Genomic DNA, 72089 nt, shown 5'->3' with positions numbered 1-72089 from the left:
TTAAATGAAAAGAAATCGCCCAACGTGGGTCTCGAACCCACGACCCTGAGATTAAGAGTCTCATGCTCTACCGACTGAGCTAGCCAGGCTTTCATTCAAAGCAGGTTTTTATCACTCATTGCAGCCAGGCGCCTGTTGGCTCCTCCCCAGATGTTTAAACTTGCCGTTGAACAACTACCAGGATCTTCTTGAATGGTGGACCAGGCTCGAGGAGCCGAATGGCCAACTCCTGCCCCTAATCCTTTTGTGTTTATCTTTACGTCTTTATGCGGAGCTCCTTTAGGGTAAACGAGCCAAAGGAGGACAGCGGAAACGTTATAAGGACACCATCAAAGCCTCCCTGGTAAAGTGCGACATCACCACTGACACCTGGGAGACCCTGGCCGCAGACCGCCCGATGTGGAGAAAGACCTTCTGAGAGAGCGTTGAGCTCTTTGACTCTAGACGCAAGGAGCATGAAGAGACCAAGCACAGGCAGCGGAAGGAGCACGCGGCAAACCAGTCCCACCGACCCCTTCCCTCGACGTATGTCTGTCCCACCTGTAACAGGGTCTGTGGCTCTCGTATCGGAATGTTCAGCCATCAAAGGACTCATTTTGGGATGGCAGAAAGTCCTCCTCGATCCCGAGAGACTGCCTCTGATGGTGTCTATGATTTGCGGTACACTGCGGAAATATCTCCACTTTCAGCACCAGATTACCAGAGTTAAACCCAATGGGATCGGGAGAAAAGTTCCTCATATGCTCAGAGCAAAATATATCATATGACAATAGAATTTTATGTATTAATTAATGATGTTTAAATCAATGCTTCTTTTTTTTTTACTCAGGAGATGCATAAAGATGTGTAAAATAGATGAACTATTTTTTTATCAGGTTTTGAATTAACAGTACAATTTCCCTGACTGGGAATCGAACCCGTGCCGTTTTGTGTTGATAGCACTAAATCCTAAACACTAGACCATCAGGGAACCTGGTTTGGATAGTGATGCAGTGGTTGTGTCGAGGTTCACATCGAGCAGATCCGTGACACAGGACTCTGCGCTCTCCGGGCTGTTCCCAGCGACACACACCGAGACAGACATCACCTGCTGCTGGAGTGCCATCAACTCAGTCAAAGATGCTCTTTGGTCTTGCCGAAACTTGCTGGTCTTCCAGAGCAAGGAGATGTCCACGTCTGCGTGTTGCAGACTGGCGCAATCCAAGATCCAGGATTACGTGCTGAGGGACACACTTAAAATTGGTGTAGTTGCCGCAAAGGCAGGGTGGGGAAGGGCCACAGTTTAAAGCCCTTCTTACACGGTAAACCCCGGGGCAGGAATCAGAATAAAACTCCGCTCTGGCCGTACTTGTAACTTCTCTATTGTGTACATGGAGCACCATGATCTGTAAACACCTATGTAGTGCCATGTACAATGTAAGGTCTGTTTCGTGATGCACGTTGAAAAAATGTTTAATGTTCCGTCACCCATTCCATGTACTGTATAGTGACACGAGTGATGTAATTTGTTGAATGTACTACAAGGTATCCCGTATTGTACCGAATTGTACCGGAACTGAAAAGCAAGGGAATACATCGACCAGAACTGCCGTCAGCACCCAAATGCAGTGCTTGGGATTACTGACCGCAGCTAAATGTACTGAACGGCTTTTGAATGTACTGTACAAATTTTTATCAGAATAAAGTATTTTTTTAAATAAAAAAAAAATCTCTGCCTGACACCTTGGAAACAGTGAGACAGACCTTGGAGCAAGGGTCTGGTTATTGCCAAACAGCAAAGGAAATATTAATTCTGGAAGAACAATGACCACAACGTGATTTGAACACCCAATCTTCGGAGCTGGAGTCAAACACACTACCGTTGCACCATGAGACCTACACAGTAAACAGGAGATGTTCGTCTATATGAAGGTTCTGAATACAATGGGCTTTAAAATCTCCGCCCATTCCCACCAGGTATCACAAGCAGCGCTCACCTGACAGGCACCGTATGGTTCCTTCTTAAACTTTTCTTTTGCTTTCACGGGAAATCATCATTAATTAACCGCTCACCTTCTTTTGCACAATCAAACAAATGCTAACTCAGGAACAGTTCATACTTCAATCATTTGTCCTGTGCTTTGCATCTTAACTCGAAAACCATATCCCATTTTACTCACTGTGTTGTAGCTTTCTGGTTCAAAATCTGCATTGCCGATGACACCACGAATCTGGGGCAACTTTTATCAAATTTAACAGCACCGGTTATTCGTACCGTGCACACAAAATACAATCAGTCGTGAAGATAAAATCCCACCGTGCGTATTTTCAGATTCAACGCAGTAGCATTTCAAATAAAGTGAAATAATTTTACACTGAAAAATATTGCAAGTGTTGCTTGTATTTGTGTCTTTAATTAATCTTTGTGGCGTCTGACTCCCATTCATGCCACTGCTGAATAAGAAAGGAGGGTTTGACATTGACCAGACTGCACTGCCCCTGATATGTGTGAGCTCATCCTTTATACTCAGTGGTTTCTCGCCCTTTGATGGGCTGCAGTGTAGCGGATATCACGTTGTCCTCACATTGAGTACTGTTGAGGGGGATGACTCATCAGGGGAGTGCAGCAGCAGCCAAGTTCATGGCACCGTGGCTGGCTCTGCTGCACAGAAGGGCAGGAAAAAGATTGGGACAGCGATAGTGATCGGGGATTCGATTGTAAGTGGAATAGATAGGCGTTTCTGCGGCCGCAACCGAGACTCCAGGATGGTATGTTGCCTCCCTGGTGCAAGGGTCAAGGATGTCTCGGAGCGGGTGCAGGACATTTTGAAAAGGGAGGGAGAACAGCCAGTTGTCGTGGTGCACATTGTTACCAAAGATTTAGGTAAAAAAAAGGGATGAGGTCCTACGAGATGAATTTAAGGAGCTAGATGCTGAATTAAAAAGTAGGACCTCAAAAATAGTAATATCGGGATTGCTACCAATGCCACGTGCTAGTCAGAGTCGGAATCGCAGGATCGCTCAGATGAATACGTCGCTGGAGCAGTGGTGCAGCAGGGAGGGATTCAAATTCCTGGGGCATTGGAACCGGTTCTGAGGAGGTGGGACCAGTACAAACCAGCCGGTCTGTACCTGTGCAGGTCCAGAACCAAAGTCCTTCGGGGGGACTGTTTGCTAGTGCTGTTGGGGAGGAGTTAAACTAATATGGCAGGGGGATGGGAACCAATGCAGGGAGAAAGAGGGAAACAAAATGGAGACAGATACAAAAGACAGAAAGGAGATGAGTAAATGTGGAGGGCAGAGAAACCCATGGCAAAAACCAAAAATAGCCACTGTACATCAAAATTCTAAAGGGTCAAAGTGTAATAAAAAGGCAAGACTTAAAGCTCGGTGCCTCAATGCGAGGAGTACTCAGAACGCAGGAGAGGGCTCTGAGCTAGTTAGAGTGGGTGAGAGCGCAGATAAACAGGATCCCAAGAAAGAATGCAAAAGGCAGGAGGCAACAGAGCAGAGTAGCACTGGGGTAAGTGTAAACCACAAGGTAATAGGAAGGGACAATATGTATGAATATAAAGGGGCTGCAGGAGGGGTCAAAACTAAAAATCATGGATTAAAACTAGTATTAAATACTTTACCTAAACGCACGCAGCATTCAAAATAAAGTAAATGAGTTGACGGCACAAATCATGACTAATGGGTATGATTTGGTGGCCATTACAGAAACGTGGTTGCAGGGTGGCGAAGACTGGGAATTAAACATACTGGGGTAGCTGACAATTCGGAAAGATAGACAAGAAGGGAAAGGAGGTGGCGTAGCTCTGTTAATAAAGGATTCTATCAGGGCACTTGTGAGAAATGACATTGGCTCTAATGAACAAAATGTTGAATCATTGTGGGTGGAGATTAGAGATAGTAAGGGGAAAAAGTCACTGGTGCGTGTAGTTTATAGGCGCCCAAATAATAACTTGACGGTGGGGTGCGCAATAATCAAGGGAATAATGGAGGCATGTGAAAAAGGAACGGCAGTAATCATGGGGGATTTTAACCTACATTGTTCAAATCAAATCGCACGGGGTAGCCTGGAGGAGGAATTCATAGAATGCATACAGGATTGTTTCTGAGAACAATATGTTACAGAACCTACAAGGGAGCAAGCTATCTTAGATCTGGTCCTGTGCAATGAGACAGGAATAATAAACGATCTCCTCGTAAAATATCTCTCGGAATGAGTGATCACAGTATGGTTGAATTTGTAATACAGATTGAGAGTGAGGAAGTAGTGTCGCAAACGAGCATACAATGCTGAAACAAAGGGGACTATAGTGGGATGAGGGCAGAGTTGGCTAAAGTAGACTGGGAACACAGACTAAACGGTGGCACAATTGAGGTACAGCAGAGGACTTTTAAGGAGCTCTTTCATAGTGCACAACAAAAATATATTCCAGTGAAAAAGAAGGGCAGTAAGAGAAGGGAAAACTTGCCGTGGATAACGAAGGAAATAAAGGAGAGTATCAAATTAAAAACCAATGCGTATAAGGTGGCCAAGGTTAGTGGGAAACTAGAAGATTGGGAAAATTTTAAACGACAGCAAACAATGACTTGAAAGCAATAAAGAAAGGAAAGATAGATTACGAAATTAAAATTGTGCAAAACATAAAAACAGATAGTAAAAGCTTTTACCGATATATAAAACGGCAAAGAGTGACTAAAGTAAATGTTGGTCCCTCAGAAGATGAGAAGGGGGATTTAATAATGGGAAATGTGGAAATGGCTGAGATCTTAAACAATTATTTTGCTTCGGTCTTCACAGTGGAAGACACAAAAACCATGCCAGAAATTGCTGGTCACAGGAATGTGGGAAGGGAGGACCTTGAGACAATCACTATCAATGGGCGGGTAGTGCTGCACAGGCTAATGGGACTCAAGCTAGACAAGTTCCCTGGTCCTGATGAAATGCATCCCAGGGTATTAAAAAGAGATGGCGGAAGTTTTTGCAGATGCATTCCTTATAATCTTCCAACTTTCTCTGGATTCTGGGGAGGTACCAGCAGATTGGAAAGCAGCTCATGTAACGCCTCTGTTTAAAAAAGGGGGCAGACAAAAGGCAGGTAACAATTGGCCGGTTAGTTTAACATCTGTAGTGGGAAAATGTTTGAAACTGTCATTAAGGAAGAAATAGCGCGACATCTAGATAGGCTTCGTGCAATCAAGCAGACACAGCATGGATTCATGAAGGGGAAATCATGTTTAACTAATTTACTGGAATTCTTTGAGGATATAACGAGCATGGTGGATAGAGGTTTACCGATGGATGTGGTGTATTTAGATTTCCAAAAGGCATTCGATAAGGTACCACACAAAAGGTTGCTTCCGAAGATAGAGCTACGCGGAGTCAGAGGATATGTATGAGCATGGATCGAGATTTGGCTGGCGAACAGAAAGCAGAGAGTCGGGATAAATGGGTGCTTTTCAGGTTGGAAATTGGTGGTTAATGGTGTGCCACAGGGATTAGTGCTGGGACCACAACTGTTTGCAATATACATAGAGTGTAGTGTAAAATAATTTGCAGATGACACAAAGATTAGTGGGAAAGCGGGTTGTGTAGAGGACACAGAGAGGCTGCAAAGAGATTTGGATAGGTTAAGCGAATGGGCTAAGTTTGGCAGATGAAATACAATGCCGGAAAGTGTGAGGTCATCCACCTTGGGAAAAAAAACTGTAAAAGGGAATATTATTTGAATAGGGATAAATTACAACATGCTGCAGTGCAGAGGGACCTGGGGGTCCTTGTGCATGAATCCCCAAAAGTTAGTTTGCAGGTGCAGCAGGTAATCAGGAAGGTGAATGGAATGTTCGCCTTCATTGCGAGAGGGATGGAGTACAAAAGCAGGGATGTCCTGCTGCAACTGTATAGGGTATTGGTGAGGCCGCACCTGGAGTACTGCGTGCAGTTTTGGTCACCTTACTTAAGGAAGGATATACTGGCTTTGGAGAGGATACAGAGACGATTCACTCGGCTGATTCCGCAGATGAGGGGGTTACCTTATGATGATAGATTGAGGAGACTGGGTCTTTACTCGGTGGAGTTCAGAAGGATGAGGGGTGATCTCATAGAAACATTTAAAATAATGAAAGGGATAGACAAGATAGAGACAGAGATGTTGTTTCCACTGGTAGGGGAGACTTGAACTTGGGGGCACAGCCTCAAAATACGGGGGAGCCAATTTAGAACCGTGTTGAGAAGCAATTTCTTCTCCCAGAGATTTTTGAATCTGTGGAATTATCTGCCCAAGGAAGCAGTTGAGGCGAGATCATTGAATGTATTCAAGTCACAGATAGATCGATGTTAAACAACTAAGGGAATTAAGGGTTACGGGGAGCGGGTGGGTAAGTGGAGCAGAGTCCACGGCGAGATCAGCCATGATCTTGTTGAATGGCGGAGCAGGCTCGAGGGGGTAGATGGTCTACTACTGTTCCTAATTCTTAAGTTTCTTATGTTTTTTATGGAGTAGGCGTCTACTACAGCCAAAAACATTTTTGAAAGGACCTGCGTAGTCCTCATGGATGCGTGCCAAATTCTTGGTGGGCCAGGACTAGGGGCTAAAGGGGGCTTCCCTGGGCGCATTACCCAGCTGGGCAAACGTATTGCACCTGCGAACACAAAGTTCCAGATCTGCGTCTTTCCCTGGACACCAAATGTGTGACTTGGCAATTGCCTTCCTCATGACAATGCCCGGGTGCTCATTGTGGAGTTCTCTGATGAACACCTCTCTGCCTATCTGGTTTCTACGCGGTTTCCCCACAGTAGGCAATCGGCCTGAATCGAGAGTTCATCCCTGCGCCTGTGAAATAGTTTAACTTCCTCACGACATGCCCTGTGCGTGGCTGCCCAGTCCCCATTCAGGACACATTTCTTGACTGGAGACAATAGCGAGTCTCTATTTCTCCAGACATGAATCTGACGGGCTGTCACGGGTGAGCCTTCACTTCTGAAAGCTTCAACAGCCATGACAATCTCAGCACCATGCTCGGTAGCCGCCTCAGTGGTGGCGAGTGGGATCCTGCTGAGTGCATCGGCGCAGTTTTCGGTTCCCGGTCTGTGCCGAATTGTGTAGTCATAGGCGGCTAACGTGAGTGCCCACCTCTGTATGCGGGCCGATGCATTTGCACTTATGGCCTTGTTGTCGGCCAAAAGGGACGTTAGGGGTTTGTGATCTGGCTCCAGCTCAAATTTCCTGCCAAACAGGTATTGGTGCATTTTCTTTACTGCATATACACATGCGAGCGCCTCCTGTTCTACCATCCCGTAACCCCTTTCTGCCTGGGACAGACTTCTGGAGGCCTAAGCTAGCGGCTGTAAATGACACTTGGCATTGACATGTTGCAACACACACCCGACTCCATAGGACGACGCATCGTTACACAAGTTTCTTACATAGGTCATATAGCGTTAACAGAGAGTTGGAACATAACAAATTGCGAGCTCTATTAAAAGTCCTTTCCTGGCTGTCCCCCCAGACACTTTCGCGACCTTTGCGTAGGAGCACGTGTAGCGGCTCTAGCAGCTTGCTCAATTTGGGAAGAAAGTTACCAAAATAGTTCAGGAGCCCCAGGAACGAATGCAGCTCCTTCGTGTTACGGGGTCTGGGTGCTCTCCGGATCGCTTCCGTTTTGGAGGCAGTAGGGCTGATCCCGTCTGCTGCTACCCTCTTTCCCAGGAATTCTACCTCTGGAGCTATGAAGACTCACTTTGCCTTTTTCAGTCGCAGCCCGATCCGGTCCAGTCTGCGTAGCACCTCCTCCAGGTTGTGGAGGTGTTCTTCAGTATCGTAACCCGTAATGAGGATGTCGTCCTGAAAAACCACCGTCCCTGGAATCGACTTGAGGAGGCTTTTCATATTTCATTGGAAGATCGCGGCAACCGAGCGAATCCCGAAAGGACATCTGTTGTACTCAAACAACCCCTTGTGTGTCGTGATGGTGGTCAGCTTCTTCGACTCACTCGCCAGCTCCTGGGTCAAGTAAGCTGAGGTCAGGTCAAATTTTGAAAAAAGTTTGCCACCGGATAGCGTCTCAAAGTGATCCTCTGCTCTCAGTAGCGGGTACTGGTTTGGAGTGACACCCGATTGATGGTTGCCTTGTAATCACCACATATCCTGACCAACCCATCCGCCTTGAGCAGCGGCACAATCGGGCTCGCCCAGTCACTGAATTCGTCTGGCGAGATGATGCCTTCCCTTAGCAGGCGGTCCAATTCGCCTTCTATCTTATCCCGCATCACATACGGCTCCGCCCTGGCCTTGTGGTGTACTGGCCTGGCGTCCGGGTTCACGTGAATCACTACCTTGGCCCCCATGAAAGTGCCAATGCCGGGTTGAAATAATGAGTCAAATTTTTCAAGGATCTGTGAGCATGATACTTGCTCCACAGAGGAAATTGCATTGAGATCGCCCCATTTCCAGTTCATGACAGCAAGCCAACTTTGTGGGTCACGACGACTGTGGCGCTGCCTAGCACCTGAATGATCTCCTTTATGTACGTTCGTAGCTGTGCGTCAATCGGCAATAATTTTGGCCTCCTGGCCTTGGACGCCCACAACTTTTCGAATTATTTGATACCCATCAGGGACTGGCTGGCCCACGTGTCTAGCTCCACTGATACTGGGATGCCATTGAGGAGCACTTTCATCATTATCGGTGGCGTCCTGGTGCATGAACTGTATACGTGCTCCACATGAACTCACTGAACTTCACCTTCCAGCGATTTCCCCCAGTGTCCATTTCTGCAATTTCTGCAGGTATTTTGCTCATCTCTGCAAACTCCGGCTGACTGTGTGCCTCCACGCCTCCAACATGAGCTGCTGTTGGAAACAAAAGGTCTCTTGCCAGTCGATCGTCACTGACTGCCCCGTGATTGTCCTTGAGTGCACCATTAACAGGTGTTGATGGCCCCATTACTGGCCGCATTGTCCCTTGCAATGACGTGAATTGCCGTTCAGTTTGCCATTGTCACTGTCGAACTCCCCCTCTGGGTTCGGCTACATATTGGGGCATGCCTGACTGCCCTTGGCTGCCTGGAGAACTGTGTGATGCTTTAACAATGTTGAATCTCTGTCCCAACCATTGTTTAACACAGTACCTCTCGTCTGTTCTGCTAGTGGCCATGCTCGCGTGGTTTAAATCCAAGTTTCTCGTCGCCATTAATATGTCCTTACTATACAGTGTAAATGCACACGAGGCCCATGCTTCAGAGAAGGTCAGTCGATGACCTGTCCTTTATTCCTTCGCACTCAAGTGATGGAAGTGGGTGGAGCTTCCCCTTTTATACCTGAAGGTCCAGGTTAGGAGTGTCTCCCACAAGTTCAACACCTAGTGGTCATTGTTCTCACAGTGTACAACATCGGTCAGATTATACATGGGTTACAATGCTGGTTGAATACATGACAGTCCCGGCCTCACTCACTCTGGAGCTGGGGACGAGCGATGAGTCGATGGGTTGTTTGCGGCTTCGATCTGCTGTTGTGAAGCGAGGCGGAGATGCAGGATCCTTTAATAATCTCTCCCAACTCAACTGAATGCAGCCGGAACGTGCAGCTTTGAGAGGGGCTTTCTACACCGTCAGGGCTGTAAACGGGAGGGAGTGAGAGACACTGTGTAGAGTTTGAGTGTGTACAGAACTGTACAGAGAAACCAGCCAATTTAACAGGGCTGTGAGACACTGCATTTTGTTAATAGTATAGTATTAGGCAGTCCCTCGTATCGAGGATGACTTGTTTCCAGACTAAAAAGGGATAAGTTTACAGGTGTTTCGATGAGAGACCTGACAATCTAGGTACAGAACTACATGCTGAAGGGTGGAAGATGCCTGTGGGTGGATTGTTTTAACGTGGGGTGACCGTTGCACACCGACCACCACACGAGCTTGACAGAGCTAGGTCTTGGTCCAGTGGCAAGGATTACACAAGACGACCATAGACCAAGCTCTGCTGCATGGATGTAGTGTGTACACATGCGCCGACTATCCATAGATCGCAGTGTGGGCTGGCCCGTGCTGTACCTGGGCCCTCGCCTCTCCTGAGCCTCGATAACGACGCTCCTGGGCCCCGATCACTCACCGCTCCTCCGCCCCGATCAAAAATGGAGCAGTCAGAAACAGAAAGTCAAACAGTCTCTCTTATCATGGAGACATTAAATATCAACACTGTTATTTGAAATATCAAAATATTAAACTCCAGCCTAGTTGAAGGGTTATTAACATCAGCAGAAACAAACACCAACCTTGTTAATATTGTACCATTAATGTCAATTATTCCATTTTTTCTAATATTTAATTGAACAATGTTCAAAATGTTCCCACCCGGTTTCGAACGGGGGACTTTTCGCGTGTTCGGCGAACGTGATAACCACTACACTACAAAAACACTGCGATTGACACAACGCTAGGAACATAACCAGAGCTTTATCCTACACAGCTGGCCGATACTTCAGGAGCTGGTTTTAAGAGAATAGAATTCAGGTGCTATATTTCGGAAGGCTGTGAGTGTGGCAGGAATTGATCTCGTGTTTCCCAGGTTTTACACATAGGAACAGGAGCTGGCCATTTAGCAGCGTGTGGTTAGGATCTGGAATGCACGGCTTGAAAGGGCGGTGGAGACAGACTCAATCTTATCTTTCAGATGGGAGTTGGATAAGTGTTTTAAGGAAAAACTATTGCAGGGCTATGGGGAAAGGGCGGGGGAGTGGGACTCGCTGAGAGTCGGTACGGTCTCGACGTGCCGAATGGCCTTCCGTGCTGTAACCATTCCATGATTCGATAAGTTAGTGGCACATTTCATCGTGTGGGTGGAAGCAGAACATTGCAAATGGACATGGATTGAGTCGCCAAAACTACAGGCATCTGATTCAGGAGATTCGCAGGGCACGGAAATTCGGGAGTTTAATGACTTTGAAAGGAACATTTTTGTTTTGTGCCTTTTCGGTCAGAGAAATGTTTGTGAAATGATTTTTTTGCAGAAAGGGATGCAGCATTTAACCTTCTGCCTTAACACTTCTTTCTGGGTGTCAGGGCACATTTGGATTCAATGTTATTCTTCCAGAATTGCTATAAGAACATAAGAATATAAGAATTAGGAACAGGAGTGGGTCATCTTTACCTCGAGCCTGCTCCAACTTCTCCAACATCGGATACAATGTACCCACATCTACCCAGTCCTGTCCCATCAGAATCTTGTATGTTTCGATGAGATCCCCTCTCATCCTTCTAAACTCCAATGTATAAAGGCCCAATTGATCCAATCTCTCCACAGATGTCAGTCCAGCCATCCCGGGAATCAGTCTGCTGAACCTTCGCTGAACTCCCTCAATAGCAAGAACGTCCTTCCTCAGATTAGGAGACCAAAATTGAAAACAATATTCCAGGTGAGGCCTCACCAAGGCCCTGTACAACTGCAGTAAGACTTCCCTGCTCCTATACTCAAATCACCTAGCTATGAAGGCCACCACACCATTTACCTTTTTCCTGCCTGCTGTACCTGTATGCCAACTTTCAGTGACTGATGAACCATGACACCCAGGTCTCATTGCACCTCCCCTTTTCCTAATCTGCCACCATTCAGATAATATTCTGTCTTCACGTTTTTGCCCCCAAAGTGGATAACCTCACATTTATCCACATTATACTGCATCTGCCATGAATTTGCCCACACAGCTAACCTGTTCAAGTCACCCTGCAGTCTCTTAGCGTCCCCCTCACAGCTCACACCGCCACCCAGTTTAGTGTCATCTGCAAACATGGAGATATTACACTCAATTCGTTCATCCAAATCATTGATGTACATTGTAAAGAGCTTGGGTCCCAGCACTGATCCCTGCGGCACTCCACTAGTCACTGCCTGCCATTTTGAAAATGACCCTTTTATCCCGACTCTCTGCTTCCTGTCTGCCAACCAGTTCTCTATCCACGTCAGTATATTATCCCCAATACCATGTGTTTTGATTTTGCACACCAATCTCTTGTGTGGACCATTGTCAAAAGCCTTTTGAAAGTCCAAATACACCACATCCACTGGTTCTCCCTTGTCCACTCTCCGAGTTACATCCTCAAAAATTCCAGAAGATTTGTCAAGCATAAATCCATCCCTTTCATAAATCCATGCTGACTTGGACCGATCCTGTCACTGCTTTCCAAATGCGCTGCTGTTTCATCCTTAATAATTGATTCCAACATTTTCCCCATGACTGATGTTCGGCTAACCGGTCTATAATTACTCGCTTTCTCTCTCCTCCCTTCTTAAAAAGTGGCTTTACATTAGCTAACCTCCAGTCCATAGGAACTGATCCCGAGTCAATAGACTGTTGGAAAATGGGCACCAATGCATCCACCATTTCTAGGGCGACTTCCTTAAGTACTCTTGGATGTAGACTATCAGGCCCCAGGGATTTATCATCCTTCAATCCCATCAATTTCCCACCTCATAAGGATATCCTTCAGTTTCTCATTCTCACGAGACCCTCGGTCCCCTAGAACGTTAGGAAGTTTATTCGCGTCTTCCGTCGTGAAGACAAAACTGAAGTATTTGTTCAATTGGTCTGCCATTTCTTTGTTCCCCATTATAAATTCACCTGAATCCGACTGCAAGGGACCTGCAGTTGTCTTCACTAATCTTTTTCTCTTCACATATCTACAGAAACTTTTGCAGTCAGTTTTTATGTTCCAAGCAAGCTTCCTATCACAATCCATTTTCACCCTCCTAATGAAACCCTTAGTCCTCCTCTGTTGAATTCTTCCAGTCCTCAGGATTGTTCCTTTTTCTGGGCAATTTATCTGCCTCTTCCTTGGTTTTAACACTATCCTTAATTCCCCTTGTTAGCCACGGTTGAGCAACGTTCTCCGTTCTATTTTTACTCCAGACAGGGATGTGCAATTGCTGAAGTCACCCGTGTGATCTTTAAATGTTTGCAATTTCCTATCCACCGTCAACCCTGCAAGTATCCTTGGCCAGTCTATTCTCGCCAATTCACACCTCATACCGTCAAAGTTACCTTTCCTTAAGTTCAGGACCCAAGTTTCTGAATTAACTGTGAAACTCTCCATCTTAATGAGGAATTCTACCATGTTATGTTACTCTTCCCCAAGGGGCCTCGCACAAATCGATTGCGAATTAGTCCCTTCTCATTACACATCACCCAGTCAAGGATGGCCAGTTCTCTTCTTGGTTGAGAAAACCATCCAGAATACACTCCATGAAATCCTCCTCCACCAAATTACTACCATGTGGTTAGCCCAATCACTATGTCGATTAAAGTCACCCATGATAACTGCTGTCCCACCACTGCACACATCCCTTCTTTCTTGTTTGATGCTGTCCCCAACCCGACCACTGCTAACCAGTGAGACAGACATTGCAGCAAGTGTCTGGTTGTTGTGAAACAACAATTGCTAAAAGAAAAGTGATCCCGACATGATTTGAACAAGCAACCCTTTGATCTAGAGTCAGACGCACTGCCATTGCACCACAACAGTTAAGAGATGTTCGTCTATATGAAGGTTCTGCAATACAAGGGGCTTTAAAATCCCGCCCATTCCCACCAGGTATCACAAGCAGCGCTCACCTGACAGTCACCGGATGGTTTGTTCGAAAACTTTTCTCTTGCTTTCACAGGAAAGCATCATTAATTAACCCCTTACCTTCTTTTGCACAATCAAACAAATGCGAACTCAGGGACACTCCATACTTCAATCATTTGTCCTGTGCTTTGCATGTTAACTGTTAAACCATATCCCATTTTACTAACTGTATTTTAGCTTTCTGCTTCAAAGTCTTCATTGCCGATGACACCACGAATCTGGGGCAACTTTTATCAAATTTAACAGCACCGGTTATTCCTACCGTGCACACAAAATGCAATCAGTAGTGAAGATAAAATCCCACTGTGCGTATTTTCAGATTCAGCGCAGTAGGATTTCAAATAAAGTGAAATAATTTTACACTGAAAAGATTTGCAAGTGTTTCTTGTATTTGTGTCTTTAATTAAAATTTGTGACGTCTGACTCCCATTCATGCCACTGCTGAATAAGAAAGGAGGTTTTGACATTGACCAGACTGCACTGCCCCTGATGTTTGTCAGCTCATCCTTTATATTCAGTGGTTTCTCGCCCTTTGATTGGCTGCAGTGTTGCGGATATCACGTTGGTCTCACACGCGAAAGGTCCTCGGTGGATCCGTTTTCTCTCACTCAAAGTTTTCTATTTATTGAAGTGAAATAAAAATCAATTAAGGAATAAGGGTGCCCTTTTGCCAGAAGAACAAATAACAAATAAAAACAGCAAACGCTGGAAATCTCAGCAGTTCTGGGAGCATTTGCAGCGAGACGAAACTCGCATCCGATTGTTCATCCACAGAAAGTTTAAACATAATGTTTCTACCCAGGATCGAACCATGGCCCTTTTACATATAAAGCAAACGTGATAACCACTACACTACAAAAACCTCTGGTACATCGTTCCCAACAGAGGGGAGCTGACCAGTGAGCTCCCTCTGTGCTGATCGGGAATGTGTTGTCTCACCAAAAACAACTTCTGTCCCACACTGAAAGTTCTCAATCCTTCTCCTCCGCTGCCCTTTACAGAAATGTCACCAATCACCCAGCCACCGTGTTCACATCCACATCCTCACAGTGGGGCCACAGAGGCTCCTACCGTCTCCCCGCGATCAGCGAACTCACCCAGTTTACAAAATTAAACCCCGAACACGTGCCTGGCAAAGGGCAGGAGAAGCCAGATAGTCTGTAAGCTCGGTCTATTACAGAAAGTATTGGTATTCATGGTGATTACAGCAATTATTAATCGTCTCACAGACCTCAATTATTTTTATGCGATGCATTGATCGAGGATTGAAACCAGGTTAGTGCGCCAGATCTTAACCCCTTGACCAGCAGGGAACAGTTACGATACATGTCGATATATTTATATATATTTATATATGAATGTCAATGGCTAGCTAACTAGACCTCGTTGTGCCCACGGTCGTGTGTTTAACATTGAGTGAGAGAAATTGTTCCTCAGTGATACCTTTCATGTGTTCTACATGGTTACAAGGTGTGCACCAGAGTGCACTGCAGTGGAAGACTTGCAGCTTACCTGTACAGGTGTGCCTGGCCGAGTGTAAAAGGCAGGCCACCAGGTGTGATCCTCACTCTGTGGTTATCAATAAAGGACTTCGGTCACTAGAGTTCAAGCATGACACATTGTCTCGTGGAGTCATCATCAGAGCATCTGAAGGTATAACAATTGGCGACGAGATTACGGACCTTCAGACGAAAATGGCGAACCTTGGTACGTTGCAGCAGTTCGCTGATGGTGATGATTGTGAAGCCTTTGTGGAGAGGCTCGACCATTTCTTCACAGCAAACGACCTGGCAGGTGACAACCCGGCCACACTGGCTGATAAGTGCAGAGCTATCCTGCTAACCAGTTGTGGGCCCACCGTCTATGGACTCGTCAGGGACTTGCTGGCACCAGCGAAGACAACGACCAAGACATACGAGGAGCTTGTAACACTGATCCAAGAACAACTCAATCCTAAAGAGAGCATTCTCACAGCCAGACAGCGGTTTTATACACACCGACGGCCCGAAGGCCAGGAGATCACGAAATATGCTGCAGACCTCAGGAGGCTGGCGGCACCGTGGGATTTTGGTGACCACCTCACCGAAGCACTGCGGGATATCTTTGTCATCGGAATCGGCCAAGAGGGCCTTCGTCATAAGCTACTGTCAGCGGATACAACAGTCATACTGCAGACGGCCATCTCCGTGAGCCAAGCATTCATGACCTCGACCTGTGGCTCCAGGCAGATGACTCATCCTCAGGACTCAAGTAATGTGCACAGAGTGGCGCCTTTTAGAGGCTGGACTGTAGAACGTAAACCTTCTCAGGGGAGAGAGAACAGGTCCCGAGTCCCTTAACTCAAAGTCCATGGTCAGATCAGCCATGATCTTATTGAATGGCAGAGCAGGATCGAGGGGCCGAATGGCCGACTCCTGTTCCTATTTCTTATTTTCTTATGTTAATCATTTAAGGAGCTTGAATCATTGATGAAGTTTTCTCCGCTATCTGACTTTACACAGTCTGTATTTCGGAGACTGGTTTAAAATGTTCACTGCTCATGCGACAAGGAACCTGGGGAGAATTTTGTTCAATTTATTTCACGGCAAAAGTAGTCTCCAAAATAATGTTTCTACACGGACAAACCGGGGACCTTTCACGTGTGGTTCTCCACAGTGGTGGAGGTTGTGCTCGAGTTTAAAATGGTGCATTGTTTCCACTTTGAAAATGCATCTACAACTACAAGGAACATTTTGCCCATGAATGGGCCCGCATAGTCTACGTGCACCCGCGACCACGGTTTGGTCGGCCAGGGCTAGGTGCTCAGTGGAGCCTCCCTGGGGGCATTGCTGATTTGGGCACAAATAGTGCACCTTCGGACGCAGAGCTCCAAGTCCGCGTCGATACCAGGCCACCAGACGTGGGATCTGGCTATGGCCTTCATGAGAACAATCCCCGAGTGCTCGCGGTGCAGCTCCCGGACAAATGCCTCTCTGCCTCGCAGAGGCATGACGACTCGGCTGCCCCACATCAGGCAGTCTGCTTGTAGTGATAGATCAAGCATGCTCCTGTGAAAGGGTTTTAATTCCTCGGGGTAGGCATCACGAGCCTCTGCCCAGTCACCGGTTAGGACGCATCTTTTTACTAAGGATAACGTGGGGTCGCTGGCCGTCCAGGCTCTGATTTGGTGAGCTGTTATGGGCGAAGCTGTGGACTCAAAGGCTTTGATTGCTATGACTATCTCACAGTACTGTTCGTCAGAGCCTTCCGTGGTCGCCAGCGGTAGCCTGCTGATCGCGTCGGCAAAGTTGTCTGTGCCTGGTCTGTGCCTTATGGTATAGTCGTAGGATGCCAGCATGAGTGCCCACCGTTGAATTCGCGCTGAGGCGTTGCCGTTTATTGCCTTACAGAAACATCTGGTACAGCAGCACCAACAGAGGGGAGCTGACCACTGAGCTCCCTCTGTGCTGATCGGGAATGTGTTGGCTCACCTTAAACAACTTCTGTCCCACACTGAGGGCCAAAGTTTCGGGTGGAGTTGCTCCTAGTTTTTTGGAGCAACTCGTTTAGTTTGGAGAATGTTAGAAATTGCAATTCTCGGATATTAGTTTGCTCCAGTTCTACTGAGTTAGTTGAGGTTGGCTTCAGGTAAGGTATTTATTTTCAAAAGGGGGTGTGCCCAGCCACTCAGGCTTGTTTTGCAATTTTCGGCAGTGAAAACTTACTACATTCTAACTTAGGCTGGAGTAAGTGCCCACTTTTGTAAGTTCAGAACAACCTTACCTAGAGGTAAGCTCAGTGCAGGCACAGCCAGAGAGGAGGTGGGAATTGAACACTAAAAGGACTGAAGCATTAAACACATCACCTAAAATGTCCAAAAACCTCTTTTGATGATATCTTGCCTTATATCTGCTGAATGAGGATAGTTGCTTCTCTTTTTATAAATAAACAAGTGTAGCCACCCGGTTGAGGCAGGCACATTCCGGATGCTTTCAGATGAGCTGTGAGAGATTATTAAAGGGTCCGAGTGTCCTGTAGCCCCACACACCAGGTTATCCTCTCCCCCGTGGTTTTCCTCAGCTTATGCTCGGTGTACGGGGAGCTTTGGCCCGGGTCCGTGGTAGCTTGCATCCCAGGGATGGACAACAACCCTCTGAGCTCTGGAACTGGGAAGAGCGAATAACTAATGAGTTGTTTGTGGGTTTGAAATGCGGCTTAGATCTACTGGTATTAACCGAGGCAGGGGCTGTGAGACATGGATGGGTGAAGATTATTTGTTTTATTCCCCATTCATTTCCCGCCAGCGTTGTTTTGTAGAATTGTTACTGAGGGTCAGTGGAAACTTGAACAACTGAAATTTAATCATTCAAGGATTTTGAATCATTGATGAAGTTTTCTCCCCTATCTGACTTTACACACTCTGCATTTAGGAGACTGGTTTAAAATGTTCAGTTCTCATGCGACAAGGAACCTGGGGCGACTTTTGTTCAATTTATTTCACAGCAAAAATAGTCTCCAAAATAATGTTTCTGCACGTGCTCGAACCGGGGACCTTTCGGGTGTGAGGCAAACCGAATAACCGCTACACTACACAAACGTTGTGGTTAAAGTAATCTTAGGTATATAACCAGAGCTTTAACCTACACAGCTGGCCGATACTTCAGGAGCTGGTTTTACGAGAATAGAATGACGGTGCTATATTTCGGAAGGCTGTGAGTGTGGCAGGAAGTGATCTAGTGTTTTCCAGACTTTATACACAGGATCAGGAGCTGGCCATTTAGCAGCGAGTCGTTAGGATCTGGAATGCACGGCTTGAAAGGGCGGTGGAGGAAGACTCAATCTTATGTTTCAGACGGGAGTTGGATAAGTGTCTGAAGGAAAAACAATTGCAGGGCTGTGGGGGAAGGGCGTGGGTTGTGGGACTCGCTGAGAGTCGGCACGGGCTCGATGGGCCGAATGGCCTTCCGTGCAGTAACCATTCCATGATTCGATAAGTTAGTGGCACATTTCATAGTGTGGGTGGGAGCACAACATTGCAAAGGGACATGGATTGAGTCGGCAAAACTAGAGGCATATGATTCAGGAAATTCACGAGGCATGGAAATTCGGGAGGTTAATGACTTTGAAAGGAACATTTTTGTTTTGTGCCGTTTCGGTCATTGAAATGTTTCTGAAAGGAATGTTTTGCAGAAAGGGATGCAGCATTTAACCTTCTGCCTTAACACTTCTTTCTGGGTGTCAGCTCACATTTCGTTTCGATGTTATTCTTCCAGAATTGCTATTTTCTTTGGTGTTTCACAATAACCAGACCCTTTCTCTCAAGTGAGTCTGAATGTTTCCACAGTCTCCGATTGTTGTTACCAGCAATGAACATTTTGACCCAGACCCCGAAAGCACAGTGTGTAAAATGTTTTATGGTTTCAGAGTTCAATTGCAGAGCACGGAAGAAATGATTAAATTATGGAGTTCCTTCAGTTAGCATTTCTTTAATTGTGGAAAAGAAGATTGCGGGTTAATTAATGATGATTTTCCATGAAAGCAACATTAAATTAAAAGAAATGCAATCGCCCAACATGGGGCTCAATCCCACGAACCTGTAATTAATAGGCCCATGTTCTACCGACTGAGCACGCCAGGCTTCAGGATAACGCTGGATTTTATCGCTCATTGCAGCCAGGCGCCTGTTGGCCACCCGCAGCCTGGATACACGAACGTCTCAACAGCTCATTGACTGTCCGAGTGGGACCGAGCGGTGCTTCAGAAGACAGGTCGAAAAAGCAAAGTCACTGATTCCGTCCCATGTGCTCCTCCGATCAAGAATAGCAACACACGAAAAATGCTTCAATAATATTTAAACCTGAGCTCTACATTTGTCAAGTAGCTGGCTCGTTAGTCTAGGGGTATGATTTTTGCTTTCGGGTTGTTACTTGAAATTTGCGAGAGGTCCCGGGTTCAAATCCCGGACAAGCACTCAGTTTGCCCACGAATTTTGAAATTGCATCCAACTTTTGCAAAGAAGGACTTGCATTTCTTCAACATCTTTCAGGAACTCATGACGCCCCAAAGCGCTTTCCAGCCGTTGAGTTATGTTTGAAGTGTTGTCGTGTGGGGAAATATGTGCACAAATCACCCCACACGAACCGCAACACTTTGCGAAGGAGTTCGGTGCAAAGAATCAGATATCTCAGGGACTTGGACTTTCTATGAATGAGTTCTGCTTGTACCTGCAATCAAACTTGAAACAGCAACTGGGCTTCCATCTCAGGGGAGCAGCGTGCAGCAGTTAGTGAGTAGGTGACCAGGTTGATGTGCGCCGCTTTCAATCTTTGAAATTTCACCAAACAAAGAAACGGTGAATCCAACTGTCCCTGTAAGCGACAGATTGAAGGGATCGGTGCTCCAAACAGAGCAGGAAAACGCGCAGTACAATAATATGGTCCGCAACATTAAATGTCAGAGTTATTAAGCAGACAACAATTAAACATACACTTAACAAAAGTACTTACACCCAAACCTTGCGAAAGTTCGCCGAAGAACTCAAACACGTTCCAGTTCCCAGCTCAGTGCACAAATTGATCAAACATTAATCGGATTCTAAAATATCTGTTCCAAATGCCACATTTTATATATTTTCCTTATCCCTGCTACGTGAGAATTGAAACTTTTAATAGTATTACCGAACACAAGTGCCCAACTTCTGATGGAAGGTCATTAACCTGAAATGTTAACTCTGTCTCTCTCTCCACAGATGCTGCCTGACCTGCTCATTGTTTCCAGCTTTAATCTTTTTATTCTCCAAAGTTATAATCAGAAAACCACTTCCCTTGTCATCTAACTACACTCCTTCCTGATATGTAGCCTTGTCCTACAAACCAGGCTCCTTTCGGATAATTCAGGCATTCATTGGAATTATAACTTTTTAACGATAACAATTATGTGAAGTATGTAACTCTGTAATACTTGCCAGCAGAGGGCGCGACTTTTGGAGTCCTAATGGTCAACTGCCCACACGTGCAGGGCCAGTATGAAAGGTTGGCTACCATGTTGTTCAGGCACTCTGGAGTTGTAATAAAGAAGACTAAGGTCACACTAAGTTTAGCTCACAGTACTCAGCCTCGGGGAGTTCTTCAATACACAACAATTGGCGACGAGTAACAGAATACGAACCTTCACACAACCATGGCTGCTGTTGGAATATTAGAGAGATCCATAGAGGGTGATGATTGGGAAGCCTTTGTCGAGCAGCTCGACCAGTACTTTGTGGCCAACGATCTGGAAGGAGACACTAACGTGGCCAAGCACAGGGTGGTTCTCCTCACTGTCTGTAGGCCTAAAATATACAGCCTCATCAAGAATCTGCTCACACCGACAAAACCAACGGAGAAGGAATATTCAGAGTTGTGCACACTGGTTTGGGACTACCTCAAGCCGAAAGAGAGTATCCTCATGGCCAGATATCGTTTTTACATGCACCATCGATCCGGGACCAGGACCTGGCGGATTATGTCACCGACCTGAGACACCTCGCGGGACCTTGCTATTTTGGAGCTGCGTTGGGGCAAATGCTGTGAGACTTTTACGTGCTGGGCATCAGCCACGAGATCATTCTTCGAAAGCTGCTGGCTGCTGAAACACTAGACCTGAGCAGGGCCATCGCGATCGCCCAGGCATGCATGGTCACGGACGATAACAACAAACAGATATCTTCTCAACATCGATGCTCAGCGGCAAGTACTGTGCATAAAATGATGTCGCTAGCAGGCCGAACTTCATATGGCAGGGTCGATACGTCTGTAGCTGCAACACCGGTGATGACTCAGAGTGCGCCATCGGGGGTGAATGTGAATGTATTAGCACCGTGTTGGTGCTGCGGGGGTAATCCTCGGGCCCATCAATGTCGTTTCAAGCACTACGTGTGCAAAGGCTGCACAACGATGGGGTACCTCCAGTGAATGTGCAAACGTGCTGTGACATACCACGTGGCTGAGGATGATCCATTCGGCACGGATCATGCAGCACAGGCAACTCAACCCGAGGTACAAGGACTCCCAGGTGCAGGTGGGGCTGTTGCATTTTATCAGGGAGGCTTTGAGGGTGTGCCCGAAACGTTTCCTCTGCCCACCTGTGGCTCGCTTACCTGTCGGAGTTCTGAGTAGAGCGCTTGCTTCGGAAGTCTCATGTTGGGCATGTGGACAATGTGGCCCGCCCAGCGGAGCTTGACAAGTTTGATCAGTGCTTCAATGCTGGGGATGTTGGCCTGAGCGAGAACACTGATGTTGGTGCGTCTGTCCTCCCAGGGGATTTGCAGGATCTTGCGGTGACAGCCCTGGTGGTATTTCTCCAGTGATTTGAGATGTCTGCTGTATATAGCCCATGTCTCGGAGCCATACCGCGGGGCAGGTATCACCACCGCCCTGCAGACCATAAGCATGGTGCCAGATTTTAGGTCCTGGTCTTCAAACACTCTCCTCCTCACGGGATCGAAGGCTGTGCTGGCACACTGGAGGCGGTTTTGGACCTCGTCATCGATGTCTGCCCTTGCTGATAGTAGGTTCGCGAGGCGTGGAAAAGGTTCCCGAGGCGTGGAAAAGGCACTTACAACCTTCCTAAATATAGCACCCTTATTCCATTCTCTTAAAACAAGTTCCTGAATTCTCGGCTAGCTGTGAACTTTCGAAATGTGGTTTTATCCTCAGATAGATTCGAACACAGTGTTTCCGTAGTGTAGTAGTTATCACATTCGCTTCACACACGAAAGGTCCCCGGTCCGAAACCGGGCGGAAAGATATTGAAAACTTGAAAATGGTCCGAATACCTGACTCCTGTTCCGAATGCTTACATTCTTATGATCTCTTGACCTTTCACAGAAGAACAAACTCTCCTCTGAACATGCATGACAAAGCTCCAGAAAATATTTTCCCCCGAGGTGCTGTCGCGTGTGAGGCGAACGTGTTAACCGTTACACTGCGGAAACATCTCCACTTTCAGCAGCAGATTACCAAAATTAAACCCAATTAGATCGGGATAAAAGTTCCTCACATGCTCAGAGCAAAATATATGATTGATGGTCTACAAAAGAATGAACAAACTTCAGCACCAGGTCAGACGGAAATGTTCAGCGAGCAGGTGGACTGCTGAATCGCACTTTTAAGGAGTTGGTGGTGACAAAACAAATGGGTTTCGCTTAATGATTAAATGTAAGAAATGGGAGATAAACCCACATCTCCAGAGAAGACAGTGACTTGAACGCAGCACGTTAGACCGCTTGGCCATCCTGACTATTCAGTGCTATGTGTGGCCACCTGCAGGTTGATTTTGAACTTTTGTGTCCTGTCACATGAAATAAATGAGGGCAGCAGGCGTATCTCTGCCTGACACCGGGAAACAGTGAGACAGGCCTTGGAGAAAGGGTTTGGTTATTTCGACACAGCAAAGGAAATATTAATTCTGGAAGAACAATATCCAAAAGAACAATGACCAGTGAGCTCCCTCTGTGCTGATCGGGAATGTGTTGGCTCACCTTAAACAACTTCTGTCCCACACTGAAAGTTCTCAATCCTTCTCCTCCGCTGCCCTATACAGAAATGTCACCAATCACCCAGCCACCGTCTCCAATTCCTCACAGTGGGGCCACAGAGGCTCCGACCATCTCCCCGCGATCAGCGAACTCACACAGTTTACAAAATCAAACCCCGAACACGTGCTTGGCATAGGGCAGGAAAAGCAAGATAGTCTGTAAGCTCGGTATATCATAGAAAGTATTGCTATTCATGGTGATTACAGCAATTATTAATCGTCTCACAGACCTCAATTATTTTTATGCGATGAACTAATCGAGGATTGAAACCAGGTTAGTGCGCTGGATCTTAACTCCTTGACCACCAGGGAACAGTTACGATACATGTCGATATATTTATATATATTTATATATAACCTGAATGTCAATGGCTACCTACCTTGACCTCGTGGTGCCCACGGTCGTGTGTCTAAATTTGAGTGAGAGAAACGGTTCCACAGTGACACCTGTCATGTGTCCTACATGGTTATTGCTTGTACTATTAGAAGTTGTGCACCAGAGGGCACTTCAGTGGGAGACTTGTAGCTTACCTGTCCAGGTGTGCCTGGCCTAGTACAAAAGGCAGACCACCAGGTGTGATCCTCACTCTGTGGTTATCAATAAAGGACTAAGGTCACTACAGTTCAAGCATGACACATTGTCTCGTGGAGTCATCATCAGAGCATCTGAAGGTATAACAATTGGCGATGAGATTACGGACCTTCACACGAAAATGGCTAACCTTGGTACGTTGCAGCAGTTCGCCGATGGTGATGATTGGGAAGCATTTGTTGGATGGCTCGACCATTAATTCACAGCAAATGATCTGGCAGGTGACAACCCGGCCACACTGGCTGATAATTGCAGAGCTATCCAGCTAACCAGTTGTGGGCCCACCGTCTATGGCCTCGTCAGGGACTTGCTGGCACCAGCGATGATAATGACCAAGACGGACGAGGAGCTGGTAACGCTGATCCAACAACAACTCAAGCCCAAAGAGAGCATCCTCACAGCCAGAAACCGGTTTTATACACACCGACTGCCCGAAGGCCAGAAGATCACGAAATATGCTGCAGACCTCAGGAGGCTGGAAGCACCGTGGGATTTTGGTGACCACCTCACCGAATCACTGCGGGATATCTTTGTCATCGGAATCGGCACGAGGGCCTCCTTCTTTAGCTACTGTCAGCGGATACCACAGACACAATGCAGAAGGCCATCTCCGTGAGCCATACATTCATGACCTCGACCTGTGGCTCTCGGCGGAGGACTCCTCCTCAGGTCTCAAACCCGGCAAGTACTGTACAGAGAGTGGTGCCTTTTGGAGGCTGGACTGTAGAACGTGAACCTTCTCAGGGGAGAGAGAACAGGCCCCCGAGTCCCTTAAATCAGAGTCCATGGTCAGATCAGCCATGATCTTATTGAATGGAAGCGCAAGATCGAGAGGCCGAATGGCCGACTACTGTCCCTATTTCGTATGTTCTTATGTTAATCATTTAAGGAGCTTGATTCATTGATGAAGTTTTCTTCCCTATCTGACTTTATACACTCTGTGTTTTGGAGACAGGTTTAAAATATTCACTGCTCATGCGACAAGAAACCTTGGGCGACTTTTGTTCAATATATTTGCAGCAAAAATAGCCTCCAAAATAATGTTTCCACCTGGGATGGAACCAGGAACTTTTCGCATGTGAGGTGAATGTGATAACCGCTACACTACAGAAACGTTGTGGTTAAAGTAATCTTAGTAATATATCTAGAGATTTAACCTACACAGCTGGCCGATACATAAGGAGCTGGTTTTACGAGAATAGAACGACGGTGTTGGAGTAGATTTTCAGACATAGCAAAGCATGATGGGTTAAGCCACCACGAAATGAACTTTGTACCAAGAAGCCTATCTGCTGTCCCTGATATGAACTCTGCAGCAACAAGTGACTCCTGGCCAGGTGCAGGCCACTGTTTCATCGAAAGCTTTGCAACAGAATAACGAAACACAAAATAAGATAAAGAGGAAGAGTTCCAAACTCGCACCATGCTATCAGGTTTCACTACATTAAAAAGTTGAAGGTAAATGAATTGCGTTGCCATATGGATCGATTGGTTGTATGTAAATGAATTTAAATGATTGTATTCCGCCCCCTTCTAAACTGCTTATAACCCCGCGGCGCAAGGCACTCGGGGAGATCGCTGGATCTCAACTCTTCTCCCAGAGCTCAGTTAGCAATAAAGTTGTCTCTCCTAACTTACCAGAGTCTATGTGAATGTATTTTCACAAACAGTGGATGCAGAGAGGATGTTTCCACCGATGGGGGAGACTAGAACTAGTGGCATGATTTAGAATGTGGGGCCGCCCATTTAAAACTGAGATGTGGAGGAATTTCTTCTCTCAGAAGGTTGTAAATCTGTGGAATTCACTGTCCCAGAGAACTGTGGAAGCTGGGAAATTGAATATATTTAGGACAGAAATAGACAGTTTCTTAAACAATAAGGGGTTAAGGGGTTATGGGCAGCGGGCGGGTAAGTGGAGCTGAGTTCATGATCGGATCAGCCATGATCTTATTAAATTGTGGAGCAGGCTCGAGGGGCTGTATGGCCGACTCCTGCTCCTATTTCTTATGTTCCTTTGACTAATACACATCAACATCCTGGGGGTTACCATTGATGAAGTAGATGTGGGCAAGCCTGGCTAGTTCAGTCTGTGGAGCATGAGATTTTTAATATTAAGGTCATGCGTTCGAGCCCCACCTTGCATGAATTATTTTCCTTAAACTTTTATGTTACTTTCACGGGAATTAACCCACACATTCAAAAAGGAGTTAGATATGGACCTTATGGCTAAAAGGATCAAGGGGTATGGAGAGAAAGCAGGAAAGGGGTACTGAGGGAATGATCAGCTATGATCATAGTGAATGGCAGTGCAGGCTCGAAGGGCCGAAGGGGTCATAAGAACATAAGAAGTCGGAGCAGGAGTAGGCCACATGGTCCCTCGAGCCTGCTCCACCATTCAATACGATCATGGCTGATCACCATAACCCCTTATTCCCTGACCGTTTAAGGGTCGCCCATTTAAAACGGAGTTGAGGTGGAATTTCTTCTCTCAGAGGGTGGTGAATCTTTGGAGCTCTCTGCCCCAGAGAGCTGTGGAGGCTGGGTCATTGAATATATTTAAGGTGGAGAGAGACAGATTTTTGAACGAGGCCATATGGATTCAATTGGAGAACAGAAAAGGGGCGATCACACGACTGGGAGTGTACGAGAGACCCCGAACATCCAGAGGGACATATTGGGTCTGGTTATTGTGATTCAGCAAGGAAACTATCGATCCTGGAGGACAAATACTCTGTTCCAAAGGAAACGGACCCAGCCTCTCCAATTGATCAGTTAATTAATGATGTTTTCCCGTGAAAGCAACATAAAAATTTAACAAAACTTATTCGCGCAACGTGGGGATGGAACCCATGACTCTGAGATTAAGAGTCTCATGCTCTATCGACTGAGCTAGCCGGGTTTGGCAAATGTGGAATCCTTGACGTATGTCAAATGTTGTGGGTGGATTAGTAATGATTGAAATCATGATTGAGTATCTCACAGACTTGAATTTTGGAGTTCCTTCAGTTAGCATTTCTTTAATTGTGCAAGTGAAGATTGTGGGTTCATTAATGATGTGTTTCCATGAAAGCTGCATTAAATTAAAAGAAATGTAATCACCCAAAGTGGGGCTCGGACCCACGAACCTGAGATTAAAAGTCTCATACTCTACCGACTGAGCTCGACGGGATTCTGCCCAACGCAGGTTTTTATCGCTCATTGCAGCCAGGCGCCTGTTGGCTCCGCCCCAGATGTTGAAACTTGCTGTTGAAACTTGTGCTGTGTTTATCACGTTTGCTTTGCACGCAAAATGTGCCTGGTTCAATCCCGGGCAGAAACATTATGCTCAACCTTTCTGTGGATGAACAATCGGAGGCGAGTTTCGTCTCCCGGCAAATGCTGCCTGACCTGCTGAGATTTCCAGCATTTGATGTTTTTATTTGCTATTTATTCTCCTGGCAAAAGGGCTCCCTTATTTATTAATTGCTCTTTATTTCACTTCAATAAATGGATAACTTTGACTGAGAGAAAACGGATCCACCGGGGACCTTTTGCGTGTGAGGCCAACGTAATATCCGTTATACTGCAGCCCATCAAAGGACGAGAAACCACTGAAAACAAAGGATGAGTTGACAGATATCAGGGGCAGTGTAGTCTGGTCAACGTCAAACCCTCCTTTCTTATTCAGCAGTGGCATGAACGGCGGTCAGACGCCACAAATTTTAATTGAAGACACAAATAAAAGTAACACTTTCAAATCTTTTCAGTGTAAAATTCTTTCACTTTATTTGAAATCCTATTGGGTTGAATCTGCAAATATGCACAGTGGGATTGTATCTTCACAACTGATTATATTTTGTGTGCACAATAGGAATAACCGGTGCTGTTAAATTTGATAAATGTAGCCCCAGATCCCTGAAGACTTTGAACCAGAAAGCTAAAATACAGTGTGTAAAATGGGATATGGTTTTCAAGGTCAGATGCAAAGCACAGGAAAAATGATTGAAGTATGGACTGTTCCTGAGTTAGCATTTGTTTGATTGTGCAACAGAAGGTGAGGGGTTAATTAATTATGGTTTCCCGTGAAAGCAAGAGAAAAGTTTAAGAAGAAATCATACGGTGCCTGTCTGGTGAGCGCTGCTTGTGACACCTGGTGGGAATGGGCGGGGATTTGAAAGACCCTTGTATTGCAGAATCTTCATATAGACGAACATCTCCAAGTCACTGTGTAGGTCTCATGGTGCAACGGTAGTGTGTCTGACTCCAGTTCAAAGGATTGTGTGTTCAAATCACTTCGGGGTCACTGTTCTCTTGGATATTTTTGTTCCAGAATTAATATTTCCTTTGCTTTTTGGCAATAACCAGACCCTTGCTCCAAGCTCTGTCTCACTGTTTCCCCGGTGTCAGGCAGACATACGCATGCACCCCTCATTTATTTCATGTGACAGGACACAAAAGTTCAAAATCAACCTCCAGATGGTCACATGCTGCACTGATTAGTCAGGATGGCCGTGCGGTCTCAGGTGCTGTGTTCAGGTCACTGTCTCCTCTGGAAATGTCGGTTTAGGTCCCACTTCTGACATTTCTTATGTTTAATCATTAAGCGGAACCCATTTGTTTTGTCACCACCAACTCCTTAAAAGTAGGATTCAGCAGTCCACCTGCTCGCTTAACATTTCCGTCTGACATGGTGCTGAAGTTTGTTCATTCTTTTGTAGACCGGCAATCAGATATTTTGCCCTGAGCATGTGAGGAACTTTTATCCCAACATCAGTGTTCTCGCTCAGGCCAACATCCCCAGCATTGAAGCACTGACCACACTCGATCAGCTCCGCTGGGCGGGCCACATTGTGCACATGCCCGACACGAGACTCACTAAGCAAGCGCTCTACACAGAACTCCGACACGGTAAGCGAGCCCCAGGTGAGCAGTGTCATTTATTTCACACTACTGTATATAACTGTACCTTACCATGCTATACATGACTGTAAATAGATATGACCTGTAACCACATGCATACTTTACCACCAGGGGTGCACTTGCAGGAGACACTGCATACCTGTTCCACACAGGTATATAAAGGCATGTCTCAGGCAAGTGTGGCACTCAAGAGCTGTGAAATAAAGGTGCAGGTCCAGAGTGACCTTGACTTCAGCATGTGCCCCGTGTAAGTCTGTACTGCAGGGTGAGGACTTTACAGTGGCGACGACTTACGGAATCACGGAATCCATAGAATAGCTACCAACGGCTCAGATGAGAAATATAATGCCGGAGACAATTGGGAGGACTTTATAGAAAGGCTCCAGCAAAGCTTTGTAACCAAAGACTGGTTGGGCGACAATAAGGCAGACAAGAGAAGAGCCCATCTATTGACCAGCTGTGTCTCGAAAACATACGCCTTACCAAGGACCTGCTGGCACCCGAGAAACCAGCAAGCAAGTCGTTTGAGGAGTTGAGCACACTGGTGAGAGACCACCTGAAGCCAGCGAGCAGCCGACACATGGCCAGACACAGGTTCTACAACTACAGACGCTTTGTGGGCCAGAGCATACCCGACTTCGTGGCGGAACTTCGGACGTTGGCGAGTTTATGTGAGTTCTCCAATGAACTAAGGAGAGAAGTACTGCGAGACTTTTTTATTGAAGGATTAGGCCACGCAGGCATATTCCGAAAGCTTATAGAGACCAAGAACTTGAACCTAAAGGCAGCAGCACTGATCGCACAGACATTCTTGGAAGGAGAAGAAGAAATAAGGTTGATCTACACTGCGGGTGCGACAACTAACGAAACATCGGAACAAGGGGTTCACAGCGTGAAACAAGCCGCTACCCCCACACACAGACAAAGGCAGGAGAGCAGGCCTTCAACAGCAGGCAGTGGCGCCTGAAGCCATCAAGGTCCACATGGACGTCCTTTCACACCTCATCAACCCACAATGCGAGCAATCAACTACAGACTGAGAGAAGCTCAAGAGAGATCAGCCAGACGCAGCTCATCCTTCGGAAACAATGGAAGCGGTCTGTGTTAGAGATGTGGGGGAAGGCACTCAACAAGGGGGTGTCGATTTCAGCATGCTGTTTGCAGAAACTGCAACTATACAGGACATCTGGCTCACGTGCAAAAAAACAGCAGCTCGGCTGGTATACGAATCAGAAGGGTCGGAAAACGGACCAGAAGAAGGTGGGGACAGTGCCCGGGACACCGAGGTAGAGCGGGTCAACACGATCAATGTCCACTGTTCTTACAACAAGACGCCTCCAATAATGATGAGGGTCCTAGTCAACGGGATACCCGTCAACATGGAACTGGACACGGGAGCAAGTCAATCCCTCATGAGCATCCAACAATTTGAACGCTGTGGCCGCACAAAAGCGACAGACCAAAACTCACAAGGGTCGACACCAAACTAAGGACCTATACCAAAGAAATCGTCCCAGTCCTTGGCAGCGCCATGCTCTCTACCACACACAAAGAGGCAGTGAACCGATTTCCGTGTGGAATGTCCCAAGAGATCTCCCAGCATTGTTGGGAAGAAGCTGTCTGGCAAAACTAAAATGGAAATGGGATGATGTGCACAGCATGCCGTCAGAGGAACGGACCTCCTGCTCAACAGTTCCAAATCGTTTTGAACATCTCTTTCAGCCTTCAAAGGGGCGAAAGTTAAAATCTGCGTCACACAGGATGCCAGACCGGTCCATCACAAGGGTAGAGCTGTGCCTTATGTGATGCGGGAAAAGATTGAACACGAACTGGACCGGCTTCTTCGGGAAGGCATTATTTCACCCGTGGAATTTAGCGACTGGGCAATCCCATCCTCCCCGTCATGAAGCCTGATGGATCCGTACGAATCTGTTGGGATTATAAGTCGACCATAAACAGAGTCGCCCGACAGGACAAGTACCCGCTGCCCAGAGCGGAGGATCTATTTGCCACATTGGCTGGAGGAAAACTTTTCTTGAAACTAGATCTCAAATCTGCGTATATGACGCAAGAACTGACAAAAGAGACTAAGCTGCTCACCACCATCAACACACATCGAAGCCTTTTCACGTACAATCGATGCCCATTCGGCATCAGGTCGGCAGCTGCTATATTCCAGCGCAACATGGAGAGTATGCTCAAGTCCATCCCGGGGACGGTTCTATTTCAAGACGACATACTTATCACGGGCAGGGACACCGACTCCCATCTCTGCAATTTGGAGGAAGTACTAAGTCGATTGGTTCGGAAATGCCTAAAAGTTAAGAAATCCAAGTGTCTGTTTCTCGCGCCCGAGGTTGAATTTTTGGGCAGAAGAATTGCCGCTGATGGAATCCGCCCAACAGAATCCAAAACAGAAGCAATTTCCTGGCACCCAGGCCCCGGAGTTCTCAGAACTGTGCGCCTTTCTCGGGCTACTCAATTACTTTGGGAACTTTATGCAGAACTTAACCACGCTGCGGGAGCCTCACCATGTGCTACTCAGGAAGGGGTGCGATTGGTTTTGGGGGGACACCCAGGAACGCGCCTTCAATAAGGAATGCAACCTTCTGTGTTCCAACAGTGTTTTGGTTTTCTTTGATCCAGGTAAAAAGCTAGGTCTCACATGTGATGCGTCAGTGTATGGGGTCGGGTGCGTTTTATAACATGTCAATGATGCGCATAAATTACAAACCATAGCTTATGCCTCCAGTTCACTTTCGCGGGCGGAGCGCGGGTACTGTATGGTTGAGAAGGAGGCGCTCGTGTGCGTGTACGGTGTCAAAAAGATGCACCAATACCTTTTCGGGGCCAGTTTCGCGTGAGAAACTGACCTCAAACCCCTCACATCCCTGCTATCCGAGTGCAAGGCAATAAACGCCAATGCCTCGGCGCGCATTCAGCGGTGGGCACTCATGCTAGCGTCTTACGACTATACAATAAGTCACAGGCCAGGCACAGACAACTGTGCCAACACGCTTAGCAGGCTATCCCTGGCGACCACGGAAGGGTCCGACGAACAGGACTGTGAGATGGTATGGCAATCAATGCCTTTGAATCCACAGGTTCACCTATGACGGCTCACCAAATCAGAGCTTGGACGAGCAGCGACCCCACGTTATCCTTCGTCAAAAGATGTGTTTTAACTGGTGACTGGGCAGAGGCTCGTGATGCCTGCTCCGAGGAGATCAAACCTTTCCATAGGCGCATGCATGAAGTATCACTACAGGCAGACTGCCTGATGTGGGGCAGCCGAGTAGTTATGCCCTTGCGAGGTAGAGAGGCGTTTGTCCGGCACCGTTCAAGCCGGCCTCCAATGGACAGGTGGAGCGAGCAGTGCAAATCGTGAAACAAGGGATGCTAAAAATCCAAGGTCCCACGCTGCAGAGCCGCGACTGCTGCTGACATACAGACCTCGTCCGCATTCGTTGACTGGGGTTCCCCCGCGCAACTATTGATGAAACGAACCTTAAAGACGAGACTGCCTTTAATCCTCCCAGATATGCATGAAATTGTTGAGGCAAAGCGCCGGAAGCTAACTGAGTACCATGACCGAAATTCGAGGGGGAGGTTGAATGAGATAGGGGACAAAGTGTTTGTGCTAAACAATGGCCGGGTTCCCTAATGGTTTGCAGGGACAGTAATAGATAAGGAAGGAACAGGCTTCTGTGGTACAAATGGACAATGGCCAAGCCTGCCGGAAGCATGTAGACCAAGTAAAATGTAGATTCACTGATGACACTGCAGAACCAGAGGCAGACTACAATGTGGAACTCACACCACACCTGGTGGACAGACAGTGGAAACAACCTGAGGAAAGGGCAGTCTCAACAGACAGCCCAGGCGAGATACCAGCAATCACAACGAAAGAAAAACAGGCACCAAGGCAAACAACTGAACCACAACTAAGACGCTCCACGCGACAGCGTAGACCACCTGAGAGACTGAACCTATAAAGAAAATAAGACCTTGGTTGAGGGCTATGTCATGTATCTCACACTACTCTATATAACTGTACCTTACCATGCTATACATCACTGTAACTAGATATGACCTGTAACCACAAGCGTACTTTACCACCAGGGGTGCACTTGCAGGAGACACTGCATATCTGTTCCACACAGGTATATAAAGGCAGGTCTCAGGCAAGTGTGGCACTTGAGAGCTGTGAAATAAAGGTGCAGGTCCAGAGTGACCTTGACTTCAGCATGTGCCTCGTGTAAGTCTGTACTGCAAGGGTCAGGATTTTACAGGCAGAGGAAACGTTTCGGGCACACACTCAAAGCCTCCCTGATAAAATGCAACATCCCCACGGGCACCTGGGAGTCCTTGTTCCTCGGGTTGAGTTGCCTGTGCTGCATGATCCATGCCGGATCGATCATCCTCTGCCACGTGGTATGTCACAGCACGTTTGCACATTCACTGGAGGTACCTCATCGTTGTGCAGCCTTTGCACACGTAGTGCTTGAATCGACATTGATGGGCACGATGATCACCCCCGCAGCACTAACACGGTGCTGATAGATTCACATTCATCCCCGATGGCGCACTCTGAGTCATCACAGGTATTGCAGCCACAGACGTATAGGCCCTGCCATAAGCAGTTAGGCCTGCTAGCGACATCATTTTATGCAGAGTACTTGCCGGTGAGCTTCGATGTTGAGAAGGTATCTGTTTGGTGTTCTCGTCCGTGGCCATGCATGCCTGGGCGATCGCGATGGTTCTGCTCAGGTCTAGCGATTCAGCAGCCAGCAGCTTTCGAAGAATGACCTCGTGGCTGATGCCCAGCACGTAAAAGTCCCACAGCATTTGCCCCAACTCAGCTCCAAAATCGCAAGGTCCCGCGAGGTGTCTCAGGTCGGTGACATAATCCGCCAGGTCCTGGTCCCCGGAGCGATGGTGCGTGTAAAAACGATATCGGGCCATGAGGATACTCTCCTTCGGCTTGAGGTAGTCCCAAACCAGTGTGCACAACTCAAAATATTCCCTCTCCGTTGGTTTTGTCGGTAAGAGCACATACTTGATGAGGCTGTATATTTTAGGCCCACAGATGGTGATGAGAACCACCCTGTGCTTGGCCACGTTAGTGTCTCCTTCCAGCTCGTTGGCCACAAAGTACTGATCGAGCTGCTCGACTCAGGCTTCCCAATCATTACCCTCTACGAATCTCTCTAATATTCGAACAGCAGCCATGGTTGTGTGAAGGTTCGTATTCTGTTTCTCGTCGCCAATTGTTCTGCAAAGAAGAACTCCCTGAGGCTGAGTACTGTGAGCTAAACTTAGTGTGACCTTATTCTTTTTTATTACAACTCCAGAGTGCCTGGCTAGCTCAGTCGGTAGAGTATAAGACTTTTAATCTCCGGGTCGTGGGTTCGACACGCATGTTAGATGAATTATTTTCATTAAACTTTTATGGTGCTTTCACAGGAAAACATCATTAATGAACCCACAATCTTCTTTTGCACAATGAAAGAAATGCGAACTGAGGGAGAGTTGATCATTTAATCATTTATTCTGTGCTCTGTATATGAAAACAAGAACCAGGAGCAGGAGTCGGCCATTTGGCCCTTTGCGCCTGCCTTCTTTTGCACTGAAACAAATTATAACCGTGTTTTTAAATGAGCAGTGCAAGATATTCAGAGGGCACATTTCAATGCTTCACAAAACCATTCCATTCGCGACAGCCACCCAGGATCGATTCCCGGTTTGAGAAGTAACTTTGATATCATTGTTTGTAATTGAATTGGGGTCATTTTATTCAGTTCGATGGATGTCCCAAAGCACTTCAGAGTGGTGTCCAAACAAATGAGTTTGTAATTAAAAACACTGAATGTCAGGATTGAGATTTGAACCCACGCCTCCAGAGGGGACAGTGACCTGAACGCAGCACCTTCGACCGCTCGTCCATTCTAACTGTTGGATATTCCAGTTGCAAGTTATTACACTGGAAAGTTTCAGAACGGGCACTTGTTCAGTGTTGCTGGAAGGCCCAGTGACCGCGATATCCTCTCCCCCGGGGTTTTCCTGAGCCTGTGCTCGGTGTACGGCGAGCTTTGACACGGGTCCAAAGTAGGCTGCTAGCTGGCTTCAGATGGTCTCTTACCAGTGTGATCAATTCTTCAAACGACGTGCTTGCTGGTTTCTCGTGTGCCAGCAGCTCCTTCATTAAAGCGTATGTTTTCGAGCCACAGCTGATAAAGAGATGGGCTCTTCTCTTGTCTGCATTATTGTCGCCTAACCAGTCTTTGGTTACAAAGCTTTGCTGGAGCCTTTCTATAAATTCCTCCCAATTATCTCCCGCATTGTATTTTTCGTCTGAGCCGTTGGTCACCATTCTTTCGATTCTGTAATCCCGTAACTCGTCGCCACTGTAAAGTCCTGACCCTGTAGTACAGACTCACACGAGGCACATACTGAAGTCAAGGTCACTCTGGAGCTGCACCTTTATTACACAGCTCTCGAATGCCACACTTGCCTGAGACCTGTCCTTATATACCTGTCTGGGAAAGGTATCCAGTGTCTCCTGCAAATGCACCCCTGGTGGTAAGGTAAGTTTGTGGTTACAAGTCTTCTCTGGTTACAGTCATGTATTGCATGGTAAGGTACAGTTATGTACAGTAGTGTGAGATACATGACAGTATTGGTATTCATGGTGATTACAGCAATTATTAATCGTCTCACAGACCTCAATTATTTTTATGCGATGAATTGATCGAGGATAGAAACCAGGTTATTGCGCCAGATCTTAACCCCTCGACCACCAGGGAACAGTTACGATACATGTCGATATATTTATATATATTTATATATGAACCTGAAAAATCAAAAGCTACCAACCTAGACCTCGAGCTGCCCACGGTAGTGCGTTTAACTTTGAGTGAGAGAAATTGTTCCACAGTGACACCCATTTCATCTTTTGTTCCCTTTTAAACACTAGAAACTGATTCAGGGGAATAAATAGAGAAACCATAGCACAGGGTTATAGACAAGAGGAAGAGAGAAGGGGAAAGATAATGTCCCCTCCCTGAACTAATGCAGAAACCCCTCTGCTGTGCTCGGGGTGACTACCCACAGCCTGCATACACTAACGTCCCAACAGCTCATTGACTGTCGGAATGGGACCGTGCGGTGCTTCAGAAGACAGGTCGAAAAAGCAAAGTCACTGATTCCATCTCATGTGCTCCTCCGATGAAGAATAGCAACACACTAAAAATGTTTCAATAATGATTACACCTTATCTCCACATTTATCAAGCAGTTGGCTCGTTGGTCTAGGGGTATGATTCTTGCTGGGGGGTTGTTGCTTGAAATTTGCGAGAGGTCCCGCGTTCAAATTCTGGACGAGCCCTCAGTTTACTCAAGAATTTTGAAATTGCATCATGCTTTTGCAAAGAATGACTTGCATTTCTACAACACCTTTCAGGAACTCATGACGCCCTAAAGCGCTTTACAGCCGTTGAGTTTTGTTTGAAGTGTTGTAGTGTGGGGAAAGATGTGCCCAAATCACCCCACACGAAACGCAACTCTTTGCGAAGGAGTTTGGTGCAAAAAATCAGGTGCCTCAGGGACTTGGACTTTCTATGAATGAGTTCTGCTTGTACCTGCGTTCAAGCTTGTAACAGTAACTGGGCTTCCATCTCACGGGAGCAGCGTGCAGCGGTTAGTGAGTCGGTGACCAGGTTGATGTGATCCGCTTTCAATCTTTGAAATTTCACCAAACAAAGATCCGGTGAATCCAACTGTCCCTTTAAGCGACGGATTGAAGGGATCGGTGCTCCAAACAGAGCTGGAACACACGCAGTGCAGGAATAGGGTCCGCAACATTAAATCTCAGAGTTATTAAGCAGACAATAATTAAACATACACTTAACAGTACTTACACCCAAACCTTGGAATGTTAGCCGAAGAACTCAAACACGTTACAGTTCCCAGCTCGGTGTACAAATTGATCAAACATTAATTGGATTCTAAACTATCTGTTCCAAATGCCACATTTTATATCTTTTCCTTACCACTGCTTCGTGACAATTGAAACTTTTAATAGTATTACCTAACACAACTGCCCAACTTCTGATGGAAGGTCATTAACCTGAAACGTTAACTCTGTTTCTTTCCCCACAGATACTGCCTGGCCTGCTCAGTATTTCCAGCATTTACTATTTTTATTCTCCAAACTTATAATCAGAGTATCACTTCCCTTGTCATCTAACTACGCTCCTTCCTGATATGTAGCCTTGTCCTACAAACCAGGCTCCTTTCGGATGATTCAGGCATTCATTGGAATTATAACTTCTTAACGATAACAATTATGTGAAGTATGTAACTATGTAATACTTGCCATCAGAGGGCGTGACTGTTGGAGTCCCAATGGTCACCTGCCCACACGTGCAGGGCCAGTATAAAAGGTTGGCTGCCATGTTGTTCAGGCACTCTGGAGTTGGAATAAAAAAGACTAAGATCACACTAAGTTTAGCTCACAGTACTCAGCCTCCTGGTGTTCTACTTTTCACAACAATTGGCGACGATTAACATAATACAAACCTTCACACAACCATGGCTGCTGTTGGAATATTAGAGAGATTCACAGAGAGTGAAATAAATGAGGGCAGCAGGGGGATCTCTGCCTGACATCGGGGAAACAGGGAGACAGACCTTGGAGCAAAGGGATATGGATGGAGTCGGCAAAACTAGAGGCATCTGATTCAGGAGAGTCGCGGGGCGTGGATCTTCGGGAGTTTAATGACTTTGAAAGGAACATTTTTGTTTTGTGACTTTTTGTTCAGAGAAATGTTTGTGAAAGGAATTTTTTGCAGAAAGGGATGCAGCATTTAACCTTCTGCCTTAACACTTGTTTCTGGGTGTCAGGATTACATTTCGTTTCAATCTTATTCTTCCAGAATTAATATTTCATTTGCTGTTTGACAATAACCAGACCCTTGCTCCAAGGTCTGTCTCACTCTTTCCCCGGTATCAGGCAGAGATCTGCCTGCTGCCCTGATTTATTTCATGTGACAGGACACAAAAGTTCAAAATCAACCTGCAGGTGGCCACACACAACACTGAATAGTAATGATGGCCACGTGGTCTAAGATGAGGTGCGCTGGTCACTATAGATAGTGTTCGAATCCTATTTCAGACATTTTTTTAGATTGAATCATGAGGCAGAATCCATTTGCTTTGTCACCATCAACACCTTCAAAGTGCGATTCAGCAGGCTACCTGCTCGCTTAACATTTCCGTCTGACCTGGTGCTGAAATTTGTTCATTCTTTTGTAGAACGACAATTATTTATTTTGCCCTGAGCATGTGAGTAACTTTTCTCCCGATCTCATTGGGTTGAATTTTGTTAATCTGGTGCTGAAAGTGGAGATGTTTCCGCAGTGTAACGGTTAACACCTTCTAGTTTTTTGAGTTCATGCTCAACTTTCTCCTTCAGTGCATATGGTACGGAACGGTGCTTGTAGTAAACCAATCTAGCGTCCTTCTGTACCCTGACACTCGCCTTGAAGCCTTGGATCGGACTGTCCGTTTCGCAGAACACCTTTGGATACTTCTTGATAACCTCATCCGTTGATGAAAATCTCGCTTCCACAAAGAAAATCTGAGTACAATCCAGCTTCAGTGAGATTAATGAATTTCATCCTTGTAAGGCAGACTTGTCTCTTTTCACTACTATTAGAGGCAAGTTCTGAAATTGTTCTTTATATTTCACCGATCGGTCCAGTGATATGACCAACCACAGGAATTTACTCTCCCGATAGCCTCGCAGCTCTATCTTGGGTTTCTCCAGTTAGAAATCACGCAATTTGTCGCGGTACAGTGACTCCGGTATTACACTCACGGATGCACCCTTGTCAATTTCCATTGGTATCTTGAATCCAGCAACATCGATGTGGATTTTGATTCTTTACGAATCACTGTCCGTTAAAATCGTGATCCTGATGATGTGTAACTCTAACATCTCATCGTCCTGTTGTTGGTCTTCCATACTATGTAGTCTCTTGGGATTTCTACTCATAGCTTTGAACGCTGGACTCATAGCTTTAACAACAGGTTTTTCCCTTCAGTCGGCATGCCTTCGCAAGATGCCCACTCTTTCTGTCGAAGAAACACTCTGCCTTCACGTGTGGACAACTTTGAGCAATGTGTTGTCCCAGGCACCTACAGCATGACTTCGACGCTCTGGTAGAATTTCCAGTTTCTGAGGCTTTGGGCTCCCTTATTATACCTTCAAATGCTCTGATAATGACTCCACGAGACAATGTGTCGTTCTTTAACTGTCGTGACCTGAGTCCTTTAATGATAACCTTTATTGGTGGCATGACTTTTATACGAGGCCAGGCACACCTGTGCAGAAAAGCTACAAGTCTCAACCCCCCGCAGTGCCCTCTGGTGGCACATCTTGTAATAGTACAAGCAGTCACCATGCAGAACACATGACAGGTGTCACTGTGAAACCGTTTCTCTCACTGAAAGTTAGACGCACTACCATGGGCGCCACGATGTCTCGGTCGGTAGCCATTGACATTCAGGTTCATATATAAATATATATAAATATATCGACATGTATCGTAACTGTTCCCTGGTGGTCGAGGGGTTAAGACCCGGTGCACTAACCTGGTTCGACATGCATCGTAACTGTTCCCTGGTGGTCGAGGGGTTAAGACCCGGCGCACTAACCTGCTTTCTATCCTCGATCAATTCATCGCATAAAAATAATTGAGGTCTGTGAGACGATTAATAATTGCTGTAATCACCATGAATGCCAATACTCTCTGTGATAGACCGAGATTACAGACTATCTGGCTTCTCCTGCACTTTGCCGGGCACGTGTTTGGGGTTTAATTTTGTAAACTGGGTGAGTTCGCTGATCGCGGGGAGACGGTAGGAGCCTCTGTGGCCCCACTGTGAGGATGTGGAAGTGAACACGGTGGCTGGGTGATCTGTGACATTTCTGTATAGGGCAGCGGAGGAGAAGGATTGAGAACTTTCAGTGTGGGACAGAAGTTGTTTAAGGTGAGCCAACCCATTCCCGATCAGCACAGAGCGAGCTCACTGGTCAGCTCCTCGCTGTGGGGCCTGTTGTACAATAGGTTTCTGTAGTGTAGTGGTTATCACGTTTGCTTTACACGTGAAACGTCCCTGGTTCAATCGCAGGCAAAAACATTATGTTTAAAGTTGCTGTGAATGAACAATCGGAGGCGAGATCAGTCTTCCTGCAAATGCTGCCTGACCTGCTGAGATTTCCAGCATTTGCTGTTTTTATTTGCTATTTATTTTCCTGGCAAAAGGGCTCCCTTATTCATTAATTGCTCTTTATTTCATCAATAAATAGATAACTTTGAGTGAGAGAAAACGGATCCACCGGGGACCTTTTACGTGTGAGGCCAACGTGATATCCGCTACACTGCAGCCCATCAAAGGGCGAGAAACCACTGAATATAAAGGATGAGCTCACAAATATCACGTGCAGTGCAGTCTGGTCAATGTCAAACCCTCCTTTCTTATTCAGCAGTGGCATGAACGGGAGTCAGACGCCACAAGGTTTAATTAAAGACACAAATACCAGTAACACTTGCAAATCTTTTCATGTAAAATTATTTCACTTTATTTGAAATGCTACTGCGTTGAATCTGAAAATACATACTGTGGGATTTTATCCTCACTACTGATTGTATTTTGTGTGCACGGTAGGAATAATCGGTGCTGATAAATTTGATAAAAGTTGCCCCAGATTCCTGGTGTCATTGGCAATGAACACTTTGAATCACAAAGCTAAAATACAGTGAGTAAAATGGGTTAACATGCATACGAACATAAGAAATAGGAGCAGGAATGGGCCATACGGCCTCTCGATCCTGCTCCTCCATTTAATACGATCATTGCTGATCTGATCATGGACTCAGGTCCACTTCCCTGCCGCTCCCCAAAGCACAGGGCAAGTGATTGAAGTATGGAGTGTCCCAGAGTTAGCATTTGTTTAATTGTGCAAAAGAAAGTGAGGGGTTAATTAATGATGCTTTCCTGTGAAAGCTAGAGAAAAGTTTTCGAACAAACCATCCGGTGACTGTCAGGTGAGCGCTGCTTGTGAAAACTGGTGGGAATGGGCGGGGATTTTAAAGCTTGTATTGCAGAACCTTCATATAGACGAACATCCTTTAACTACTGTGTAGAGCTTGTGGTGCAACGGTAGTGCGTCTGACTCTAGATCAAAGGGTTGCGTATTCAAATCATGTCGGGCTCACTGTTCTTTTAGCAATTGCTGTTTCACAAAAACAGACCCTTGCTGCAATGTCTGTCTCACTGGTTTGTCGTGGTAAGGTTGGGGACAGCATCAAACAAGAAAGAAGCGATGTGTGCAGTGGTGGGACAGCAGTTATCATGGGTGACTTTAATCTACATCGTGATTGGGCTAACCACATGGTAGTAATGTGGTGGAGGAGGATTTAATGGAGTGTATTATGGATGGTTTCCTCAACCCAGAAGAGCGCTGGCCGTCCTTGACTGGGTGATGTGTAATGAGAAGGGACAAATTAGCAATCTTGTTGTGCGAGGCCCCTTGGGGACGAGTAACATAATATGGTAGAATTCTTCATTAAGATGGCGAGTGTCACAGTTAATTCAGAAACTTGGGTCCTGAACTTAAGGAAAGGTAACTTTGACGGTATGAGATGTGAATTGGCTAGAATAGACTGGCCAAGGATACTTAAAGGGTTGACGGTGGATAGGCAATGGCAAACATTTAAAGATCACATGGGTGACTTCAGCAATTACACTTCCCTGTCTGGAGTAAAAATAGAACGGAGAACGTTGCTCAATCGTGGCTAACAAGGGAAATTAAAGATAGTGCTAAAACCAAGGAAGAGGCAGATAAATTGGCCTGAAAAAGGAACAAACCTGAGGACTGGGAGAACTTTAAAATTCAACAGAGGAGGACTAAGGGTTTCATTAGGAGGGGGAAATGGATTATGAGAGGAAGCTTGCTTGGAACATAAAAACTGACTGCAAAAGCTTCTTTAAATATGTGAAGAGAAAAAGATTAGTGAAGACAACTGTAGGTCCCTTGCAGTCGGTTTGAGGTGAATTTATAATGGGGAACAAAGTAATGGCAGACCAATTGAACAAATACTTCAGTTCCGTCTTCACGAAGGAAGGCACGTATAACCTTGCAAAAGTACTAGGGGACCGAGGGTCGAGTGAGAAGGAGGAACTGAAGGATATCCTTATGAGGTGGGAAATTGATGGGATTGAAGGATGATAAATCCCCGGGGCCTGATAGTCTGCATCTAAGAGTACTTAAGGAAGTAGCCCTAGAAATAGTGGATGCATTGGTGATCATTTTCCAACGGGCTATTGACTCGGGATCAGTTCATATCGACTAGAGTGTAGTTAATGTAAAACCACTTTTTAAGAAGGGAGGGAGAGAGAAAGCGGGTAATTATACACTGGTTAGCCTGAATCAGTAGTGGGGAAAATGTTGGAATCAATTATTAAGGATGAAATAGCAGCGCATTTGGAAAGCAGTGACTGGATCGGTCCAAGTCAGCATGGATTTATGAAAGGTAAATCATGCTTGACAATTCTTCTGGAATTTTTGAGGATGTAACTAGTAGAGTAGACAAGGGAGAACCAGTGGATGTGGTATATTTGGACTTTCAAAAGGTTGTTGACAAGGGTTCACACAAGAGATTGCTGTAAAAAATCAAAGCACATGGTATTGGGGGTAATATACTGACGTGGATAGAGAACTGGTTGGCAGACAGGAAGCAGAGAGTTGGGATAAAAGGGTCCTTTTCAGAATGGCAGGCAGTGACTAGTGGAGTGCCTCAGGGCTCAGTGCTGGGACCCCAGCTCTTTACAATATACATCAATGATTTGGATGAAGGAATTGAGTGCAATATCTCCATGTTTGCAGATGACACCAAACTGGGTGGCGGTGTGAACTATGAGGGGGACGCTAAGGGACTGCAGGGTGAATTAGACAGGTTAGGTGAGTGGACAAATTCATGGCAGATGCAGTAAAATGTGGATAAATGTGAGGTTATCCACTTTGAGGGCAAAAACGTGAAGACAGAATATTATCTGAATGGTGGCAGATTAGGAAAAGGGGAGGTGCAATGAGACCTGGGTGTCATGGTTCATCAGTCACTGAAAGTTGGCATACAGTTACAGTAGGCAGGAAAAAGGTAACTCGTATGTTGGCCTTCATAGCTTGGTGATTTGAGTATAGGAGCAGGGAGTTCTTATTGCAGTTGTACAGGGCCTTGGTGAGGCCTCAACTGGAATATTGTTTTCAATTTTGGTCTCCTAGTCTGAGGAAGGACGTTCTTGCTATTGAGGGAGTGCAGCAAAGGTTCACCAGACTGATTCCCGGGATGGCTGGACTGACATATGAGGAGAGACTGGATCAACTGGTCCTTTATACATTGGAGTTTAGAAGGATGAGAGGGGATCTCATCGAAACATACAATATTCTGATGGGACTGGTCAGGTTAGATGCGGGGAGATTGTTCCCGATGTTGGGGAAGTTGGAGCAGGCTCGAGGGTCTAGATGGCCCACCACTGTTCCTAATTCTTATGTTCGTATGTTCTTACAGCAATTCTGGAAGAATAACATTGAAACGAAATGTGACCTGACACCCAGAAAGAAGTGTTAAGGTAGAAGGTTAAATGTTGCATCCCTTTCTGCAAAAAATTCCTTTCACAAACATTTCTCTGACCGAAACGGCACAAAGCAAAAATGTTCCTTTCAAAGTCATTAAACTCACGAATTTCCGTGCCCCGCGAATCTCCTGAATCAGATGCCTCTAGTTTTGCCGACTCAATCCATGTACCTTTGCAATGTTCTGCTTCCACCCACACTATGAAATGTGCCACTAACTTATCGAATCATGGAATGGTTACAGCACGGAAGGCCATTCGGCCCATCGAGCCCGTGCCTACTCTCAGCGAGTCCCACTCCCCCGCCCTTCCCCCATCGCACTGCAATTGTTTTTCCATCAGACACTTTTCCAACTCCCATCTGAAAGATAAGATTGAGTCTGTCTCCACCGCCCTTTCAAGCCGTGCATCCCAGATCCTAAGCACTCGCTCCTGTTCCTATGTGTAAAGTCTGGGAAACACGAGATCAATTCCTGCCACACTCACAGCCTTCCTAAAGATCGCACATTCATTCTATTCTCGTAAAACCAGCTCCTGAAGTATCGGCAAGCTGTGTAGGTTAAGGCTCTAGTTAGGTTCCTAGCAACATGTCAATCGCAGTGTTTCTGTAGTGTAGTGGTTATCACGTTCGCCTAACACGCGAAAGGTCCCCGGTTCGAAACCGGGTGGAAACATTTTCGACATTGTTCAATTAAATATTAGAAAAAATGGAATAATTGACATTAATGGTTCAATATTAACAAAGTTGGTGTTTGTTTCTGCTGATGTTAATAACCCTTCAACTAGGCTGGAGTTTAATATTTTGATATTTCAAATAACAGTGTTGATATTTGATGTCTCCAAGATTAGAGGGACAAATTGATGTCCTGTTTCTGACTGCTCCATATTTGATCGGGGCGGAGGAGCGGTGTGAGATCGGGGCTCAGGAGAGGCGAGGGCCCAGGGACAGCACGGGCCAGCCCACACTGCGATCTATGGATAGTCGGCACATGTGTACATACTAGGTCCACGCAGAAGAGCTTGGTCTGTGGTCGCCTTGGGTAATCCTTGCCTCTGGACCAAGACCTAGCTCTGTCAAGCCCGTGTGGTGGCAGGTGTGCAACGGTCACCCCACGTTAAAACAATCCACCCACAGGCATCTTCCACCTTTCAGGATGTAGTTCGGGACCTAGATTGTCAGGTCCCTCATCGAAACACCTGGGAACTCATCCCTTTTTAGTGTGGAAACAAATCATCCTCGATCCGAGGGACTGCCTAATACTATACTATTAACAAAATGCAGTGTCTCACAGCCCTGTTACATTGGCTGGTTTCTCTGTACAGTTCTGTACACACTCAAACTCTACACAGCGTCTCTCACTCCGTCCCGTTTCCAGCCGTGACGGTGCAGAAAGACCCTCTCAAAGCTGCACGTTCCGGCTGCTTTCAGTTGAGTTGTGAGAGATTATTAAAGGATCCTGCATCTCCGCCGCGCTTCACAACAGCAGATCGAAGCCGCAAACAACCCATCGACTAATCGCTCGTCCACCGCTCCATATTGAGTGAGGCCAGGAATGTCATGTATGCAACCAGCATTGTAACCCATGTATAATCTGACCTAAGTTGTACACTGTGAGAACAATGACCACTTGGTGGTGAACTTGTTCGAGACATTCCTAACCTGGACCTTCACGTATAAAAGGGGAAGCTCCACCCACTTCCATCACTCGAGTGCTAAGAAATAAAAGACAGGTCACAGACTGACCTTCCCTGAAGCATGGGCCTCGTGTGCCTTTACACTGTATAGTAAGGACGTATCAATGGCGACGAGAAACTGGGATTTAAACCACACGAGCATGGCCACGAGCAGAACCGACAAGACGTTCTGTGTTAAGCAATGGTTGGGACAGAGATTCAACATTGTTAAAGCATCACACAGTTCTCCAGGCAGCCAAAGGCAGTCAGGCGTGCCCCAATATATAGCCAAACCCAGAGGGGGAGTTGGACAGAGACAATGGCAAGCTGAATAGCGATTCACGTCATTGCAAGGGACAATGCGGCCAGTAATGGGGCCATCAACACCTGATAATGGTGCACTCAAGGACAATCACGGGGCAGTCAGTGACGATCGACTGGCAAGAGACATTTTGTTTCCAACAGCAGCTCATGTTGGAGGCATGGAGGCACACACTCAGCCAGAGTTTGCAGAGATGAGCAAAATACATGCAGAAATTGCAGAAATGAACACTGGGGGAAATCGCTGGAAGCTGAAGTTCAGCGAGTTCATGTGGTGCACGTATAAAGTTCATACACCAAGACGCCACCGATAATGATGAAAGTGCTCCTCAATGGCATCCCAGTATCAGTGGAGCTAGACACGTGGGCCAGCCAGTCCCTGATGGGTATCAAATAGTTCGAAAAGTTGTGGGCGTCCAAGGCCAGGAGGCCAAAATTATTGCCGATTGACGCACAGCTACGAACGTACACAAAGGAGATCATTCTGGTGCTAGGCAGCGCCACAGTAGCCATGACCCACAAGTTCGCTTGCTGTCATGAACTGGAAATGGGGCGATGTCAATGCAATTTCCTCTGTGGAGCGAGTATCATGCTCACAGATCCTGAACAAATTTGACTCATTATTTCAACCCGGCATTGGCACTTTCATGGGGGCCAAGGTAGTGATTCACATGAACCCGTACGCCATGCCAGTACACCACAAGGTCAGGGCAGAGCCGTGCGTGATGCGGGAAATGATAGAAGGCGAATTGGACCGCCTGCAAAGGGAAGGCATCATCTCGCCAGACGAATTCAGTGACTGGGCGAACCCGATTGTGCCGGTGCTCAAGGCGGATAGGTCGGTCAGGATATGTGGTTATTACAAGGCCACCATCAATCGGGTGTCTTTCCAAGACCAGTACCCGCTACTGAGAGCGGAGGACCTCTTTGCGATGCTATCCGGTGGCAAACTTTTTTCAAAATTGGACCTGAACTCAGCTTACATGACCCAGGAGCTGGCGAGTGAGTCGAAGAAGCTGACCACCATCACGACACACAAGGGGTTGTTTGAGTACAACAGATGTCCGTTCGGGATTCGTCGGTTGCCGCGATCTTACAATGAAATATGGAAAGCCTCCTCAAGTCGATTCGAGGGACGGTGGTTTTTCAAGACGACATCCTCATCACGGGGTACGATACTGAAGAACACCTCCACAACCTGGAGGAGGTGCTACGCAGACTGGACCGGATAGGGCTGCGACTGAAAAGGCGAAGTGCGTCTTCATAGCTCCAGAGGTAGAATTCCTGGGGAGAAGGGTAGCAGCAGACGGGATCAGCTCTACTGCCTCCAAAACGGAAGCGATCCAGAGAGCACCCAGACCCCGTAACACGACGGAGCTGCATTCGTTCCTGGGGCTCCTGAACTATTTTGGTAACTTTCTTCCCAAATTGAGCAAGCTGCTAGAGCCGCTACACGTGCTCCTACGCAAAGGTCACGAATGTGTCTGGGGGGACAGCCAGAAAAGGACTTTTATTAGAGCTCCCAATTTGTTATGTTCCAACACTCTGTTAACGCTATATGACCCATGTAAGAAACTTGTGTTAACGTGCGATGCGTCGTCCGATTGTGTCGGGTGTGTGTTGCAGCATGTCAATGCCAAGTGTCAGTTACAGCCGGTAGCTTAGGCCTCCAGAAGTCTGTCCCAGGCAGAAATGGGCTACGGGATGGTAGAAAAGGAGGCGCTTGCATGTGTATATGCAGTAAAGAAAATGCACCAATACCTGTTTGTCAGGAAATTTGAGCTGGAGACAGATCAGAAACCCCTAACGTCCCTTTTGGCAGACAACAAGGCCATAAATGCAAATGCATCGGCCCGCATACAGAGGTGGGCACTCAGTTTAGCCGCCTATGACTACACAATTCGGCACAGACCGGGCACCGAAAACTGTGCTGATGCACTCAGCAGGCTCCCACTCGCCACCACTGAGGGGGCTACCGAGCATGGTGCTGAGATGGTCATGGCTGTTGAAGCTTTCGGAAGTGAAGTCTCACCCGTGACAGCCCGTCAGATTAAAGTCTGGACAAATAGAGACCCGCTATTGTCTCCAGTCAAGAAATGTGTCCTGAATGGGGACTGGGCAGCCACTTACAGGGCATGTCGTGAGGAAGTTAAACTATTTCACAGGCGCAGGGATGAACTCTCGATTCAGGCCGATTGCCTACTGTGGGGAAACCGCGTAGAAACCAGATGGGCAGAGAGTTGTTCATCAAAGCACCCGGGCATTGTTATGAGGAAGGCAATTGCCAAGTCACACATTTGGTGTACAGGGAAAGACGCAGATCTGGAACTTTGCGTTCGCAGGTGCAACACGTTTGCCCAGCTGGGTAATGCGCCCAGGGAAGCCCCCACTAGCCCATGGTCCTGGCCCACCAAGCCTTGGGCACGCATCCATGAGGACTACGCAGGTCCTTTAAAAAATGTTTTTTTGGTTGTAGTAGACGCCTGCTCCATAAGAAACATAAGAAACATAAGAATTAGGAACAGGAGTAGACCATCTACCCCCTCGAGCCTGCTCCGCCATTCAACAAGATCATGGCTGATCTGGCCGTGGACTCAGCTCCACTTACCCACCCGCACCCCGTCACCCTTATTTCGCTTAGTGGTTTAACATCTATCTGTCTGTGACTTGAATACATTCAATGATCTCGCCTCAACTGCTTCCTTGGGCAGATAATCCCACAGATTCACAAACCTCTGGGAGAAGAAATTGCTTCTCAACTCGGTTTTAAATTGGCTCCCCCGTATTTTGAGGCTGTGCCCCCTAGCTCTAGTCTCCCCTACCAGTGGAAACAACATCCCTGCCTCTATCTTGTCTATCCCTTTCATTATTTTAAATGTTTCTATGAGATCACCCCTCATCCTTCTGAACTCCACCGAGTAAAGACACAGTCTCCTCAATCTATCATCATAAGGTAACCCCCTCATCTGCGGAATCAGCCGAGTGAATCGTCTCTGTATCCCCTCCAAAGCCAGTATATCCTTCCTTAAGTAATGTGACCAAAACTGCACGCAGTACTGCAGGTGCGACCTCACCAATACCCTATACAGTTGCAGCAGGACATCCCTGCTTTTATACTCCATCCCTCTCGCAATGAAGGCGAACATTCCATTCACCTTCCTGATTACCTGCTGCACCTGCAAACTAACTTTTGGGGATTCATGCACAAGGACCCCCAGGTCCCTCTGCACCGCAGCATGTTGTAATTTCTCTCTATTCAAATAATATTCCCTTTTACTGTTTTTTTTTCCCAAGGTGGATGACCTCACACTTTCCGACATTGTATTTCATCTGCTAAACCTTAGCACATTCGCTTACCCTATACAAATCTCTTTGCAGCCTCTCTGTGTCCTCTACACAACCCGCTTTCCCACTAATCTTTGTGTCATCTGCAAATTCTTTTACACTACACTCTGTCCCCTCTTCCAGGTCATCTATGTATATTGCAAACAGTTGTGGTCCCAGCACCGATCCCTGTGGCACACCACTAACCACGGATTTCCAAACTGAAAAGCACCCATTTATCCCGACTCTCTGCTTTCTGTTCGCCAGCCAAATCTCGATCCACGCTAATACATATCCTCTGACTCCGCGCAGCTCTATCTTCGGAAATAACCTTCTGTGTGGTACCTTATCGAATGCCTTTTGGAAATCTAAATACACCACATCCATCGGTACACCTCTATCCACCATGCTCGTTATATCTTCAAAGAATTCCAGTATATTAGTTAAACATGATTTCCCCTTCATGAATCCATGCTGTGTCTGCTTGATTGCACTAAGCCTATCTAGATGTCCCGCTATTTCTTCCTTAATGATAGTTTCAAACATTTTCCCCACTACAGATGTTAAACTAACCGGCCTATTGTTACCTGCATTTTGTCTGGCCGCTTTTGTATACAGAGGCGTTACATTAGCTGCTTTCCAATCCGCTGGTACCTCCCCAGAGTCCAGAGAATTTTGGAAGATTATAACGAATGCATCTGCTATAACTTCCGCTACCTCTTTTAATACCCTGGGATGCATTTCATCAGGACCAGGGAACTTGTCTACCTTGAGTCCCATTTGCCTGTCCAGCACTACCCGCCTAGTGATAGTGATTGTCTCAAGTTCCTCCCTTCCCACATTCCTGTGACCAGCAATTTCTGGCATAGTTTTTGTGTCTTCCACTGTGAAGACCGAAGCAAAATAATTGTTTAAGTTCTCAGCCATTTCCACATTTCCCATTATTAAATCCCCCTTCTCATCTTCTGAGGGACCAACATTTACTTTAGTCACTCTTTGCCGTTTTATATATCGGTAAAAGATTTTACTATCTGTTTTTATGTTTTGCGCAATTTTAATTTCGTAATCTATCTTTCCTTTCCTTATTGCTTTCTTAGTCATTGTTTGCTGTCGTTTAAAATTTTCCCAATCTTCTAGTTTCCCACTAACCTTGGCCACCTTATACGCATTGGTTTTTAATTTGATACTCTCCTTTATTTCCTTGGTTATCCACAGCAAGTTATCCCTTCTCTTACTGCCCTTCTTTTTCACTGGAATATATTTTTGTTGTGCACTATGAAAGAGCTCCTTAAAAGGCCTCTGCTGTACATCAATTGTGCCACCGTTTATTCTGTGTTCCCAGTCTACTTTAACCAACTCTGCCATCATCCCACTGTAGTCCCCTTTGTTTAAGCATTGTATGCTCGTTTGAGACACTACTTCCTCACCCTCAATCTATATTACAAATTCAACCATACTGTGATCACTCCTTCTGAGAGGATCTTTTACCAGGAGATCGTTCATTATTCCTGTCTCATTGCACAGGACCAGATCTAAGATAGCTTGCTCCCTTGTAGGTTCTGTAACATATTGTTCTCAGAAACAATCCTGTATGCATTCTATGAATTCCTCCTCCAGGCTACCGCGTGCGATTTGATTTGACCAATCAATATGTAGGTTAAAATCCACCATGATTACTGCCGTTCCTTTTTCACATGCCTCCATTATTCCCTTGATTATTGCCACCCCACCGTCAAGTTATTATTTGGGCGCCTATAAACTACGCCCACCAGTGACTTTTTCCCCTTACTATCTCTAATCTCCACCCACAATGATTCAACATTTTGTTCATTAGAGCCAATATCATATCTCACAACTGCCCTGATGTCATCCTTTATTAACAGAGCTACGCCACCTCCTTTCCCTTCTTGTCTATCTTTCCAAATTGTCAGCTACCCCAGTATGTTTAATTCCCAAGTCTTCGCCACCCTGCAACCACGTTTCTGTAATGGCCACCAAATCATACCCATTTGTCATGATTTGTGCCGTCAACTCATTTACTTTATTTTGAATGCTGCGTGTGTTTAGGTAAAGTATTTAATACTAGTTTTTAATCTATGATTTTTAGTTTTGACCCCTCCTGCAGCCCTTTATATTCATACATATTGTCCCTTCCTATTACCTTGTGGTTCACACTTACCCCAGTGCTACTCTGCTCTGTTGCCTCCTGCCTTTTGCATTCATTCTTGGGGTCCTTTTTATCTGCGCTCTCACCCACTCTAACTAGCTCAGAGCCCTCTCCGGCGTTCTGAATACTCCTCGTATTGAGGCACCGAGCTTTCAGGCTTGCCTTTTTATTCCTCTTTGACCCTTTAGAATATTGATGTACAGTGGCCATTTTTGGTTTTTGCCTTGGGTTTCTCTGCCCTCCACTTTTACTCATCTCGTTTCTGTCTTTTGTATCTGTCTCCATTTTGTTTCCCTCTCTCTCCCTGCATTGGTTCCCATCCCCCTGCCATATTAGTTTAACTCCTCCCCAACAGCACTAGCAAACACTCCCCCCTAAGGACTTTGGTTCAGGACCTGCCTCGGTACAGACCGTCTGGTTTGTACCGGTCCGACATCCCCCAGAACCGGTTGCAATGCCCCAGGAATTTGAATCCCTCCCTGCTGCACCACTGCTCAAGCCACGGATTCATCTGAGCTATCCTGCGATTCCGACTCTGACTAGCACGTGGCATTGGTAGCAATCCCGAGATTGCTACTTTTGAGGTCCTACTTTTTAATTCAGCTTCTAGCTCCTTAAATTCATCTTGTAGGACCTCATCCATTTTTTTACCTAAAACTTTGGTACCAATGTGCACCACGACAACTGGCTGATCTCCCTCCCTTTTCAGAATGTCCTGCACCCGCTGCGAGACATCCTTGACCCTTGCACCAGGGAGGCAACATACCAACATGGAGTCTCGGTTGCGGCCGAAGAAACGCCTATCTATTCCACTTTAAATCGAATCCCCTATCACTATCGCTGTCCCACTCTTTTTCCTGCCCTTCTGTGCAGCAGAGCCAGCCACGGTGCCATGAACTTGGCTGCTGCTGCACTCCCCTGATGAGTCATCCCCCTCAACAGTACTCAATGTGAGGCCAACGTGATATCCGCTACACTGCAGCCCATCAAAGGGCGAGAAACCACTGAATATGAAGGATGAGCTCACAAATATCAGGGGCAGTGCAGACTGGTCAATGTCAAACCCTCCTTTCTTATTCAGCAGTGGCATGAATGGGAGTCAGACGCCACAAAATTTGATTAAAGACACAAATACAAGCAACACTTGCAAATCTTTTCAGTGTAAAATTCTTTCACTTTATTTGAAATGCTACAGCGTTGAATCTGAAAATACGCATGTTGGGATTTTATCTTTACTACTGTTTGTATGTTGTGTGCACGGTAGGTATAACCGGTGCTGTTAAATTTGATAAAAGTTGCCCCAGATTCGTGGTGTCATCGGCAATGAGAATTTTGAACCAGAAAGATATAATACAGTGAGTAAAATGGGATATGGTTTTCGAGTTAAGATGCAAAGCACAAGACAAATGATTGAAGTATGGACTGTTCCTGAGTTAGCATTTGTTTGATTGTGCAAAAGAAGGTGAGGGGTTAATTAATGATGGTTTCCCGTGAAAGCAAGAGAAAAGTTTAAGAAGAAACCATACGGTGCCTGTCAGGTGAGCGCTGCTTGTGTTACCTGGTGGGAATGGGCCGAGATTTTAAAGCCCATTGTATTACAGAACCTTCATAGAGACGAACATCTCCAGCTCACTGTGTAGGTCTCATGGTGCAATGGTAGCGTGTCTGACTCCAGATCCGAAGGTTGCATGTTCAAATCACGTCGTGGTCACTGTTCTTTCGGATATTGTTCATCCAGAATTAATATTTCCTTTGCTGTTTGACAATAACCAGACCCTTGCTCCAAGGGCTGTCTCATTGTTTCCAAGGTGTCAGGCAGAGAATTACTTTTATTTAAAAAAATACTTTATCCAAACCAGGTTCCCTGATGGTCTGGTGGTTATGATTTAGTGCGTTCAACGCCACGGCACGGGTTCGATTCCCGGTCAGGGAAATTGTACTTTTAATTCAAAACCTTACATAAAAAATAGTTCATCTATTTTACACATCTTTATGCATCTCCTGTGTAAAAAAAAATGAAACATTGATTTAAACATCATTAATTAATACGTAAAATTCTATTGTCATATGATATATTTGCTCTGAGCATATGAGGAACTTTTCTCCCGATCCCATTGGGTTTAATTCTGGTAATCTGGTGCTGAAAGTGGAGATGTTTCCGCAGTGTATCGCAAATCATAGACACCATCAGAGGCAGTAACTCGGGATCGAGGAGGACTTGCTTCCATCCCAAAGTGAGTCCTTTGATGGCTGAACATTCCGATACGAGAGCCACAGACCCTGTTACAGGTGGGACAGATATACGTCGAGGGAAGATGTCGGTGGGAATGGTTTGCCGTGTGCTCCTTCCGCTGCCTGCGCTTGGTCTCTTCATGCTCCTTGCGTCTCGAGTCAAAGAGCTCAACGCCCTCCCAGAAGGACTGTCTCCACATCGGGCGGTCTGCGGCCTGGGCCTCCCAGGTGTCAGTGGTGATGTCGCACTTTACCTGGGAGGCTTTGAGGGTGTCCTTATAACGTTACCCCTGTCCTCCTTTGGCTCATTTACCCTGAAAGGAGCTCCGCATAAAGACGTAAACATAAACACGTAAGGATGAGGGGCCGGAGTTGGCCATTCGGCCCCTCCAACCTGGTTCACCATTCAAGAAGATCCTGGCAGTTCTTCAACAGCAAGTTTAAACATCTGGGGCGGAGCCAACAGGCGCCTGGCTGCAATGAGTGATAAAAACCTGCTTTGAATGGAAGCCTGGCTAGCTCAGTCGGTAGAGCATGAGACTCTTAATCTCAGGGTCGTGAGTTCGAGACCAACGTTGGGCGATTTCTTTTCATTTAATGTTGCTTTAATGGAAAACCTCTGACCGAAACGGCACAAAACAAAAATGTTGCTTTCAAAGTCATTAAACTCCGAAATTTCCACGCCCCGCGAATCTCCTAAATCAGATGCCTCTAGTTTTGGCGACTCAATCCATGTCCCTTTTGCAATGTTGTGCTCCCAGCCACACTATAAAATGTGCCACTAACTGATCGAATCATGGAATGGTTACAGCACGGAAGACCATTCGGCCCATCGAGCCAGTGCCGACCCTCAGCGAGTCCCACTCCCCCACCCTTTCCCCGTAGCTCTGCAATTGTTTTTCCTTCAGACACTTATCCAACTCCCGTCTGAAAGATAAGATTAAGTCTGCCTCCACCGCCCTTTCAAGCCGTGCATTCCAGATCCTAACCACTCGCTGCTAAATGGCCATCTCCTGTTCCTATGTATGAAGTCTGGGAAACACGAGATCAATTCCTGCCACGCTCACAGCCTTCCGAAATATAGCACCGTCATTCTCTTCTCGTAAAACCAGCTCCTGAAGTATCGGCCAGCTGTGTAGGTTGAAGCTCTGGTTATATTCCTAAGGTTGCTTTATACACAGTGTTTCTGTAGTGTAGTGGTTATCATATCCACCTCACACGTGAAAGGTCCCCGGTGGAAATTGTATTTTGGAGAATACTTTTGCTGTGAAATAAATTGAACAAAAGTCGCTCCAGGTTCCTTGTCGCATGAGCACTGAACATTTTAAACCAGTCTCCAACAAACAGAGTGAGTAAAGTCAGATAGGGGAGAAAACTTCATCAATGATTCAAAATCCTTAAATAATTAAAGTTCAGTTATTGAAGTTTCCACTGTCCCTCAGTAACAATTCGACAAAACAACGCTGTCGGTTAATGAATGGGGCATAAAACAAATAATCTTCACCCATCCCCATCCCCCGGCACACAGTTTAATTAGTTGCATGTCATTATTTTAAAGATTTTGAATGGAAGAATTATTTTCTGAATTCGTACTCCCTCTGTGAGCGCCGCATCACGAAACGAGCAGGAAGCACATTAAAGAGTTTACCACAATTGCTGACATTTCTTTGCTTTTTTCTTGTATTTTTGCAGCTCTTCGTCCTTTTCAGCTCCTGACTGCGGATATCGCTGTGATTAAACCTGAACACAATGCAATGTCTGTCTCACTGTTTCCCCGGTGTCAGGCAGAGATACGCCTGCTGCCCCCATTTATTGCATGTGACAGGACACAAAAGTTCAAAATCAACCTGCAGGTGGCCACACACAGCACTGAATAGTCAGGATGGCCGAGCAGTATGCGGTACTGTGTTTAGATCACTGTCTCCTCTGGAGATATTATTTTTGCACCAAAAACTAATGTGCGATAAAATGGAACAAGAGCAGTCCGGGGTGCATTGTCACATGATGTAAGCTACCTCGGACCCGGACCAAAGCTCCCCGGACACCGTGCACAAGCTCAGGAAAACAACGGGGGAGAGGATATCCCGGCCACTGGGCCTTCCAGTAACACTGAACAAGTGCCCGGTCTGAAACTTTCCAGAGTAATAACTTGTAACTGGAGCTTCGAACAGTCCGGATGGCCAAGCGGTCTAAGGTGCTATGTTCAGGTCACAGTCTCCTCTGGAGGTGTGGGGTCAAATCCCACTCCTGACGTTCAGTGTTTTTAATTGCAAACTCATTTGTTTGGACACCACTCTCAAGTGTTTTGGGACATCCATCGAACTTCATAAAATGACCCCACTTCAATTGCAAAGAATAATATCAAAGTTACTTCTCAAACCGGGAATCGATCCTGGGTGGCTGTAACGATAGGAATGGTTTTGTGAAGCATTGAAATGAGCCATATAAATATCTCGCACTGCTCATTTAAAAACACGGTTATAATTTGTTTCATTGCAAAAGAAGGCAGGCTCGAAGGGCCAAATGGCCGACTCCTGCTCCTGGTTCTTGTGTTCTTATACAGAGCACAGAACATATGATCAAATGATCAACTCTCCCTCAGTTCGCATTTTGTTCATTGTGCAAAAGAAGATTATGGGTTCATTAATGATGTTTTCCAGTGAAAGCACCATAAAGGTTTAAGGACAATAATTCACCCAACATGGGGCTCAAACCCACGACCCGGAGATTAAAAGCCGAATACTCTACCGACTAAACTAGCCGGGCCTGCTTAAGGTGCATCTTCCTGTCGCTGATTGCTGCCAGGCGCCTGTTGGTATCGTCCCGTGGCTTTATCTCGAGCTTTATCTCGAGCTTCAAACCACGATACCGGTTCTCCTGAATTTCAAGGCTTGTACGGAGATCAATCATCAAAAGCCGTGTCATTAACCACAGCTGGGCCGTCAATTTTCTGATCACAAAGTGCTTTCAGTCCTTGTCAATATCTCTTGTCTATTTGCCGGTGTTACACGATTCTGTCGGTCTCTCTGGCTCTTTAATCTGTGTGTGGTCACCTGCATGTTGATTCTCGATGAATGCCTGTGTTTGTGTCTTCTACAACAATAGAAAATGTTTCTTATATATTTGTTACGTTCTCTCCAATGCCTTGATATCCTTCCTAAATTGTGGTGCTCAGAACTGTAAACAGTTCTCCAACTGAGGCCTAAACCGGGATTGAAAAGGTATGGTACAACTTCTTCGCTGGTGTCCTCTATTTCACTTCATAAAAAGCCAAGGGCCCTGTATTCTTTTTAAACAACTTAGTAACTTATCTACCCAGCTTCAAAGATTTCTGTGTGTAAATCACTCAATCCTTCTGCTTCTCTTTTAACACAATACCATTTAGTTTATGTTTTCTCATATCACCTCCCTTTGTTTCAGAGACCTTACACACAGGTACATGAGGAGGCCCATTCAGCCCCTTGAGCCTGTTGCACAGGAACAGGAGGAGGCCCATTCATCCCCTCGAGCCTGATACACAGGAACAGGAGGAGGCCCATTTAGCCCCTCGAGCCTGTAACACAGGAACAGGAGGAGGCTATTCAGCCGCTCGTGCCTGTTACACAGGAACAGGAGGAGGCCCATACAGCCTCTTGAGCCTGTTACACAGGAACAGGAGGAGGTCCATTCAGGCCCTCGAGCCTGTTACACAGGAACAGGAGGAGGCCATTCAGCCGCTCAAGCCTGTTACACAGGAACAGGAGGAGGCCATTCAGCCCCTCGAGCCGGTTCCGCCATTCAATGAGATCATGGCTGATCTGTGAGCAAACTCCATATACCCGCCTTTGGACAATCTTCCTTAATACCTTTGATCAAAATGCGATGTAAAATGAACAACTGACCTAGCACGAACTGCCCTTTGCAGAAGGGAGTTCCAAACCTCTCCCACCATGTGTGTGTTGGAATGTTTCCGAATTTCACTCCTGAAACGTCTGTCTCTAATGTTTAGACTATGGCCCGAAGTCTGGGACTCCCCAACCAGCGGGAAATCATTTCTCTCTATCTACTATATCTCTTCCCTTATTATCTTTGAAAATTTTGATCAAATCAATGCTCGACCCTCTAATTTCCAGTGGGTGTAATCTCATATCTTAATTTAAACCTTGGAATCCAGGTATCATTCTGGGAAACCGACACAGTGCTCCCTCCAACGCCAATACATCCTTCCTAAGGCAAGGCCAGTGAAAACTGAATCAAGGGATGGGTCTTACTAGATTTAATCTGATGGTTTCCAGCAGGCATTTGGTAAGGTCCCACACATCATCATCATCATCATCATAGGCGTGTCCTCGAACGAGGAAGGCTTACTTCCACATGGGTTCACAGGTGTTTCAATGAAGGACCCGATGTTGCAGTTCTGAACTCCAATCAAAGGGTGGAAGATGCCTGTGGGTGGATTGTTTTAACGTGGTGTGACCGTTGGACACCAGCCACCACACGGGCTTGACAGAGTGAGGTCTTGGTCCAGTGGCAAGGGTTAACCAGGACAGCTGGAGTCCTGCTCTGCTGCACGTCATCAAAACACAGGTCGCTGTTTTGTGCGTGAGCAGGCAGGAACATCGGCGGGAACCAGGTACAGCGGAGGAGCGGGAAGGTCAGTGTGGAGGAACGGTGAGAGGTCGTGGTGGAGGAGCGGTGAGAGATCGTGGTGGAGGAACGGTGAGAGGTCGTGGTGGAGGAACGGCGAGAGATCGTGGTGGAGGAACGGTGAGAGATCGTGGCGCAGGAGTGACGAGAGATCGTGGTGGACGAACTGTGAGAGATCGTGGTGGAGGAGCGGTGAGAGATTGTGGCGGAGGTGCGGCGAAGGTTAAATACAAGGGATGTTGGCAGAAATCAAAGTTGAGGCAACGAATGTGTTGTGTATCTGTAAAGCATGCACTCCCATGTTCCACCATCAGGGAGCTCATCCCCTGAAGTCCCAAGGGATCCCAACACCCCTTGGGACACTGTATTTAAGCCGGCCCCTCAGGCCAGTTTCTCACTCTAGAGTGTCTTATTAAAGACTGAGGATACTGTTACTTTAACCTCCCTGTGTGCAGCCTCATCTGTGTTAGGAACACAATAACTGGCGTCGAGAATACGAATCCAACACAAAGATGCAGCAAACTGTGGGCATCCTGGAGAAGTTCTCGGACGGTGAGGACTGGGAAGTCTATTTCGAACGAGCTGGACGGAGAAGGAAGTGCTGCAAAAAAGGAGAGTGGTCCTCCTCACAGTCTGTGGGGCTCAGACCTACAGCCTCATGAAGAATGTTCTGGCTCTGGTGAAACCCACAGGTAAGTCGTATGAGGAGGTGAGCACACTAGTTCGGAACCATCTTAACCCGAGGGAGAGCGCGCTATGGCGAGGTATCTGTTCTATACGTGCCAGCGAACTGAAGATCAGGAAGTGGCGAGCTACCTCGCCGAGCTAAGGCGACTTGCAGGATAATGTGAGTTTGATGGCTACCTGGAACAAATGCTCAGATAATTTTTTGTACTGGGCATTGGCCACGAGACCATCCTCCGAAAACTTTTGGCTGTAGAGACACCGATCGTCAGTAAGGCCATTGCGATAACAGAGGTATTTATGTCCACAAGTGAAAACACCAAACAAATCTCTCAGCACACAAGTGCTCGCAATGTTCATAAATTAACTGGAACTGTGTTTGTGAGCTGAAATGTACAGGGCAGAACCCACGAATCTGCAACTGCCAGCAGGCCTCTGGTGACCCAGATGACTCAGAGTCCCCAACAAAGGATGAGTGCAAGGCAATTCACACCTTGTTGGAGTTGTGCAGGCTTCCATTCAGCCTATTCATGCCGCTTCAAAGGGTATGTTTGCAAGAGCTGTGGAACAATGGGGCATCTCCAACGAGCTTGCGAATGAGCTGAAAGCTCTGCAAAACCTGCTAACCACCATGTGGCAGAGGAAGATCGGTCCATGGTGGATCAAAGCAATTTCGAGCCTCAGAGAGAGGAGGCAGATGCTGAAGTACACGGGGTGCACAAATTTTAGACGAAATGTCCACCTATAACGCTAAATGTAATATTGAATGGCTTACCCGTAACCATGGAACTGGACACTGGCGCTAGCCAGTCCATCGTGAGTAAAAAGATGTTTGAGAGACTGTGGTGCAACAACGCATTCAGACCAGCCCGAAGCCCCATCCACACGAAACTGAGAGTGTACACCAAGGAGCTTATCACTGTCCTGGGCAGCGCCATGGTCAAGGTCACCTACGAGGGCACGGTGCACGAACTGCCACTCTGGATTGTCCCGGGAGATGGCCCAACACTGCTTGGAAGAAGCTGGCTTGGCAAAATCCGCTGCAACTGGGATACCATCCGAACGCTATCACATGTCGATGAGGCATTATGTACCCAGGTCCTGAACACATTTCCTTCCCTTTCTGAGCCAGGCATTGGAAACCTTTCCGGTGTGAAGGTGCGGATCGACTTGGTCCCAGAGGCACGACCCATTCACCACAAGGCGCGAGCGGTACCTCATATGATGAGGAGAGAGTGGAAATCGAGCTGGACAGGCTGAAACTCGAGGACATCATCTCCCCAGTGGAATTCAGCGAGTGGGCCAGCCCGATTGTTCCAGTACTCAAAAGTGATGGCACGGTCAGGGTTTGCGGCGATTATAAAGTAACTATTAATCGTTTCTCGCTACAGGACCAATACCCGCTACCTAAGACAGACGACCTATTTGGCGCGCTGGCAGGAGGCAAGGCGTTCACCAAGCTTGAGCTGACTTCGGCCTACATGACGCGGGAGCTGGAGGAGTCTTTGAAGGGCCTCACCTGCATCAACGTGCAAAAGTGACTGTTCAGCGACAACAGATGCCCGTTTGGAATTCGGTCGTCTGCAGCGATCTTCCAGAGAAACATGGAGAGCCTACTCAAGTCGGTACCACACACGATGGTCTTTCAGGATGACATATTGCTTATGGGTCTGGACACCGTCGAACACATACAAAACCTGGAGGAGGTCCTCCAGCGACTGGATCGCGTAGGGCTGCGGCTGAAGACGTCGAAATGCGTCTTCATGGCAACAGAAGTGGAGATTTTCGGGAGAAAGATCACGGCGGACGGCATTCGGCCACAGACGCCAAGACAGAGGCTATCATGTACGCGCCCAGGCCACAGAACGTCACGGAGCTGCGTTCATTCCTGGGACTCCTCACCTATTTTGGTAACTTCCTACCGGAGTTAAGCACCTTTTAGAGCCCCTACATGTGTTATTGCACAAAGGTGAGAACTGGGTATGGGGAAAAAAAACAAGTAATTGCTTTTGACAAAGCCAGCAACCTTTTATGCTCCAACAAGCTGCTTGTATTGTATAACCCTTGTAAAAGACTTGTACTAGCATGTGACGCGTCGTCGTACGGAGTCGGGTGTGTATTACAACAAGCTAACATTAAAGGGAAGTTGCAACCTGTAGCCTATGCTTCCAGGAGCTTGTCTAAGGCCGAGAGGGCCTACAGCATGATTGAGAAAGAGGCATTAGCGTGTGTGTTCGGGATAAAGAAAATGCATCAGTTCCTGTTTGGCCTCAAATTTGAGCTGGAAACCGATCACATGCCCCTCACATGCCTGTTCGCTGAAAACAAGGGGATAAATACTAATGCCTCAGTCCGCATACAAAGGTGGGCACTCAAGTTCTCAGCGTACAACTAGACCATCCGCCACAGGGCAGGCACTGTGAACTGTGCGGATGCTCTGTCGGCTACCATTGCCCACCACGGGGATGGAAATGGCGCAACATGCAAACTTGTTGATGGTGGCGCAGCCCTCTGACTTGTTGAAGGTCATGGAAGCATTTGAAAATGATAAATCACCTGTCACGGCCCGCCAGATTAGGACATGGACCAGCCAAGATCCTCTGCTGTCCCTAATAACAAACTGTGGATTGCATGGAAGCTGGGCGAGCATCCCCTTTGAAATACAAGAGCCAATCAAGCCGTTCCAGCGGCGAAAGGACGAGCTGTCCAGTCAGGCAGACTGTCTGTTGTGGGGTAACCGCGTAGTGCTACGAAAAAAGGGCAGGGAGACGTTCATCTCGGATCTCCACAGCACATACCCGGGTATAGTAATGATGAAAGCGTTAGCGAGATACCACATGTGCTGGCCCAGTATCGACTCTGATTTAGAGTCCTGTGTACGGCAATGCAGTGTATGTGCTCAGTTGAGCAACGCGTCCAGAGAGGCACCACTAAGTTTGTGGTCCTGGCCCTCCAGACCAGGGTCGAGGATCCATGTCAACTATGCAGGCCCATTTCTTGGTAAAATGATCCTGGTGGTGGTGGATGCTTTTTCAAAATTGATTGAATGAGAAATAATGTCGGGAAGCACCGCCACCGCCACCAATGAAAGCCTGAGGGCCATGTTTGCCACCCACGGCCTGCCTGACATACTGGTCAGTGACAACGGGCCTTGTTTCACCAGTGCCAAATTTAAAGAATTCATGACCCGCAATGGGATCAAACATATCACCTCGACCCCGTTTAAACCAGCCTCCAATGGGCAGGCAGAGCGGGCAGTACAAACAATCAAACAGAGCCACAAACGAGTCACAGAAGGCTCACTCACAACCCGCCTGTCCCGAGTACTGCTCAGCTATAGCACGAGACCCCACTCGCTCAAAGGTGTGCCCCCGGCTGAGCTACTCATGAAAAGGACACTTAAAAGCAGACTCTCGCTGGTCCACCCGAACCTGCATGATCAGGTAGAGAGCAGGCGTCAGCAACAAAATGTAAATGATGGTCGCGCCACTGTGTCACGGGAAATTGATCTGAATAACCCTGTGTATGTGCTAAACTATGGAAATAGTCCCAAGTGGATCGCGGGCACGGTGATAGCAGAAGAAGGGAGTCGGGTGTTTGTCGTCAAACTAGACAATCGACAAATTTGCAGAAAGCACCTGGACCAAACAAGGATGCGGTTCTCAGACTGCCCTGAACAACCTACAGCAGACACCAACTTTTTCGAACCCGCAACGCACACCCAAAGGATCAACGACACCACCACGGATCGGAAATCGAACCCATCACACCCAACAGACCAGCAAGGCCAGACTCACCCAGCAGCCCTGTAGGGCCAACAACACGCCAGCTCAGCGAGGGCACAGCCAACACACCAGAACAGACATTTGTACCGAGGCGGTCCACCAGGGAAAGAAAGGCTCCCGACCGCCTCACCTTGTAAATAGTTTTCACTTTGACTTTGGCGGGGGAGTGATGTTGTGTCTCTGTAAAGCATGCACTCCCATGTTTCACCACCAGGGTGCGCATCCCCTGAAGTTCCAAGGGATACCAAGAGATTGTTGGATGCTCTCGTTACAAGTTATTACTCTGGAAAGTTTCATACCGGGCACTTGTTCAGTGTTGCTGGAAGGCACAGTGACCGGGATATCCTCTACCCGGGGTTTTCCTGAGCCTCTGCTCGGTGTACGGGGAGCTTTGGTCCGGGTCCGAGATAGCTTGCATCATGTGACAATGTACCCCGGACTGCTCTTGTTCCATTTTATCGTCCACAAGTTTTCATTTCAAAAATGTTTCCGCCAACAGGCGCTCAATCCCTTCTCTGCAAAACGTTCCTTTCATAAACATTTCTCTGACTGGAACTGCACCAAACAACAATGTTCCTTTCAAAGTCATTAAACTCCCCAATTTGCACGTCCGCAATTTTAAGGACAAGGACTGAAAGCGCATTGCGATCAGAAAATTGCCGGACCCCCTGTGGTTAATAACAGAGCTTTTGATGGTTGATCTCCGTACACAGCTTCGAATTCAGGAGAAGCTGTTTCGTGGTTTGAAGTTCGAGATAAACCCACGGGGCGCAGCCATCAGGCGCCTGGCAGCAATCAGCGACAGGAAGATGCAACTGAAGCAGGCCCGGCGATCACAGGCATTACCATCGCCGAATCCCCCGCCATCAACAGCCTGGGATCACCATTGACCAGTAACTGAAGGGGATTGACAGGAGTAACGTTGAGAAGCCCGGCTAGCTTTGTCCGTCGAACATGAGGCTCTTAATCTCAGGGTCCTGGGTTCGAGCCCCACATCGTGTGAATTATTTTCCTTAAACTTTTATGTTGCTTTCACTGGAATTAATCTTCTTTTGCACAATGAAAGAAATGCTAACTGTTTTGGTCTCCTTATTTAAGGAGCGATATACTTACATTTTAGGCAGTTCATACAAGGTTCACGAGGATGCAGGAAAATGTTCCCGATGACAAGTTGGCAAAAATAATTAAAGTCTGTGAGATACTCAACCATTATTTCAATAATTAATCTACCCACAAGATTTGAGATACAACAAGGATCCATAGCTTTTCCAAGTCCAGCCAGCTCACTTGGTCAAACATAAAACTCTTAATCTCAGGGTTGGGGGTTTGAGCCCCACGTTGGGTAAATAGCTTTTGTTGAAAGCCAGTAATGACATGTACTCTTTCACTAATCCACCCCAACTTACAGTAACACAGTCCCGCCTAAAGAATGAGGAATTGTGGGTGACTGCATGTTGATCAGCAGAGAACTTCCTCCTCTCCGACTCCACTAAGGCTCACCCTCCCACGATCACCTCTCGACAGGACAGGCTGCTGTCCACATCGATTATACAGAGGCTTGGAATACAAGAGCAGGGAGGTTATTCTTGAACTGTTAGGCCACAGCTAGAGTACTGCATGCAGTTCTGGTCACCACATTACAGCAAGGACGTGATTGCACTGGAGAGGGTACAGAGTAGGTTTATGAGGATGTTGCCGGGACTGGAGAATTTTAGCTCTGAGCAGAGATTGGATAGGCTGAGTTTGTTTTCCTAGGAACAGGAGATGCTGAGGGGAGAGGATTGAGATGTATAAAATTATGAAGGGCCTGGATAGAGTGGACAGGAAGGACCTGTTTCCCTTACAAGAGGTGTCAACAACCAGGGGGCACAGATTTAAAGTAATTGGTCGAAGGTTTAGAGGGAATTTGAGGGGAAATCACTCGAACTCACTGCCTGAAAGGGTGATCGAGGCAGAAACACTCAGCACATTTAAAAAGTACTTGGATGTGCACCTGAAGTACCGTAACCTACAGGGCTACGGACCGAGAGCTGGAAAGTGGGACTGTGCTGGGGAGCTCTTTGTCGGCTGGCACGGACACGATGGACCGAATGGCCTCCTTCCGTGCTGTAAATTTCTCTGATTCCATGACGAGCAATTAACATTTTAAACCAGTCTCCTAAAACACAGAGTGAGTAAAGTCAGATAGGGGATAAAAATCCCTCAAGGGACACACAGGGTAAGATAAAGGAAAAAGGGAAGCTGAGGACAGATAGCGAGAACTCGACACTGCAGAAACTCGAGAGGAGTATAAAAAGAGCAGGGGTGCAGGATCAGAACAGCCACGATATTATTGGATGGTGGAGCAGGCTCGAGGGGCCGAATGGCCGACTCCTGCTCTTTACGTATTATGTTAATTGTTGAATCATTGCCCATTGCACGCACTTTACTTGAGGTTTCTGATTCAGAATGTTCATTGTAACATGTAATGAACATGTAACAGTGTAATATCTCCAAGTTGGCAGATGTCACTAAACTGGGTGGCGGTGTGAGCTGTGAGGGGGACGCTAAGAGGCTGCAGGGGGACTTGGACAGGTTAGGCGACAGGGCAAATGCATGGCAGATGCAGTATAATGTGGATAAATGTGAGGTTATCCAGTTTGGGGGCAAAAACACTGGGGCAGAATATTATCTGAATGGCGGCAGATTCGGAAAAGGGGCAGTGCAACGAGACCTGGTTGTCATGGTTCATCAGTCATTGAAAGTTGGCATGCAGGTACAGCAGGCGATGAAGAAGGCAAATGGTATGTTGGCATTCACAGCGAGGGGATTTGAGTATAGGAGCAGGGAGGTCTTACTGCAGTTGTGCAGGGCCTTGGTGAGGCCCCACCTGGAATATTGTGTTCAGTTTTGGTCTCCTAATCTGAGGAAGGACGTTCTTGCTATTGAGGGAGTGCAACAAAGGTTCACCAGACTGATTCCCGGGATGGCAGGACTGACTTATGAGGAGAGACTGGATCAACTACGCCTGTATTCACTGGAGTTTAGAAGGATGAAAGGGGAACTCATAGAAACATTTAAAATTTGGATGGGACGGGACAGGTTCGATGCAGGAAGAATGTTCCCGATGTTGGGGAAGTCCAGAACCTGGGGACACAGTCTAAGGATAAGGGGCAAGCCGGACTGACATATGAGGAGAGACTGGATCAACTGGGTCTTTATACATTGAAATTTAGAAGAATGAGCGGCGATCTCATAGAAACATTTAAAATTCTGATGGGACTGGTTAGTGCCAACATTAGCTCAGCCGTTACTTCGTAAAACCAACTTTGTGAAAAGTTTGAATTTGTCTTAATGTCGTCGCTGCCTGGTGTTTTTGTTGTCATTTTCAATCTCCTTCTTTCACACTGAAACAAATGGTAACCCTATTTGTAAATTAGGAATGCGAGATTTTTAGAGAGCATATTTAAATGCTTCACAAAAACATTCTGATCACGACAGCTACCGGGGTTCGATTCCCAGTTAGAGAAGTAATTTTGCTGCCACCGTTTTTAATTAAAGTGAAGTAATTTAATTAAATTACACAGATGACCCAAAGCACTTCAGAGTGGTGTCAAAACAAATGAGTTGGTAATTAGAAATAAGGAATGTCAGAAGTTGGATTTGATTTTCTGGGATTGAGGATGAATAATCCTCAGTGCACTGGAACTGGGAAGGGTGAATAATGAATGAGTTGTTTCCGGGTTTGAAATCCGGCTTTTATCTGCTGGTATTAACCGATAGCATTGTTTAGCAGAATGAAAGAAATGCTGACATGATCACTGAGGGACAGTCGAAACTTCAACAACTCAATTTTAATAATTTGTGAAACTTGAATCATTGAGGAAGTTTTATTCCTTTTCTGATTTTACACACTCTGTATTTTAGGAGACTGGTTTTAAATGTTCAATGCTCATCCTGGAATCAGAGAAGTTTACAGCACGGAAAGAGGCCATTGTCACATGAACAATGAACATTTAAAACCAGTTTTTGTTTCAGAAATAATGTTTCCACTCGGGTTTGAACCGGGAACCTTTCGTGTGTGAGGCGAATGTGATAACCGCCACACTACAGAAACTGGTGCCTAATTGTGTGCCCAGAGAGAAATGTTGAGCAACAAGCTGAAATACTCAATCCCTCTCTGCAAGAAGTTCCTTTCACAACATCTCTCTGACCGGAACTGCACCAAACAAAAATATTCCTTTCAAGTGTGCAAATTATTTTCGTTTAACTTTTATTTTGCTTTCATGGTATAACATCGTTCAGGAATCGATAATCTTCTTTTGCACAATGAAAGAAATGCTAACTGACGGAAAGTCAATCGGTCAATAATTGGTTCTGTGCTCTGCATGTTGGTAATTTAGCCAAGATGATCCAAAGATCTGTGGGAAAGCAAGTTATGAGGAAGACACAAACAATCTGCAAAGCGATATCGATAGGCTCAGTGACTGGGCAGTAGTTTGTCAGAGTGAGTATAATGTTGGAAAACTGAGGTTATCCACTGTGGTAGGGATACCAGTCAGGCCATCCTGACTATTGAGTGCTGTGTGTGGCCACCTGCAGGTTGATTTTGAACTTTTGTGTCCTGTTATGTGAAATAAATGAGGGCAGCAGGCGTATCTCTGCCTAACACCGGGAAAATAGTGAGACAGACCTTGGAACAAGCGTCTGGCTATTGCCAAAAAGCAATGGAAACATTAATTCTGGAAAACGAATATCTGAAAGAACAGTGACCGCGACCTGATTGGAACACAAAACCTTCGGATCTACGTTCAGACACACTACCGTTGCGCCACGAGGCCTACACAGTGCGGTGGAGATGTTCGTCGAAATGAAGGTTCTGCAATACAAGGGGCTTGGAAATCAGGAGAACCAGTTTCGAGGTTTGAATTTCGAGATAAACCCATGGTGCAGAGCCAACAGATCCCTGGCAGCGATCAGTGACAGGAAGATGTAACCTAAGCAATCCTGACTAGCTCAGTCGGTAGAGTATGAGACTGTTAATCTCAGAGTTGTGAGTTCAAACCCCACGTTGGACGAATTATTTTCCTTACACTTTTTTGGTGCTTTCACAGGAAAACATCATTAATGAACCCATAATCTTCTTTTGCACAATGAAAGAAATGCGAACTGAGGGAGAGTTGATCATTAAATCATTTATTCTGTGCTCTGTATAAGAACACAAAAACCAGGAGCAGGAGTCGGCCATTTGGCCCTTCGAGCCTGCCTTCTTATGCACTGAAACAAATTTTAACCGTGTTTTTAAATGAGCAGTGCGAGATATTTAGAGGGCACATTTCAATGCTTCACAAAACCATTCCTTTCGCTACAGCCACCCAGGATCGATTCCCGGTTTGAGAAGTAACTTTGATATCACTGTTTGTAATTGAAATGGCGTCATGCTATTAAGTTCGATGGATGTCCCAAAGCACTTCAGAGTGGTGTCCAAACAAATGAGTTTGTCATTAAAAACACTGAATGTCAGGATTGGGATTTGAACCCACGCTTCCAGAGGAGACAGTGACCTGAACCAACGCCTTAGACCGCTCGGCCATCCTGACTGTTGGATGCGCCAGTTGCAAGTCATTGCACTGGAAAGTTTCAAAACGGGCACTTGTTCAGTGTCGCTGGAAGGCCCAGCGACCGGGATATCCTCTCCCCCGGGGTTTTCCTGATCCTGTGCACGGTGTACGGGGAGCTTTGGCACGGGTCCGAGGTAGCTTGCATGTGTAGGCTGCTTGCTGACTTCAGGTGGTCTCTTACCAGTGTGATCAATTCTTCAAACGGCTTGCTTGCTGGTCTCTCGTGTGCCAGCAGGTCCTTCATTGAAGGGTATGTTTTCGCGCCGCAGCTGGTCAAGAGATGGTCTCTTCTCTTGTCTGCCTTATTGTCGCCTAACCAGTCTTTGGTTACAAAGCTTTGATGGAGCCTTTCTATAAAGTCCTCCCATTTATCTCCAGCATTGTATTTTTCATCTGAGCCGTTGGTCGCCATTCTGTGGATTATGTAATCCCGTAACTCGTCGCCACTGAAAAGTCCTGACCCTGTAATACAGACTCACACGAGGCACATACTGAAGTCAAGTTCACTCTGGACCTGCACCTTTATTACACAGCTCTCGAATGCCACACTTGCCTGAGACCTATCCTTATATACCTGTCTGGGAAAGGTATCCAGTGTCTCCTGCAAATGCACCCCTGGTGGTCAGGTAAGTTTGTGGTTACAGGTCATCTCTGGTTACAGTAATAAATGGCATGGTAAGGTACAGTTATGTACAGTAGTGTGAGATACATGACAGTATTGGTATTTATGGTGATTACAGCAATTATTAATCGTCTCACAGACCTCAATTATTTTTATGCGATGAATTGATCGAGGATTGAAACCAGGTTAGTGCGCCAGATCTTAACCCCTCGACCACCAGGGAACAGTTACGATACATGTCGATATGCTTATATATATTTATATATGAACCTGAATATCAACGGCTACCTACCTAGACCTCGTGTTGCAACGGTAGTGTGTCTAACTTTGAGTGAGAGAAATTGTTCCACAGTGGCACCCTTCTCATCTTTTGTTCACTTTTAAACACTAGAAACTGAGACAGGGGAATAAATAGAGAAACCAAAGCACAGGGTTATAGACAAGAGGAAGAGAGAAGGGTAAAAATACTGTCCCTACCCAGAACGAATGCAGAAACCCCTCTGCTGCGCTCGGGGTGACCACCCACAGCCTGGATACACTAACGTCCCAACAGCTCATTGACTGTCGGAGTGGGACTGTGCGGTGCTTCAGAGGACAGCTCGAAAAAGCAAAGTCACTGATTCCGTCTCATGTGCTCCTCCAATCAAGAAGAGCAACACACTAAAAATGCTCCAATAATGGTTACACCTTATCTTCAGATTTGCTAAACAGTTGGCTCGTTGGTCTAGGGGTATGGTTCTTTTTTCGGGGTTGATACTTGAAATTTGCGAGAGGTCCCGGGTTTAAATCCTGGACGAGCCCTCAATTTACCCAAGAATTTTGAAATTGCATCGAACTTTTGCAAAGAAGGTCTTTCATTTCTTCAACACTTTTCAGGAACTCATGACGCCCCAAAGCGCTTTATAGCCATTGAGTTATGTTTGAAGTGTTGAAGTGTTGTATTGTGGGGAAAGATGTGCCCAAATCACCCCACACGAACCGCAACTCTTTGCGAAGGAGTTCGGTGCAAATAATCAGGTGCCTCAGGGACTTGGATTTTCTGTGAATGAGTTTTGCTTGTACCTGCGTTCAAGCTTGAAACAGTAACTGGGCTTCCATCTCACGGGAGCAGTGTGTAGCGGTTAGTGAGTCGGTGACCAGGTTGATGTGCGCCGCTTTCAATCTTTGAAATTTCACCAAACAAAGAAACGGTGAATCCAACTGTCCCTGTAAGCGACGGATTGAAGGGATCGCTGCTCCAAACAGAGCTGGAACACGCACAGTGCAGGAATAGGGTCCGCAACATTAAATGTCAAAGTTATTAAGCAGACAATAATTAAACATACACTTAACAGTACTTACAGCCAAACCATGCGAATGTTAGCCGAAGAACTCAAACACGTTACAGTTCCCAGCTCGGTGTACAAATTGATCAAACATTAATCGGATTCTAAACTATCTGTTCCAAATGGCACATTTTATATCTTTTCCTTAGCCCTGCTACGTGACAATTTAAACTTTTAATAGTATTACCGAACACAAGTGCCCAACTTCTGATGGAAGGTCATTAACCTGAAACGTTAACTCTGTTTCTCTCTCCACAGATGCTGCCTGACCTGCTCAGTGTTTCCAGCATTTACTCTTTTTATTCTCCAAACTTATAATCAGAATATCACTTCCCTTGTCATCTAACTACACTCCTTCCTGATATGTAGCCTTGTCCTACAAACCAGGCTCCTTTCGGATGATTCAGGCATTCATTGGAATTATAACTTCTTAATGATAACAATTATGTGAAGTATGTAACGATGTAATACTTGCCACCAGAGCGCGCGACTGTTGGAGTCCTAATGGTCAACTGCCCACACGAACAGGGCCAGTATAAAAGGTTGGCTGCCATGTAGTTCAGGCACACTGCAGTTGTAATAAAGAAGACTACGATCACACTAAATTTAGCTCACAGAACTCAGCCTCGGGGAGTCCTTCTATGCACAACAATTGGCGACGAGTAACAGAATTCGAATTTTCACGCAACCATGGCTGCTGTTGGAATATTAGAGAAATCCAAAGAGGATGATGATTGGGAAGCCTTCGTCGAGCAGCTCGACTTGTACTTTGTGGCCAACGAGCTGGAAGGAGACACTAACGTGGCCGAGCACAGGGCGGTTCTCCTCACCATCTGTGGGCCTAAAATATACAGCCTCATCAAGAATCTGCTCACACCGACAAAACCAAAGGAGAAGGAATATTCAGCGTTGTGTACACTGGTTTGGGACTACCTAAAGCCGAAGGAGAGTATCCTCATGGCCAGATATCGTTTTAACACGCACCATCGCTCCGGGGACCAGGACCTGGCGGATTATGTCACCGACCTGAGACAGCTCGCGGGACTTTGCTATTTTGGAGCTGCGTTGGGGCAAATGCTGCGGGACTTTTACGTGCTGGGCATCAGCCACGAGGTCATTCTTCGAAAGCTGCTGCCTGCTGAAACCCGAGACCAGAGCAGGGCCATCGCGATCGCCCAGGCATGCATGGCCACGGACGATAACACCAAACAGATATCTTCTCAACATCAAAGCTCATCGGCAAGTACTGTGCATAAAATGATGTCGCTAGCAGGCCGAAATGCATATGGCAGGGTCTATACGTCTGTGGCTGCAAGACCTGTGATGACTCAGAGTCCGCCATCGGGGATCGATGTGAATCTATTAGCACCGTGTTGGTGCTGCGGGGATAATCCTCGGGCCCATCAATATCGATACAAGCACGACGTGTGCAAAGGCTGCACAACGATGGGGTACCTCCAGTGAATGTGCAAACGTGCTGTGACATACCACGTGGCAGAGGATGATCGATCCGGCACGGATTATGCAGCACAGGCAACTCATCCCGAGGAACAAGGACTCCCAGGTGCCGGTGGGGATGTTGCATTTTATCAGAGAGGCTTTGAGGGTGTGGCCGAAACGTTTCCTCTGCCGACCTGGGGCTCGCTTACCGTGTCGGAGTTCTGAGTAGAGCGTTTGCTTCGAGAGTCTCGTGTTGGGCATGTGGACAATGTGGCAAGCCCAACGGAGCTGGCCGAGTGTGGTCAGTGCTTCAATGCTGGGGATGTTGGCCTGATCGAGAACACTGATGTTGGTGCGTCTGTCCTCCCAGGGGATTTGCAGGATCTTGCGGAGACAGCCCTGGACGTATTTCTCCAGTGATTTGAGATGTCAGCTGTATATAGTCCATGTCTCGGATCCATACCGCGGGGCAGTTATCACCACCGCCCTGCACACCATAAGCTTGGTGCCAGATTTGAGGTCCTGGTCTTCAAACACTCTCCTTCTCAGGTTTTCGAAGGCTGTGCTGGCACACTGGAGGTGGTGTTGGACCTCGTCTTCGATGTCTGCCCTTGCTGATAGTAGGTTCCCGAGGCGTGGAAAATGGTCCACGCTGTCGAAGGCCACACTTGCAGCCTTCTTAAATATAGCACCCTCATTCTATTCTCTTGAAACAAGTTCCTGAATTCTCGGCTAGCTGGGTAGGTTAGAGCTGTGGTTTTATCCTGTGATAGATTCTATCATAGTGTTTCCGAAGTGTAGTAGTTATCACATTCGCCTCACACACGAAAGGTCCCCGGTCCGAAACCGGGCGGAAAGATCTTGAAAACTTGAAAATGGGCCGAATGGCTGAATCCTGTTCCTAACTCTTACGTTCTTATGATCTCTTGACCTTTCACA

The 72089-nt window shown here is 46.6% G+C and overlaps 5 non-coding genes across 5 annotated transcripts; 3 read left to right on the top strand and 2 right to left on the bottom strand.

The window, feature by feature from the left end:
• Positions 1 to 16: 16 nt before the first annotated feature.
• On the bottom strand, positions 17 to 89 carry trnak-cuu (transfer RNA lysine (anticodon CUU)). The gene has a single exon. It is a non-coding gene; the product is annotated as a tRNA-Lys (tRNA).
• A 14305-nt stretch (positions 90 to 14394) lies between these two features.
• Positions 14395 to 14467, bottom strand: trnai-uau (transfer RNA isoleucine (anticodon UAU)). Its single transcript has one exon. It is a non-coding gene; the product is annotated as a tRNA-Ile (tRNA).
• A 29484-nt stretch (positions 14468 to 43951) lies between these two features.
• trnav-aac (transfer RNA valine (anticodon AAC)) lies at positions 43952 to 44024 on the top strand. The gene has a single exon. It is a non-coding gene; the product is annotated as a tRNA-Val (tRNA).
• Positions 44025 to 53577: 9553 nt separating this feature from the next.
• Positions 53578 to 53650, top strand: trnak-cuu (transfer RNA lysine (anticodon CUU)). The gene has a single exon. It is a non-coding gene; the product is annotated as a tRNA-Lys (tRNA).
• Positions 53651 to 67147: 13497 nt separating this feature from the next.
• Positions 67148 to 67222, top strand: trnan-guu (transfer RNA asparagine (anticodon GUU)). Its single transcript has one exon. It is a non-coding gene; the product is annotated as a tRNA-Asn (tRNA).
• Positions 67223 to 72089: the final 4867 nt, after the last annotated feature.

This window comes from Pristiophorus japonicus, unplaced genomic scaffold (genome assembly GCF_044704955.1).
Source record: "Pristiophorus japonicus isolate sPriJap1 unplaced genomic scaffold, sPriJap1.hap1 HAP1_SCAFFOLD_75, whole genome shotgun sequence".
Lineage (NCBI taxonomy): Eukaryota > Metazoa > Chordata > Chondrichthyes > Pristiophoridae > Pristiophorus > Pristiophorus japonicus.
This window is presented reverse-complemented; position numbering and strand designations above follow the sequence as displayed.